This window comes from Dipteris shenzhenensis, chromosome 6, assembly GCF_047967505.1.
Source record: "Dipteris shenzhenensis isolate YYH24624 ecotype China chromosome 6, Dip_SZ_1.0, whole genome shotgun sequence".
In the NCBI taxonomy this organism is placed as follows: Eukaryota; Viridiplantae; Streptophyta; class Polypodiopsida; order Gleicheniales; family Dipteridaceae; genus Dipteris; species Dipteris shenzhenensis.
In genome coordinates this window covers 21,206,133-21,278,221 of record NC_141601.1, presented here as the reverse complement: position 1 = coordinate 21,278,221, position 72,089 = coordinate 21,206,133, and the positions used below count along the sequence as shown (strand labels likewise).

The window sequence follows — 72,089 nt, the reverse complement described above, 5'->3', positions numbered from 1 at the left end:
CTCTAAAGGACCAAGACGTTGCGGTAGCACCAATTGATTGGCTGAGGAGGATTCTCGCAACGGAAGATTCTTTTGAGGCTAGGTGGTAGCTCCACCACTAGGAGCCTTTTGTGGTGCCGCCCTTGATTCGAGCCTCTAGAGAAACCTTAGTGGACCTTGGCATCGATATGCCAGCAGACTAGCGCCTGACTCTTGAGTTCTCTCCTGGTGCATATTCGTCTTCTGGAGTGTCCTCCTTCTCCCCAGTAGCCTTGTGAGGGCATTGCCTCGCATAATGTCCGATTTCCCTAAAGGCAAAGCATGAATTTGGGAATAGGCTAAACTTGACGTGGATCTTGGTGGGATCGAGATCCCCCGAGTCCAGCTGCACGACGACCCCTTCCCACATACGAAATAGCAGTGATACCAAAACGCCGCATCGTGGGGCTTGCCCTTCATCTTTCTAGGTCAGCCTCCCCGTATGTCTTTCCCATGAAGTACACAAAGACCCCTTTCTCTCTGAGCTCTGTGTATTCATGGATAATGGCACTGCTCGAAACCGCCGCTTTGAAGACCATCGCGTCCTTTGGTACACCCAAGGCAAGCTTCCCTAGCCCACTGGATATCTCATCTGTGATGCCCTAAAGGTCGTAACCGCCTTCTTCACTAACTTCCATGTCCTCCTCGGAGTCGGAGTCTTGCATATTAGTCGGTCGAGCCACCTAGTCATCCTTTGCTCTCTTCGCAATAGGAGAGGCTAAGGGAGACTTGGGTTTCATGGAGTCTACCACCGGTGCCCTTGGGGGCAGTGAGCAAAGAGGGAGATATGGCTACACATTCGGGTCAAGCATAAATTCATACTACTCCATGAAAAGCATAGACTTTTGACCCTATATGGTCCCTCAATGATAGGGGGTAAGAGCCAATAATGTTTGCATGGGTTACCAAAGTGTCGACAAACACATCACAAGGCTCCCAAGGGTGTGGGTGTGTGTACATGTACGTACATACATACATACATAAATACATATATATATGTACATTTATATGCATATACATACATCTATATATGTGTGCGCACGTGTGCGTGCGTGTGTGTTACTATCTGTTAGTACAACCAAGGAAGTAGAGAGCATTGAGTCTGGCATGGATTATGACTTAGAGGCATTCAATCATAATCCTACACATGGTAACTTCGTGCCACTAGCCTTTCAACCAAGTGCAATAACCAATTATGTGAATCAATGGCTCCTCTCGTACTAAGTTGGATTACTATTGTGGCACCGCTTATCAATAGGTAAAACTAAGCTATCTAACAACGGTCTAAACCCAGCTCATATTCCCTACTGGTGGGTGAACAATCCAACACTTGGCAAATTCGTTAATTTTCTCCAAAAATACAATCACGATGACTAATAAAGGAAACATGGTTACACCCTCCAACACTTGGTAGATTTGCTTTCTCTCCCCTGAAATAGAGCTAAGGATATTATCTTTAAGGTGTTCACTTCTTGGAGTTCCATTATCCTCCCTAGCTCTATCTAGATTATTGACTCATACTGTGGATGGGATCATTACAAGCTTTTGCTCCCAAGTTGAGATGAAGAGATGTTGTGTCACCACATGAGCTAGAATGAACAAAAACTATCCATTTAGTGTCTATGATATATATAGATGTGTGCCTTTTATGTTCCCAGCATTTGTTGAGTAATATAGTTTATAATGTATTTGGCCTAGACTGATCTCTTGATAGTGTCCAACCAATGAATGGTTAGGAATATTATTCTCTAGTATAGTAACAAAGAATACTATTCTCTATTATAGTAGCAAAGATAGCTTCAAGTCACTAAAAGTTGATGTCACTTCCACAACTCCCTGCTCTATTCCTTGTGTAGGCATGTTTGCAAGCAAAGTGCTTTTGCAATGCCATTATCTACCATGTACTCTCCTTGTTATGTTTTGATGTTTGCAATGCCATTATCTACCATGTACTCCCCTTATTATCTTTTGATGTTTACAAGGAAAGTGTTGTTGTGCCACGTCTATCTACCCCATGGTTTGTGTTCTTCAGTGCTAATGTGTGTGCCCCAATTCTTAAGGCTACCACCCCCAAACTTTTCACTACACAATAGTGTGGCCTATCACCCTATGCATTGTATTTGAAGTCCCTTTAAAGGATAGGCATTGGATGCCCTTCAAAAACCATCCTTCAAATAAACTCAAGGGAAGTGAATAAATATTAACCAACAAGCACCACTATTTCAGCCACTTTAAAAATAATTTTAAAAACATAAAGAGAATGGGAACCCACAACAAGGAGCTAGAATGCTCCTGCTTAGAAACTAGGCATCCGATTGGCCCAAAGCCTTAGTGCTGTGACATGAAGTTGGGGGTAATAAACTTCATGCACCTCTTCACTTCCTACTGCTTTCGAATTGAGTGATATAGATATTCATCACTCGGAAAGGAATATTAAAAAGAAGCTTTTATACCAAGAGACCACACCATACTATCCTCCCTTATAAGAGAATGAAGATGGTAACATCCCAAGTGATGTCGTACTTCAAGCATAGGGAGAAGGAAAGGATCAGCGAAGGCCATAATCTCAACAAGCCGATCTGCGCCAAAGAGAAGAGTGATACGTTGTTGAAAGAAGATCTTGCAGCTCAACATGACATGAACTAATATATATCGAGGAGTTTGAAGGGGCTGATTGGGTCGGATGGGTAGAATCCGGGGAAACATTGCACCTCCTTCGTAGATACCTTTACAATTAGCTCAAAACACTCTCCAAACTATCATAACACATAGAGACCCATAACTTTCAGCAAAGACATGATATAAAATATTCAAACACATATCCAAATGCATCTTGAAATGGGCTTCGTGTTGATATACATTTCATAAGAAACAAAGAAGCGGCCAGAAAGTTATGGGCAGTTTACTTGACAGGGGTAAAAACTATCATGAAAACAGACTGAAGACATAGATACTCACAAATTTTTACAATAGTATCTAATTCAAGGTCTAAATACATAAAAACATGCGCCTTGAAGAGAGCTTTGCGCTGATATAAGTTTCATCAAAATCGGACTATTGAGTAGAAAGTTATGAGCAAAACACTAACAGGGGATCAACCTATCATAAAAACTGCCCTCCACCCATGCTAATTTCGCCTGAGCAAGATGCTCCCTCAAACTCCACCTTCATCAATGATCCACCACTCATAAATTTCACCTAGAAGAGAGTAAGTAACTCCCTTAGTGGCTCGAGAAATGGATGGACCATGTGTGTGCATGAGTGATTGAAATAGAAAGAACTTTTAAGGCTTTGAAAGAAAGAAAAGGGAAGAGAGACTCAAGAGAGGGAATACAAAGTGATTTTCATTGTCAATAGAGTGAGGCTCCACTCCAATGTAACTCAAAATACTACAAACACAAGGGAGAAGAAGAGGTTTCATACATAAAAGAGAGAGCAGAATCTCCAAGACTACTCATAGAGAGAGAATGAACTAGAGAGAGATGGACTTAAGAGTCTACATAAGAGAATATCTACAAGAGGGAGAGAAGGCTCATGGAAGAGGCTTGAGGAGACTAGAGCTACAGCAACATGAGGCCTAAAGGTGGAAGAGATGATGAACAAGGGAGAGGAAGGCTCCTTTTATAGAGATTTTGTCACCCTCCTTCACTGTGACAAAGAGGGTCTGTTGGCCCTCAAGGTGGTCGAGCATAGAAGAATTTAAGGCGATACTCATTGGTGCGTCCAGGTATCACCATGCCATCAATATCCTCAAGCTGATAGGTTCCATTCGTGAACTTCTTTTTGACTCGATATGGTCCCTCCCATTAGCCGATAAACTTTTTGTCTAGCCGCTTGTCCAGACGACTATCAAATCTCATGACCAAATCTCCTTCTGCAATATCTTTCTTCTTGCATAATTTGGTGTCAAAATGGGCCTTGCGCCTTTTTTGAGAAGCTTCCAAGTTTTGTAAGGCCTGTAATCTACATTCATCCAAGGCTTCTAGCTGTACCAAGCGTTGAGCATAGGCACCCTCATGTCCTTTTCTTGCAACAGCAGTGCAAAGACTATGTATCTCCACTTCAATGGGCAAAATGGCTTCTATTCCATACACTAGTTGGAATGGTGTAAACCCAATAGCTAGCTTGTGTGTGGTTCTGTAAGCCCATAAAACTTCTGCCAAGTGCCTATCCCAATCCCTTTTCTTAGTGTCTACAAGCTTTCCCATTGAATTGCACAACAATCCATTTGTTTTCTCAGCCAAGCCATTACATTGGGGGTAGTATGGCATGGATATGCTATGATTTATCTTTAGCTTATGCACCACATCTTCAATTAGTTCATTTCTAAAAGAGATTCCTCCATCAGTGAGAATTTCCAAAGGACAACCAAAGCATGAACAAATTCGATCAAAGAGAAATTTTGCAACTGTGTTTGCCTTGCTATTGACTGTGGCCTTGGCCTCTGCCCACCGAGTCGCATAATCTGTGGCCACCAATAAATAATGCTTGCCATGAGATGAGCAAGGGAGTGGTCCCACAAAGTCCAACCCCCACCTCTCAAATGGTCCATATGCTGGAATTGGCTTCAAGGGCCCACGAATCAACTGTCTCCTTCCAAACTTTTGGCATACTTTACAACTTCGACACCATTCATATACCTCCTTATGGAGGCGTGGCCAAAAGTAAACCTGTATTAAGAATTCTCCTAGCTGTGCTTGCTGAAGCAAAATGACCAGAGCATTCTTGACACATTTCTAGGATTCTCCTAGTCTCCATGGGATGGACCACCCGACGGAGCACCTTATCTTTTCCCAATTTATAAATAATGTCATCAACAATAGTATAGGGACAAGCTTCTATTGTAGAGTTAACCCATGAGGAAACGTGCCTTCTTCCACATATTGCTGAACATCTTGCAGTTCTAGCCATCTATTGTCTACCAAAGAGACCACCCCCCAATCTTGTACTACAATGGCTTGAGTAGCGAACTCATATGCCCTTTGATTTTTTTTTCTGTTTATATGAACAAACTTGCAAAAATCAAATTTACTACATAGTGCCATAATCTTTTGATTAAGCTCCTTCAAATGAGGACTTCTTGTCTTGTAATGCCCTCTTCCTTCCAATTCTTTAACTTGACTTTGAAGACAACCCTCCAAACCAAGAATCAAAGCATTATACTCAGCTGCATTGTGAGTTGTGATACCTGGAAGCTCTTGTCCTCTTGCCCATACCTCTTGACCTTCAGAATTCATCAAGACTATTCCCCCAGCTCCTTGTTGCCATAAAGGACTAAAAGTCTCATCAAAATACAAGACAAAAGCTGTTGGTGGTGTCTCCCTTTGATCATTAATGTCCTCCTTATATTTCTTTTCTTCTCTTTGATCCTGCCGTCCTGTGAGCAAATCTGCCATAGTGGACCTAGTGGTATTTTCAGTGACAAAAGAGAAAGAGAACTCTTGAAGCTCTGACAACCATTTTGCAAATCTCCCCCCAAGATTAGGCTTGCGAACTAGATATGCTAATACAAATTGAGAGGTAAGGAAGAAAAATGGCCAAGGTAATAATTAGGAGTGAAACTTTCTGACTGAAAACACCAAAGAGAGGGCTTGCTGCTCCATTTCTTCATACCTTGTTTCCACCTCTGTAAGCTGTCGACTGGCATAATAGATGGGTTGCATTCTACGTGCCTCTCCTTTTGTGGCAATACAGCACCAACTAAATGCAAAGATACACTTGGATTTACATAAAAGTCTTGAGACCAATCAGGGGGCTTCAATATTGGGCCCTTACTCATGGACTCCTTAAGTTGCTGAGAAAAGACTCTTATTGCTCCACACCCCATTGGAAAGAAACTCCTTTTCTTATCAACAAGTTCATGGGATGTACTATCTCTATGAAATCATCACAAAAGCGTTGATAATACTTGCTTTTTCCTAGAATTCTGCGAACACTAGTGACACTCTCAGGACTTGGCAATGCCGTGATTGCTTGAACCTTTCAGGAGCCATTTGCAGGCAAGAAATAGTATGCCCTAACAAGACTACTTTTGTTTGAGCCAAATGACACTTGCTAGGATTTAGATACCCTTTTGTTTCATCAATCCTAGCTAAGGCCATCTTTAACTTCTCCATGTGATCTATGCACTGAGAATAAATGCAAAAATCATCCAAAAACACCCTTATGAACTTTCCCAAGTAAGGCTCAAGGACTTGACTCATGAACCTTTGAAATGTAGCTAGTGCATTGGTCAACCCGAAACACTCTATAAGCAAAAACTCCCCAAGGTGTGACAAATGATGTCTTCTTTTGATCTTCCTCCCAAATGCGAATTTGAAAGTACCCAGAATACCCATCACATACAAAATACATCTCATGCCCTGCTACTTGATCTAGTATTTCATCTTGGAATGGCAAAGGAAAATGATCCCTCTTAGTGCATGCATTCAAAGGATGAAAGTCCACACAAACCCGCCACTCATTTCCTTTCTTTGGTGTGACAACTACAGGAGATATCCATTCTAAATCATCAATAAGAAAGATGAATCCTGACTCAAGTAGTTGTGTTACCTCTTTCTTTAGTGCCTCAGCTTGGATCACCCCCAATCGCCTTAAGCATTGTACAACTGGCTTGCTTTCTAGCTTCAACTCAATCTTGTGCTCTACAAGAGAGACTGGTCGAACCTGTGAATAGCTTGTTGCAAAGAGACATGGAAAATCATCGTCTAACATATCCAAGTACTCGAGCTTCTCACTACCTGATACAGAATCACTAAGAAGCTCTTCATTGCATTGGCATAGTTTAGTGTGCTCCATATCCTCCACATGAAGTGTCTCCACAAGATCTTCTTGTACCACCACCTTGTTCCCTCCTGACTCATCCCGATCAGCACCAAGACAAAGACCAAAGGCCACTCCTTCCACCTCACCCTCTGAGCTAGACTTCTCGGAGCTACACCCTGTCTCTTCTTCTTCATTGATTATTGAACTCTCTGATGTTGAAGACTCCTCCTTGACAACTTCCTTTTTGCAGCTTTTGATGTTGTAGTGCGCCTTTTTATCATTTCCCTAGAAAATCAATTCTCCAGTATCCCACTTTTGAACAGCCTTCACTTTTCGTAGCCAGGGCCTTCCCAAAATCAATGGATAGGCACGTGCATCTGGCTTGGTAGGGATCACCTGAAAAGTAGTTGGCACAGAAATTCCACATACATCCACTTCTAGATTCTTCACAACTCCCAAGGTATTTACCCTACTGTTGTCAACCAATTTGATGCGATAAGGAAAGGTAGTACTAGAGTAGTTTAAATCAGCATCTATCATGGTCTTCTAACTCATGACATTAGTCGATGCACCGCCATCAATGTACACATTCGAAATCACTTGACCATCAATGATCCCATCAACCACAGGTACATCATCACCAACATCTATATCTACCTTTTGAACAATAGGAATGGCACTTTTCTTCTTTTTCTTCTTTGACACTCTTGTGCTTGCTAGATTTCCCCATTCCTTCCGTAGTTTTGGAGACAAAGCAAGTAATTGACCAAAGGTGATATGAGCTTCCTTTTCTTTAAGGTCGGACAACAAGTCATAGCTTCCAATGCCTTGTCCTAAAGGAAAGTCTGATTGGCTAATTCTCCTTCTAGATGCCTTCTTTTTCTTACTACGACGTTCCTCTTCTTGATGTTCCTCATCTACTTCTTTCTTGCTTTCTTCTTCTTCTTTTGCTTTACCATACCCCTGTTTAGCCATCATTACCTCTCTTTCCTCATCCCCTGAAGAAGTTTCTAACAAGGATAATTGTTTTTCTTCTTTCTTTCTCAATCTAGGACACTCGGGTCAATAGTGACCTTTTTCATCACATTCATAGCAAGTGACCCCACTCTTATCTTGAAGCCTATCCTCACTCTTTTCTCAACAATACATGATAGGCCTCTTATAGAGAGTGCCCTTTGAATAGTCAACATCTGTGGGATCCTCTCATCCACATCTCTCCTTGTGGATATCCTCAATCCACATCTCCACATCATGTAGTCCACATCCTAGGGTGGCTACTTTGATTCTTTCCTATACCATACATTAGCCTCTAATTATGTGCTACCCTTGGTGCCATGGTCCTTTGGCTACTACTGTAAGGTGATCAGATGTGAGTTTACATTCCATCACCTCCCCTTAGTGCAAACATTGCTACTTAAGGTGGTCAGATGTGGGTATTACAAGATCAAATCCTCCTCTGGGTGCTTACATGGCTACTCTCAGGTTTGATTTACAAACATATGGGATGAACGTGGCAAGGATTTTGCTATCTCAACACATGTTGTCGATGGTGTTCTCTTCTTTGCTTGATGTAGCATGATGCATGATGCTTTGTTCTACCATGCGCCTTAATGCTTTATGTGTGGATGCCATGTTCTATGCTGCTATGGTCATCTCATGCACTTGTGCTTTTGGCATGCTTTTTGTGTTCATGTGTTGCAAAGGTCTTGCCAATTTATTTCTTTCAACATTGGTAGTGTCTAATTGTGTAAAGTGGTTTGGAATTGATAGATGGATAGAGCTCGAAAAGATGATCATTTTTCCTTTTTGGAGCATGTGTAAATTCCTCCTGGATTGGAAGTTATGCCTTGTCGAAGTTTCTGTGAAGAAGAGAAGGCCTTTGCTTATGTGGCATAGGGATTCACATGCAGAATTCCATACTATGATTAGCAAGGGCTTCTGTGTGCTTAGGTGGCATGATGATGTGGCATTAACCTAAACTTAAGCCTTAACCATGGTATAGTGGGTTGACCTGACCAAGGTTTGGATTGACCAACCCTATCTACTTGCTGCAGGGTTAATCCTACCTAGGTTAAGTTGACCAGCACTTACTGACCACACCAAACTAACCCAGGGTTACTTTAAGCTAACCCAGGTCAAAAGTTATCTGCCATGTGTCTTTTTTGGTGACTACCACGTGGCCTAAGGTTCAACCTTAGAGTTGTCTGGCTATGATGACTCTGCACGATGGTGTCTGAGGATGTGATTCATTTGGAAGGCAAAGGCTCGTTGGAGATCTCTTAAGGCTATCCATCTATCTGCTTGAGGCACTGGAGGCTTTCTTCCATGGGCGTTTGCAGTGGAGCCATGGCACTATGCCTTGGTGAAGCTTTGCGAGCAGGAGGCTCTGGAGCATCGCGGATGGCTTGATGGGCAGCAGGTCTCTATTGCAAGGTGTGCTATAGGGTCATTTGAGCATAGCAGCTCAGGGTTGGAGTTGGTGAGCCGTCGGTGGGCTAGCCTTACCTTTGTTGTCGATGGTCATTGGAGTAGGCTGTAGAGCCTTTAGAGGTGTGGCAAACATCGAGGGACACCAAATTTCTTCGACATCTGATTTATCTATAGATAATTCCCCTCTGCTGGGAAGCGTGAATGGACAGTGGGAGGCTTGTTACAAGAGGAGGGAACCTGTCGCACGTATTTCGATTGCTGCATGAAAGAAGCAGCGGAGCCTTCGGTGCTTGTCAGGGAGATGGCAGTCGAACAACTAGAGGAGCGCCAAAGCGATTGGGCTTATTTCAGGCATCCTTGACCTCATCTACTGGAGAGCGTTGAGGATGGATGGCTTACTTAGTCATCGCTAGAGTTCTTCTCATACTTTGTTGAAGTAGAGGCGTGGCATGCTATTGTGTTGGCTTGGAGGCTATTGCCATTGCTGAGCGTCATAAGAGGTAGGAGTAGCAGAACCACGATACAATCCAAAACCAGTGAGATGATGGAGGTCAGGGGGCTAGCACCTATGAGTAGAAGGGACATAATTCGTTGTGCAATCTCTTGTTGGCAAATCTCGAAGGACAAGTGGGAGCTTTTGCAAGTTAGCTTCACGTGTCCAACACAATCTCAAACAGATCGAATTCAGAAGACATGCCGGTGCTGCAGAATGTCGGAGCTAAGTGATCTAAGCTCATGTGGGATCCTCTCATCCACATCTCTCCTTGTGGATATCCTCAATCCACATCCCCACATCATGTAGTCCACATCCTGGGGTGGCTACTTTGATTCTTTCCTATACCATACCTTAGCCTCTAATTATGTGCTCATGGCACCATATCTCAACATATCCTTAAGTTGAAGGTAATCAATGAATTCTAGAAGATAAGGGGTTTTTTGAGAGCTCTAAAAGACATCTATAAGGTTGAGGTGAGAAAAATTTCTCCCAAAACCTTTAAAGAAGCAATTAAAATTACTTAAATTGATGATGACACTACTGGAAAATCCAAAGCTAGAACTTTGGAGCAAACTAGTTTTGTTCCTAAGTTCAATAGATATCCCAATTTGAAAAGTCCGGGGCACTTCAAGAAGGAGGTTTCATAGGCACCACCTAAGAAACCTCAAACAAAAGACATCCTCTTTTAAAGAAAGAGGATTATGAAAAGGCCAAGCAGGAAACTCTTAGCATCAAATGTTTGGGCAAAGATCATGTTGCTTGGAAAACTGCCCTAGAAACAAACAAAGGGGGCTAAATCCCCAAATATACCCCCACAAAACCATTTGCTATCTCCCTCTCATGTCTTATGTAGTGTGCTTTGAGCCTCCTTAGATCTTCTCTTGATCTTGTGTGCACTAGGCTTAGTGGCGATCACATGTTGTAGCTTTCACAAGACAATGTCCCTATAGTTTGCTATGTACTAGACCAAATCATTTTTACCCATGTTACAATTGTCCCAAGCCTCCCAAGACCTTTCTAGCTCATTTTTAGGTAAAAACTCCTTTAAAAAAATTGTTTAAATTCAACCCAATGCTTAGGGATCCTATCATTTTCCTTGAGGCTCATCCACCATTTATAGGCCTTATCTCCAAGGGAAAGGCTCGCTTCCACAACTTGATTTTCAAGAGGGGTGTACTTGAGTTAATGGGAGTCTTGCCATTTTTGTAAGAATATTTTTATTGCGTCCTTGTTGCATTCTTCCTCTTCCCCCTTGAAAATTGGTGGTTTCAAGTCCTTAAGAATTTTAGAGGTTTCTTTAAATTGAGAGGTAGACCTCTAAGCTTGACTAGGAGGAATCAGTGAGATTGTGTCATAGGAGCTACCAATTGAGAATTTGATAGCTTGAATATGGCTTCAATTAGGGTTTTTAATGTATCACGAACAGTCCTTAACTACATTTCTATGTTTTGTATTTGAGTTTCTAGTTTAATGATTCCAAATACGAAATTTCGTAATCATCGTAATCAACATCCTCCATTTCCATACTATTCTCTTGAATTTGGTTATATGCTTCTTCATGTGTTTCCTCTTCAACAATAGCTTTTCCTTTGCTAGCCCTTTCCTCACTCTCCCTAATCATTTCATCTCTTTTTGGAGTTGTCGTTTTAGAATGCAAGTTTTTTCCAGGAATTATAAAGCCAAAAGCTTTATAATAGAGAGAAAAATACGAAGTCCACTTTTTTTGTATTTGTTCGAGGTCTTGGATTTTGGATTGAAAGCCATTCCACTCTTTGGTTTGTGACTTTTGCTTTCAATCCCACCTTTCACTAAGCCACGAAGTCTTGAACTCATCAATATGAGCTTTGCTCCTTGACCTTTTGCTTGAAATTATTGAGGCTAAAAAACACAAGGCCCTTGGAAAGAGAAAGGTATTTGGATTACAAAGTAAGGATGATCCTAAAAACTTTGGAAAGGGGAGAGGGGCTTAAAAGGAGTCGATGAGGTGGCTTTTTCTAAGGGCTTGGGACCTTTGGTGATGATGTGGCTTCTGTCAAAAGCTCTGATTTGTAGGCTATGAACGTCGTGGCTTCTCTCTACTTTTATCCATGAAAATTGATGAACAACAAGTCACCCATTTTTATATACTCATATGGAAGATGGAAGACGACTAAGGAGACAAAAAATCACTATACATAGATCCTTGCTCACATTGCAAATCTTTGTATGAAATTTGTCGTGATGTCACAAGAGGTCATCTTGCTTAGCTTTCCATAAGACTCACAACCAGGCCATCGGGCGGAATCTCCAGCCCTAATCCTATTATCATCAGCATAGGTTGTGTACAAGAACTCCTACGTGCTTGCCCCAAGAGCATGCAGGGGCTTGCACTACTCATGCTCAATCACCTATATCCTAATCACACTGAGTGGTGGGCTGGTTGTGATCACCTACAGTAGCTTGTAAACGCTCTGGACTAGCTCAGCACACAACAAATAGCCTGGCTCTTAAGAATAATGATATGCAACATCACTCTTTCCTCCACAAATGCTAGAATCCTCTCCTCATGCCAGGTTGGCTTTCCAATAGCTTATGAAGACCCAGTTTGCACAGAATCCTCTCATAAATCCAATGAATGATCTGTTGACCTTTGCTTTAGATCTAATGCTATAGGTTTCTTTTAGAACTATAAGGCACTTCAGAGATCATCTCTTAAGAGCTTGTATACAAAACTGACAATTGAAACTCATCAAAATAGAACCATATGCCTCTCTTCAACAATTCTAGCTATTACAGCTCTTGGGCCATGCTACCATCCCCTTGAACCACGGTACTTGTATTCTCCACAGGCTTGCAAGATGGCTCTAATACTAGTGATGCAACTATTTCAATAGAGGGCTTGACTACCTTAATCTCCCAACCATGGGTTCCCTCTTGTAAGCTCTCATTCTCGAATAGACTCTCCCTTCAAGTTCCCTTCCTTTGGGTCCTCTTCCACATGGAACTCCATAGTTCTGGAACCCTCCCCATGCCCAATGCTTGCCATGTGGGACAACCCAATGGTGCCATGTGTCCCCCCAAGGGACCCTTCCAATAGTCTTCCCTTTGCACCTTCTTACTAATGCTTGAGCCTAGGGATGACCCTAGACCCAAACCCTTTAAGCCCCACTTATGCAAGCATTGTCATAGCCCTCTAGTTTCCCACCTTACCATAACCAAGCCACGAGCTTTCTTGATTATGGCTAACATAACATCCACCCACATGAATAAGGATCATTTTTTTGTGGTGTCTGAACAAACTAAATGACCTTAAGATATGGTGTTTATGCAAGAGGCAACAAATAATAATGAACATCCAAAATTCCTCTTACCCTCAAGTCACAAATTCTAACAGAATCCAATAGATTTATATTTTGAGGGCAATGATCCAGCACACTCAATAGACTTTTTAGGCATCTGCAAGATATAATAGTATTTTTAGTAATGCTAAAGTAATCATTTAGGAGCTCAACAGAGTTACAATAAAGAACACATACAAATCAAGCTCCTTATGTGTTCCATAGAGGTTGTTCATGCAAATGAAAACATTCTTTCTACTAAAAACCTATACAAATGAAGCTCCAATGGTTGTTGCAAAATAAGATACATAAATCAATAAAGATTTTACAAAAAAAAAGGTAGAAGATATGAAGTCAAATGCCTAGCTCAATACTCTAAATGATAAGGGAAGAGAATAATAGTGATCAAATTGAAGTGGCATTGTTTGAACCACTTCACAAGATCAAGAGTAGGCACCCTTAGATTTCTTAATAAGTAAGAGATACAAGGATCAACTATATGAACTTCAAACTAATATTCCTCTTTTAACTCTACCTTGTACATGCTGGAAACTTTTTTTGTCAATGGATTATGTAAGAAAGTCAACCTATACATAACCTAAGCAAGAAACTCAATCCATATCATCACCTAAGTAAAAAGGTCACTTACCTAAGAAAAGCAAAATCATAGTATCTGTAACCCATTCTATCACTTCTTAAGCACATTTTGTTTCAATGGTAAAATAGAGCACAGAGGCATAATCTAGACAACCAAAAGCACCCTAAATGTAATCCATCATCATTATTTGATATTATGTTATCTCACAAACAATCTAGATGAAAAAGAGAAGCCCAACTAAATTAAAAAACTAGATTTAAAAAAATGTGCTCATTGGGGTTTGGGACCTAACAAAAAGAACATTTTATTTCAATAGTGCAAAAGAGTAGAAATGCACAAATTAGACAACTTACTCTAAATAGGAATCTACAGATTCAAAGGGAAACATGTTAACAGATCACCAACATCCCAAATAAAGAAAAGTGCTTAAGAAAGTGATTGGGAGGGTTGGGGACATGGCCAACAAGCCAAATCAATTTCTTAAGCATATTTCTGTAGATTTGATGAGCCCACTCCATTTCTTAACATATATATTTTTGTATATTTTTGGAGGGGTGTCTAAACATATAATAGCAAGAGGGAGTTTATTAATTACATGCAAAAATGTAAAAATGTTCTTGATAGCTGCCTATCCATCGAATCATGCCTTTTTTAAGCCATTTCCAATGGCGCCTATTTTACTAACAATTAGATGAAGGATTGCTATAAGACCGCCATGAGATGTAAAAAAGTACATCACTTACACCCTTAGATCCATTTTCAAAATCTACGGAGCTTTTGATTGATGACAAGTGTCTCTGCCTCTCGTCTCGCTAGACCTAAAATCTTTATACCATCATGTATTATTCTAAAACCTATAATATTGAATTTAAATTGTAGATCCTATTAGCTAAATACTAAACCTAAATCCATTATTGGAAACCCATATTTATTAATAAGATCCTCATAAATTGGTATCACCATGAAACTTAAATAAAATAAAGTAATTTAATAAAAAGTAAAATAAAAGAGAGTAATTTAATCAAAATTTATAACTAATAGGTAGAATATTGAAAAGAGACTATTGTTCTTTATAATTGCTATTAGAACTTACTTGCAAAGAAGATGGCTACAAATTTTATTTCTGGGATAGAGGTGATATTATGTTGCAAAGGAGAAGTAATTGCATTTGCTACAATCCATGATAGCAATCCAAATTCTCTTTCACTTTAAAAGACTTGGCAAATATAAGGTGACATTTATTATATCAAATATTCTTAGTACACATGTCGAGCTAAACCATAAGTATGGAGATATGGAAATACTTGGAGATGTTATGTTTTATAAATTTTCAACAAATCATTTATTGCATGGGATAAAGATGAGACTTATCAAAAACATGTCATCTGGATTACAAAAACCATCTCTTTGGATTTCAATGTTGGAGATATTTTACAAATGATATCAATTGCAAATAAGAACGTAGTGGAAGATCGCATGCAATTTTTGAATATTAAGAAAAGACATGTGGTTTTCAATGATAAAGATAAAGTATAGTACAATTTCAAAGGATTTAAAGAATATGCCAATGAGCCACGCTTTGTCCCTTTAGATGTGGATGATGTCAATGTACTCAAGTATAGAAGTGACATCTTATCATGAGTGGATGATTTCATTGGTACTGTGACATGAAGTTGGGGGTAATAAACTTCATGCACCTCCACTTCCTACTGATATGAACAAACTTGCAAAAATCAAATTGACTACATAGTGCCATAGCCTTTTGATTAAGCTCCTTCAAATGAGGACCTCTTGTCTTGTAATGCCCTTGCATTTGCTTTATAATAAGCTAAGAATCTCCTCTTACTTCCAATTCTTTAAATTGACTTTGAAGACAACCCTCCAAACCAAAAATCAAAGCATTATACTTAGCTGCATTGTTAGTTGTGATACCTAGGACCTCTTGTCCTCTTGCCCACACCTCTTGACCTTCAAAATTCATCAAGACTATCCCCCGAGCTCCTTGTTGGCATGAAGGACTAAAAGCCCCATCAAAATACAAGACAAAAGCTGTTGGTGGTGTCTCCCTTTCATCATTAATGTCTTCCTTATATTTCTTTTCTTCTCTAAGATCCTGCCATCTTGTGAGCAAATCTGCCATAGTGGACCTAGTGGTATTTTCAGTGACAAAAGAGAGAGAGAACTCTTGAAACTCTAACAACCATTTTGTAAATCTCCCCCCAGGATTAGGCTTGCGAACTAGATATGCTAATACAAACTGAGAGGTAAGGAAGAAAAATGGCCGAGGTAATAAATAGGAGCGAAACTTTCTGACTGAAAACACCAAAGAGAGGGCTTGCTGCTCCATTTCTTCATACCTTGTTTCCACCTTTGTAAGCTGTCGGCTAGCATAATAGATGGGTTGCATTCTACCTACCTCTCCTTTTTGTAGCAATACAGCACCAATTGAATGCAAAGATACACTTGGATTTACATAAAAGTCTTGAGACCAATCAGGGGGCTTCAATATTGGGCCCTTACTCATGGCCTCCTTAAGTTGCTGAAAAGACTCTTGTTGCTCCACACCCCATTGGAGAGAAACTCATTTTCTTATCAACAAGTTCATGGGATGTACTATCTCTGTGAAATCATCACAAAAGCATTGATAATACTTGCTCTTTCCTAGAATTCTGTGAACACCAATGACACTCTCAGGACTTGGCAATGCCATGATTGCTTGAACCTTGTCAGGATCCATTTGTGGGCCTTCTTGAGACACAATATGCCCCAACATGACTACTTTTGTTTGAGCCAAATGACACTTGCTAGGATTTAGACACCCTCTTGCTTCATCAATCCTAGCTAAGGCCATCTTTAACTTCTCCATGTGATCTATGCACCGAGAATAAATGCAAAAATCATCCAAAAACACCCTTATGAACTTTCCCAAGTAAGGCTCAAGGACTTGACTCATGAACCTTTGAAATGTAGCTAGTGCATTGGTCAACCCGAAACACTCTATAAGCAAAAACTCCCCAAGGTGTGACAAATGATGTCTTCTTTTGATCTTCCTCCCAAATACAAATTTGAAAGTACCTAGAATACCCATCACATACAGAATACATCTCATGCCCTGCTACTTGATCTAGTATTTCATCTTGGAATGGCAAAGGAAAATGATCCCTCTTAGTGCATGCATTCAAAGGACGAAAGTCCACACAAATCCGCCACTTATTTCCTTTCTTTGGTGTGACAACTATAGGAGATATCCATTCTGAATCATCAATAGGAAAGATGATGAATCCCGCCTCAAGGAGTTGTGTTACCTCTTTCTTTAGTGCCTCGCGTTGGATCACCCCCAATCACCTTAAGCATTGCACAACTGGCTTGCTTTCTGGCTTCAACTCAATCTTGTGCTCCATAAGGAGACTGGTCAAACCTATGAATAGCTTGCTGCAAAGAGACTTGGAAAATCATCTAACATATCCAAGTACTGGAGCTTCTCACTACTTGATAGAGAATCACCAAGAAGCTCTTCATTGCGTTAACGTCTTTTAGTGTGCTCCACAACCTCCACATGAAGTGTCTCTATAGGATCTTCTTCTACCACCACCTTGTTTCCTCTTGAATCATCCTGATCAACACCAAGACAAAGACCAAAGGTCATCTCACCCTCTAAGCTAGGCTCCTCGGAGTTACACCCTGTCTCTTGTTCTTCGTTGGTTAAGTCAGAACTCGAACTCTCTGATGTTGAAGACTCCTCCTGGACAACTTCCTTTTTGTGACTTCTGATGTTGTAGCACACCTTCTTATCATTTTCTTGCAAAATCAATTCTCTAGTATCCCACTTTTGAACAGTCTTCACCTTGCATAGCCAAGGCCTTCCCAAAATCAATGGATAGGCACGTGCATCTGGCTTGGTAGGGATCACTTGAAAAGTAGTCGGCACAAAAATTCCACATACATCCACTTCTAGATTCTTCACAACTCCCAACGTCTTTACTAGTATTGTCAGCCAATTTGATGCGATAAGGAGAGGTAGTACTAGAGTATTTTAAATCAGCATCTATCATGGTCGTCTCACTCATGACATTAATCGATGCACCTCCATCAATGTTTATAAATACTCTAAATGGGAAGCAAGAGCCACCATCTAGAGGGGGTAGATTGGAGCCCATGCATTGTCATCTCTGTTGTTTCTTCCTTGTTTACTTGTTCTTGGTTTCTATGGTTTTTGTAAATCATGAATTTGTGAGCATGTCTAATTTTAATTTTTGTAACAAGAGGACAAAGTAGTAGAGAAAGCTTGGGTTCCAGAGGACCAAGAGCAATATGAAGAGGAGGTAATAAACTTAGACAAGGAGAGAGATGAAGCTACTACAATGGACCTTGCAGCACTACGACCAGAGACACTTAAGGGGCCAATAAATATTGAAGGCCTTGACATTGAAAGATGTAGTCATGATGTGCCTTTTCCCTTCGCTTTCAAAATAGGAGATATGAATTATGTTCATCGTTCAAGTAATATTCAACTTGAGGAAAGATTATGCCCTAGAAATGATTGCCCAAGCTTGCCACTTGGATTCTGAGCTAGGTGTGGATGATAACCCTTTATTATGCATAGAGGTATTTTGGACCCTTTCTTCCAAGGGAGTGTCTTTTGTTCTAGCTTTCCTCAACTTCTTCTTTGTCTTAGTGTGCTATTTAGTTTCCTTCTGTTGTTGTTCTTTTAGTCTAGAGATTTTTTTTATCTGTTGCAATTTCATCTCCATCTCTTGTTGATACAAGACTTTATACATTTTTGCAACAACAAATTGAGCTTTGATGTATCCATACATTCCCTTATTGCCATCACCCACAAACTTCAGTAGTGTTGTTGGATTGGAAAATGGAGGAGTAGAGTCTCTGATTGGACATTTTGGATACATGCCTCCATCGCACCATAATCAATATGCTATAAGCCTTCTATCCTCATGTTATCTCTTTGCATGGCATCTACTTATGGACCCTTCTATCATTTCTGCAGAGATGCATACTCAGGATTAACATGGACTTATCGTTGTAAATCATTGCTAACACTTTGCTTTATAAAACGTTGATGAGAGTGTAAAGCAACATTGCTAAAAAAGATAGCAACATCCGAACCACGCCACAAAAAACCAATCCAACAAGAAGAGACTTTACCATCTCCAATTTTAGAAGAAGTCGTGCGGGTGCTTTAAATGTTTTAAAAACAAAGATACTTAAAGCTTAATTATGGGGTCCTTAAACGGAATCTATTGTTGGCACAAGTTAAGACTGGGATAAAATCTGCTTTAAAGAGAGAATGTGATATGAGTCTTATGTGAATCCATTTTTGCATATTTTAGAGGAAAGAAAAAAGAGAAAATGGTGAATTTCTTATAGGGTCCCAAAATGAGTTTCCTTTTTTCCTAATGCCTGAGGCACTTTCCGAGCCTGTGACTTGCCTCTCTTTGTCTTCTTGTGGTTCAAAAAATTGCCTCAAGGTAAGTTTTGACTTTTCTGCTTGCTTTCAAAGCCAGCTTGCCAAACGTGGCCCCTAGAGCTATTTTTAGCAATGGGATTTTTTTACCCCTCTCTTACCCTTTTTACAATTCTAATCAATTAGAGGCCAGAGTTATTCACAGGTCTATAAAATTCACATCCCCATGCCATACCCCCCTCTTAAACTTGGCAAATGACCTCGTTTTGCACTCAAGAACTACAGTACATTAAGAAAAGAAATAATAACACTAGCATAAAGTGCCATTACTAAAAAAGTATGTAATGTACAAAATTGCAAAATGAGTAAAGGTATTCACAGGTCTAGAAAATTCATGTCCCCCCTGTGACATCCTTCTTTGACATGCTCCAATCACTTGAGTAGAAGATTTAGATAGTGTTGTTGGTTCTTCAAGCATCATCTTTTCTCTCATTTGCAAAAAGTTTGCCAAGAAAACTTCTTTCATAATTGACAATTAGTATGTATCTTCTATCCATTGATAGCTTCAAGTGGAATGGAAAACCATGTGAGACCATGGAGCATTCTATAATTCAGAGTTTGAATTAGCAAAGGTGTACCGTAGAGCTGGTTCATAATGTAGAATTTCCCTCATACGTACCATCAAGGGATTTCTTCAAGGGTGAAGCCACTTTTTATTTATGCCTTTGAGGTGGGGAGCCAGAGGCCCTCTTTAGTTCACAACGAGATATGGATCAACTTTCTTGATAAGGCTAGAAAGTTACCTTATTATCTTTCTCCCTCTTGTCCCTATGGTCTTTGTGGGTCTTCTGGCCACATCTTGCAATGTTTTCGATTTAGGTGAAAGCATAATGCTATATTCAATTAAGGGTTTGAACTACCCTGTGCACTCTATAATTCAGAGTTCAAGACCGCAAAGGCGGTACCTAGAGCTTGTTCAGACTATGGGAGCACCCTCATTTGTATCATCAGTGGAATTTCTTCAAGGGTGAAGCCATTGTTTCTGTTTTTCCTTTGAGACATTGAGCCAAAGGCCCTCTTTAGTTGCAGGGAGATATCTTGCATCAACTTTCCCAATAAGGCTAGCAAGCTACCTTAGTCTCTTTCTCCGTTGTGTCCCTAGTGTCTTTATTGGATTCACATCTTGCTACTTTTTTTGTCAAGTAAATTTCATGCAATATTGGGTTAAAGGTTTTCAATGTGTTTAACAATTACACCAATATTTAGAGTTATAAACTACTTTACCCCTTAAAGGCAGGGCATTATTATTGTTTACGAAAATTGAAGGGAACAAACATGAAGCTGGATCAAAAAAAATTTACTCTGAACTAGAGCAAAATTTTAATTGGCAACCCCCATAGGAAAAATAGAATCTACATTAAGACATCACATTGGGTTGTGTTAACCAATTGGTTTTTTCACCATAAATACAAAAATGTTTAAGTCCACATATTTGGATAATTTTTTAAGGACTTTGGAAAAATAGAATGACGATGACATAACTTTGGGAGGTTTTGTGACATCCAAATTTCTACTGCTCAAGATCAAAATAGACATTTTGCAATTTACCTAGGACTCCTTACATAACAGGCTTCAAAAGCCTAGGGATTTCAATGAGTACGAAAGTGGCCTATTGAGAGAGCTAAGAGATGGGAGCATTATTGAATGAGGGTAAATTCTCAAAACTTTTTTTTGCTCATGGTTTATAGTTTCCCAAAACATTTTATAGCTCTCATAAATAAGATAATGACCGACAAGGAGGTAGCTTGGAAGTCACACACACTCAGCTTTGAGTTGGAAATAGGTATTGCAATGTGGAGTTTCCATAAATTCCTGAGTTGTATCTATGTGGGATCCATCAAAATGAGTATGAATGTGCTATAAGATGCCTCACTCTCTAGCCAATGAATAGTGTCTTTAACAATAAATGGCTTAAATGCTCATGTGGGAACAATTTGAGCTCATGTGATCTTGTCGTAAGATGCCTCGTGCCCCACCTAATGGAATAGACTTGATAGTTCATTGGACAAGGCATTATGCATTTTATAGTTGTAGTAGGCTCATACTTCGTCAAATCGATCCTCTTGAGCTTTTTCCTATAAAAAGTGTCTCCTCGGTGTTGCAAGAAAATCCATCATTAATATACATATATATATATATATATATTAATAGAACATTTTTCTTATTCAAAATGAAATGCTCAAGTCTTACTCAAAGCCACCACAATTGAGAGTTGAGAGGTGGAACAAACTTGGATGTTGGGAAAATCAAGATATCAAAGACCAAGTTAATGGTCAATGACTTCCAAGATGCCATGTAGGCATAAATACAGTCACCAAAGCTCAAGGCTACTATAGCCTCGTATGCTCGTTTCCTTACTAGATGTAATGCTCCATCTCTTATCATGCCACTTGCAAAGTCACAAATTATGATTTCATTATTTTTTATAAAAATTGGGTCAAAGATTAGGTTATCAAGGGAGATTTGTTCAACGACACCTCCATCGGTGTGCCTTGCAAAGGGCACTAGAACCCATGAATGGAATTATGTCTAGCAAACAATGAGCAAACAATGAAGTGAATAAGCGAGACAATGACACAAAAGCATTGATGATCATGGTAGCTACTTATTTTTCCATACAATTTTGGGATTGTATTGGTTAGATCCTCAAGGCATTTACTTTTGTGACTATCCAATTCCAGTGGCTCTAGGTGCACTTGGAATTTAAAAATGGGAATAAAGGACATCTGTAAGGAACTCAACAATCCTCCAGAAATAGAGAAGAAAGTATGAATGTGTTAGCTAAACCAAAATGAGGGTGTAAACAAGGGTGCATGTATGCATGAAAGCAATTGGCTCCAATTTGTGGGTTTTACGGGTCTTTAGACATTGTCAATTGTTTAGTAAGAAATAATAAAAAAGAAATGCTTTGAGGACTCGCAAGATCCATTAGGCTTTGCCAAGGTTCTATATTTATTTGCATGCTCTCACAATGACTGCAAAGCCACTGCCTTTTATTTTAAAAAACTATAATTTAAAACTGAAAGGTAAATTGGAGTTATTTTCCTTGAAGGTTTTAGAATGATACTTGCAAAGTTTTGATGTCAACTTTCTTTGCTTTATTTTTATAAACAGATCCAGTAGATGACAATCTCTTCACCGGGCAGGCTTAAAGCACGTTAGGTAGACATAAAGCCTATTAGGCAAGCATAAAGCCTGTTTGGCAAGCATAAAGCCCATTTCAATAGGAAGATGGATTTTTTTTTATAGGCGAACCTAATTTTCTGGCAAACGGATTTCTAGAGAGCAATTATTTTTTCAGGCAATAGCTTTAGTGTTAACAGGCAAATCGGCTTTAGCGCCTTACTCACAAACAAGCACGCGAGACCTGGATGAGCGACTGAAAAGCTTGAAGTGACTTGAAAACTTGTAGTTGGAGGAAGCAAAGACAATCGTTCTAGGGAGAGCTCAGGCATGGAGGGAGACTGGAGCCCCTGAATTAATTTATAGCCATGTTGGAGGGGGGTAAAAAGCACACACAACCTAAAAGTTAAAAAGCCACACAAGCTAAAAGCTAAAAAGCCAACAAATATCTAAAAGTAGGTTTAGAAATTCCTAATAAAAATTCCTAAAAAACTAAGAATAATCACAAAACTCCCACTCAACTCAATCCTAAGGCACTGGCTCTAGGAGAGCCAGTGCTAATAAAGGGAATGTAATTCGTGAGACTTTGAGCTATATTCATGTTCTTGCATAGGGATATATGATTCTCTCTCTCTCTCTCTCTCTCTCTCTCTCTCTCTCTCTCTCTCTCTCTCTCTCTTATAGCTCTCACAATATCATTGCTTGATTTGAAAAACACATTATTAACTAACATTATTTAAAAAATTTTGTAAGATAAAAATAATTTGATATGGGGATTTGTAATCGATGTGTATAATATCCCAATCATTCAACAATTAGACTTATCACCTATTTAGGATTTTAAGACATTTCTAGTATTTTAAGACTTGTGTTGTTCTTAAGTTGATTTTTAAAAAATGTCACAGTTCTTTGTTATTTGCATGGTGCATGAAGGAATTGTCCAAATATGTTATTGAAGGACCAACATATTAATTATTGAAGCTACATTGCATTTTATCGCATGATATTTGGAGCTTGTGCATTAAGAAATGTAGCTATAACATTGCATCTTATTGCATGATTTTTGAAGGCCATGCATTAAGAAATGTAGCTATTTTGCAATAACCTTTGGAGCTTGTGCATTAAGAAATGTAGCTATAACATTGCATCTTATTTCATGATTTTTGAAGGCCGTGCATTAAGAAATGTAGCTATGTTGCAATAACCTTTTTCTTTCTTCTTTGATGCATTAAGATATTTAGAAGTTCTAGTCTTCTTAATATTTGAGTGCTACAATAGTGATATAAATATCCATCATGTTCTTTTACTTGTTTCAAAATTTTTAAAGAGTCTCTTCAACTTACTGATCACAAATTGACTATGGTTTATTGATTGTTTATTGATACATACCAGCACTCATTTTCATAACCTTACAAACCCGTTATGTGCAAGAAACATATAATGCTAACAAATCATCTTAACAATCTTAGTTGATGTTCACATAACTTGAAGTACATAATTAACTACAATCAAATTAAATAGTTCATTTGTATTCTATTTAATATTGTGGGACATAGATTGTGCTATGTTTGTTCGTGTAATAAAGAAAAACAATTCAATGCTTTGAACAAAATTCATAGACAAGAAAAGAAGATAGGCTAGGGATTTTATTAAGGTTTTCATGTTTGTGTTGATGCATCATTCATGATCATCATTTTTGGTTCAAAATATAATGAAAATAACATCTCAAAGTTGGTAACTAGGAAAAATAACTAATAAATTGAATAACTTACCACTAGAAATTATGTGAGGTAATGAAATTTCCAAGAAGTTAATTTTTCCAAGTTTTTTGGATTTGAATCCTTGTGCAACTTGCCTTTATTATTTTGTGAGGTGGGAGTTGTATCCAGAGAGAATGGATTGATATGGGACTATGCTTCTGGGCTTTTTGCCTTAAAAGCTATAAGTATCAAGAAATAGACGTGTAGGTACTGGAAAGGGAATGAGAGAATGAGCTTCAAGTAGGAGGAAAGCTATTACAAATGTAGTTGAAAACATAAGGGCCTCACTCATTCAATTGTATCACCAAGAGGAGAGTCATTGCTAATGTCCATTGATTCAAAAAATGAAATAAAGTCTAAGGCTTGCATAACAAGCATTTTGGAAAAGCCTATAAGAGAGATAGGCCCTTATAAATTTGTGTAGATCATCATGGACAATCAAAGATTTCTAAGAAGTCTAGCAAAATACTACAAAGAGAGTTTTCCCAATTGTATGCATAATGTGCTACACTCACACCTTGATCTTGATGTTGAAATATTGTTACAAGCATGTGTCATGGTTTAAGAAAATTGTACATGATGCTTGTTACAATTTTGTACAAGAACAAGATTTTGCATGCACTTTTACACATTGCAATCATTTATTACAAATAAGTTTTTTTGATTGAGACCTTCCATTGTGATACTTTTCAAAGATGGTTGTCTAAGTCATGGAATAGAGTAGTTAGAGATGAATGTAATGATATGAAAGAAAAGATAGTGTCACAATACTTTGACAAAGTTCATAGTAATAGTGTTAGTATTGGCAATTTAATATCCTGCCAACTTTACGCTCTCAGTATTGTTGCCTTTTTCAACAGTTCTACTATCTGTACTGATAGTAATGTCCATTTACTAGCGGTAAATTCCTTAGTACTGATGGTTGATTTTTTGTTTCTCATTTTTGTAAACCAATAAGATTTTTCCATCATTTGTGAAAAAGATGTTCACATATGTAAATCATGCAAAAAGTGCACGGGATTATATGAATATGTAATCCTTGAAAATGATCATCAATGGGATACATTGCAAATAAGAACAAAAATACTATGCATTATCATTATCATCACAAAAAACATTCAAGTCACATGCTTGAGCTAGGATAATTTTCCTTTCTCTGTAGCTTGTGAAGGAATCTTGATGCCCTAGATTCTTCCTGGCTTTCTAACTCTTGACCACAAAAGAGGCTGGCTCCCTCCATTTTAGAGTGTTAGGGTTGCATCTCCAATATCTTGATTAGAGATATTTCCTCTATGAATAAGCACTCACTATTGAGCTAGGACTTTCTTGAAGATACTTTGATTTCCTATCATGATCAACATTAGAATATGCAACACCTAGCTAGATTGGGTATGTTTCTTAATCACGGGGTTGTACCAACACAAAGAAATCTTGCTTTACATCAATATGAGGTCTAAAGTAACCCTTTAGCTTGCCCTTGACTAGCCCACAATAATGATCTTCCTCTTCTTCATCTTTGACTTGCTCATCTTGTATATTGTTTTCCATTACCACATCCACCCACCTTGTCGTTGGACAAAATACATCTTTTAGTGTAATTTGATTTTGGAAAATCTTGTAGTGCATGAACACTCTCCAATATGTAATAATGGGTCATATTTTTCTTCGACTTCAACATGGCATTTTTTTCCATGGATTATCTTTCCACCATCCCACATACTTTTCCAACCCCTTGGAAAATGTAGACTTGATTCTTCAAAGTGTTAAAAAGGGGCAAGGCATTAGGACTCCCCTGTGGCAAGTTTGGAACCCATTTGCATCTCACTTCTATAGCTCAATACTAGTTTGTGGTAGCCATTCTTTTAACCTTGGATCCATCATGTATCTCATGATAGGGACTCCATCCCTGACAAGAAGCAAAATTGGAGTAGTTTTTTATGCTTGACTAGTGTCTTTGGGCCATCACACAAGTAACCATCAATGAACCAACTAGTGTCTTTGGGCCATCACACATCTAGGGTCTCTAGTCCATCACCCAAGTAATCAGTGAACTGACTAGTGTCTTTGGGCCATCACACAACAAGTGTCTCTGGGCTATCACAGTGTAGCCATTCGTTCATGGTGTATAGCATCGTGGTCCATGCTTTGGCTATTGGTCATTGCTCTAATGGGCTTGCATCAGTGGTGTAGTTTGGCCCTTCGAGCTTCGGTGGTCCCTTTCCTATCCTCGTCTACTGAGGGTTGTTCCTCGGCTAGTGGTGCCTCTTCATTTTTTGCTTTTAGATCACTATAACATGTCAAATTAGCATATCAGGGTCTCTAGTGGAATTGCCACCTTGTTGTATGTATAGTTATCTGTGAATCTAGACTCGCTTCAGGGTCGGTCCTCATGGATTGGAAATTGACCCTTCATTGGATCAATCACTAATAGCTAATGCCACTATTGGGTAACTCCTATCGAGCACTTTGAAATAATTATGTCCCCACGGTAGGGAAGAATTTCCTCACCCACCCCACCCACCAATGTAGCAATGGTAAAATATGATGTAGACATTCACAACTGATGTCTAATTTCTTCCTTGGAAGTTGGCCTCATGCACATAGTAGGTAAAATAGTGGATGAGTACCTTCACCAAAAAGTCATACACCAAGAAATCACACGATAAGTACAATAGTAGATGAGTACCTATGCCAAGAAATCGTATCAAATCAAACACTTTTGGTGACCAATGGTATGTGAAGCCCGAGTTGCTTCATCTATGGAGCAATTTCTTTCATTATGTCCAAGTCAATGATGTGAGGTTCAAAGCAGCATTAAAACTTCCAAGAGAACTCTACAACTATGTACTATTGAGGAAAGACCCCTCCTAGAACATGCCACTACTTGCAAAGCACACCTATGAGAATCCTCATAGAGGAAAAGAATGGCCATAGCTTGGCATTGGCTGGGATCAAGGATGAAGTTCATGGACATTGTCAAGCATTACGGAGTGTAGAAGTCCACTATATAGGCAGAGTAGTAAGGAATTTGTGAATGTCCTGAACAAGCAGATGAGAGAGTTCATATGCTAGCTGAACATAGAAAACCATACGAAAATGAAGCAAGACTTTGTGGCCTGCTGAGAGTTTCCCGACTGCTATGGCATTGTTGACAACAACACACACATAGAGATTGAAGTGCCGAGATTGTAACTACAAGTACTCCATGTCGTTGTTGCAAGCTATCATGGATGCAAACATGCAATTCCTATACATTCTCAAGGGGTAGGCAGGGTTTGATGAATGTTCTGTTGCTTTGAAGAAATTCAAGCCTCTACCATCTACTAAAAGAGGGCAGATTTTGAATGGCCCTACCATCATTGATGATGGAGACATAGAGATCTGTGAGTATATAGTAGGCAATGGGGAGTACTCTCCCTATCTTGACTTGTGGTTCCCTTCCCAATGCTTGACAGTCAAAGCTTGAAAGACTACTTCTTTTATTCCTCCACTAGGATTGTCTTGGAAAGGGCTTTTGGAAGGCAGAATTTGACATGGTCGTTTCTTCACAATCCTATGCAGATGCCAAACGTGTATTTCCTTACCAAAACTAGTAGCAACATGTTGCATTCTACACCATATTTGCCTTGACTATGTAGTTGACATACCCGAGAATCACCTTCCCATCTCAAAATGTAATGAGTGCGTTTGTTTTAGATTTACATTTGTAGCATATTAGAAAGCATACATTTAAATGAAGGCATCAAACATACAAAGTATGTGACTACAAATTAGAAGCATATGGCATACATAGAGTAGACGACATCATATGGCTTCAAAATGAAGTGCCAACACCACCCATGAAAAAGTCTAAATGCAAAGCTGACAACATATAAGATCTCCTATTTACTGAGTCTTGCCAATAATTGTGCAATGCAATTCAATATAGTGTTTTCTCTCACTATGCTCTCCATGGAAGCCGATTAATCTGTTGCATTCAAGCTTCTGCGCATGGAGACGGTGGGTAGCCTTTCTCTGCATACATTATGCCTTCTGCTTCTCTTTTGCAGCCTTACTAGCCACAAAGCGATGGGCCTTCTCGGTCACCTCCTTGTCGAAAACCCTAGCCAAGGATTTTAACATTTCCTACACTTCGTCTACTCCTTTCCTTAGGGATTGCCATCCCAAGAGGTTGACTCCTTGGCTAGATAATCTTTTGTTGCTATAATTGGTGACTTCTCACCTTCGCCAGTAATGTCCTCCTCAATTTCGAGCTGCATATAAAATCAGTCGATACAAAATATGAGTGGGCATCAGTGTAATAGCTCTTGCAGACAAATCTAAGCAAGTGAGAAGGGTTACGCCTTCAAAGTATTCAAGATAATGTTGCCTGATTCACTTGACAATCCAAGCCGAGCAAATCCACCATTTTGCAATACACTTGATATGGGAGCATTTGCAAACGATTAGTAGTCTTCTCCTCTTCATCCATTTCAAAGTACATGGAAGCCACAAATAGGTGCTTGCGCTCAAAGGTGTAACTTTTTTTCCAGAGCCCAGACAATTTCTCTCACTTGTCCTTGCATTGCTAGGAGGTGCGCATGACCTTCCTAGCTTGACACAACTCATATGTCTTCGCCCAATGGTCTTGCACTCTTACATGAACTCCCATTTCCTGGAGCCAAATATCCAATTGTTATTTACTCTCAACAAGTACTATCATCTCCTATTTCTTCCACTTCTTCCTCCCTGGAGGGACTGAACAAGAATTAGCACAATAGACTTCTTGGCAATGGTCTTCTTTCCCTTCTTATTGTTGGTACTTTAGCATGTTGCGGTGTAGGTGTGGGAAGGGAACCATCTCCAATTTCTTACACCCCTGCGTGTCCAAGGCTACAACCTGTGTGGAAGGGAGAAAGTAGGCTTCTCAAACATGGCGAGGAAGGATTGGCAAACCATGGAAAGAGTCAAGGGGAGCACTCCAAGCTCATTAAGGTCAACCTAGCCATGGTTGCATGTGGTAGGGATTCTGCATGTCAAAGAGGAAGGCAGTGAGGTTTAGAGGCAAACCATGGAAAGAGTCGAGGGGAAGACTCCAAAGCTCATTGCGCCATGGTTGCATGCGGTAGGGATTTTGCATGTCGAAGAGGAAGGCAATGAGGTTCAAAGGCACTCCCATGTGGCAAGAAGAACAAGCAGCCTAGCTCACCACCAGCTACTCACCGATTGCATGCACAAATTGGCACGTTAGTTTCGGTGGGAGTTTCGAGGGCCACTACTTGCTCCTTAGAATGGGCTTGAATATCCGGCATCCTGAGGTTCAATGTTGGCTCGGCAATTTCAGTGGGAGCTGGGCGCCGCTACTCGCTCCTTGACGTGGAGCAGGCCAAGTACGGTGGATGTGCCCCAGGTCACACCTCCCTAAAGCATTTTGTTTGGGCACGTGGGTGCCCGAGCACCGGCCAGGGTGCCCCAGGTCAAACCTCTTTGAAGCATTTCGCTCGGGCACGTGGGTGCCGGAACCCCAACCTGAACGTGGAGTGCACGTGCTTGGGCAGGAAGAGGCCCCAAGCCTCCAACATGGTGTGTGTGTGTATGCACATGTGGTCGAAGGTGGAAATGCACCGGTTCTAACGTGAAAAACTATCTCGAGTGTTTTCGAAGGTTGTGAAAGAGGCACATGGATACACTTCCTGTCGATTCCCTCAACAAAGCTTCCGATTCGAATGATGCGCAGCACCAGCAAGAGCCGTTGCTGCGAACAACCCAATTGCCCAATCACGATTCTCAGGATGTCAAATTCAGCAAACTCTCTCTACTGTCCTCTCCTGAGCCCCAGGAAGGAAGCCCCTTGCCTCAGGAGCAGCAGGAGCACGTGGAAAATATGGATGCTCTCGTCTTTGACAATAGGCCGTTTCCCAAGCACCAGGACAGCATGCATTCTCTGGGTTTCGAGACCCAGGAGGAAGAGGAGATGCAGCTTGTTGAAAGAAAGCCTGTCTTCTTTTTGGAGGCAGATGAGCAGAATGTCCGCCTTGGCAAAGTGAGAGACTCTCTCATGGTCGATACAGAGGAAAAGAAAATCAGCTTAGGCGATTTTCGAAATCTAGCTCTCACAGACATTGATGAGTCCTTGCGTTTGCCCGAGGCGGAGCTCGAACAGCTCGTCAAAAGGAGCAGCCATGCCGGAAAGGGGAATCTGGCGCGAGCGGAAGAGCCAAACAACGTGGGGGGCGAAAGGGGCCGTCTTCGGATCCATAATGTGGGTGGTTCACTCACTTTCCTTCTCCAAATTGCCCTCCTTGCTTGGGGAGTACGGCAGCTGCGCAGCGTGCTTGCCAAGCGTCGTCAGAAGCAAGCACCCCGAATCAATACCGTGCCTTTTCGACCCAGCGATCCGCCTTTGTTTTGCAATTTGAGTGCACTGGCGGTGAAGAAGCTCGTTGACACAAATCCTACCGCTTATCTTTTGATAGACGTACGATTCCCTGAAGCCGTGCAAGCTAATCCCTTTCCTTTGAAGAATACTGTTAACATCCCAGGTAGCCATGTGTGTAGATAAATAATCCAATCCCTCTCCATTGGTTGATCTGGCAAGGCTACCAAAATTTTGGGGCTGAAGCAAAGCATGTTCAAAGTAGAAGACTTGATTCTTATTCATTTCTTACTATGGCAGAGGCAGAAGTGAAGGTTACCTTTCAACTTACTGAAGTTGAATGGGCGAGTCGCTTTCCTTGTATCAAGAGGCCCGACAGGAGCCAGCTGCTTGTCTTTATATCAACGAAGGGGCGTAGAGCTCAGCGTGCAGCAATAACCGCAGCGGAATTGGGCTACAACGGGTAAGCGCTGGCCTGGAGTAGCATTAAAACGATCATCATTTGTGCATTAAGGGCTTATTTCCTTAGGGAGCACTCGTTAAGGCTATCACCGGAATGCTTACATGACTATGCATTCCAATTGGCCCGTTGTAAGCTTTGGCCTGGAGTTGCATCAAAACGATCATCATTTGTGCTTTAAGGGCTTATTTCCTTAGGGAGCACTGGTTAGGCTATCACCGGAATGCTTACATGACTGTGCATTCCAATTGGCATTTAGAGAGTGTAGTTAACTTAATTCTCTTAACGGCTTATTCTCTTAACGGCTTGGGAAAAATGCTTGTAGATTTATCCACCCAAAAGAGGTACTTTAAGGACTTCTCTGAAGTTGGAATGTAAAAATTTAATGGTTAAGGGTGAGCAATGGGAATGCTTGCTAAGAAATTTTCATACTCTAAGATGAACTCAGATGGGTACTCGTTCGAAGGTTTTGAAAAGAAGAAAAGAGATTGATGAAATAAACCACTTTGTACAAAGCCCTAAAAGTTTTGGTGCATAACATAGTGGGTACTAATTTTCCTTGTTAAGGTTATCTTTAACTTAACGGAATTGGTTATGTTAAGCTCACTGATATAACCTACTTGTAGGTGGGCAAGAATCCTAATTGGGCACGCCAATCAAGTCCTTGTTCTTCTTCCTCCATTTGAAGGACTCTATTCAATCTACGTATAAGCACCATCAGAAGTTAGAATACAAAGTTAACATAGGGACCACTTGGTGTAGGCTAACCATAGATCCTTGTAAGGATCACCCTCAAGCTAGAGTTCAAGCAATTCCGGACTTGTGAACTCCAAGGTAAGACTACACGTCCCATGCCACGCAGTCCCATTTGCGCACAAATGTCGTTAGGGTATCATATGCATGAATGAACTCATCCCCCCGTTGACCACATGTCCCACACACAAATGTCGTTAGAGAAGCATAGGCATGGATGGGCTCCATTCTAGCTTTGTGTCCTTAGGAGGCCTCAATCCCAAGAATATCCATGCCCAGGCTCACACTAATATAAACATATGATGTCTTAGATATCACAACTCTAAGACTATCCTGACAATCATGTCCTAATTGTCCTTGGGTTATGTTACATGACTCTAGGGAACTTGACTTCCATAATACTAGCCGTGTTATGTCCAAATGTGGAAATAACATTCTCCCCTTCCTATTTAGGGGAGGATTGAGACATAAGCTCTAGGAATTGGTGAAGAGAATCAATATTTTTATCTTCTTTCTTGCAATCTTTCCACTTAACCTTCAGCTCTTGAATAACCTTGTTCTTAAGCCATTGGTCCCCATGGTCCAGAAGACATCCCGCACATAGGTGGTTAGTTTCTCGAGCCATGTAAGTTCATCCATCCTCAGAGACTAAATTATCTCTAGCATCCAACTTCTCTTTCAGTTTGCTGACATGAAAAACTGAGGGTACATGAATACCATGAGGTAAACGCAACTTGTAAGCCACTTCATTGATCTTTTTAAGGGTCAAGACGGACCACAAAAGCGTGAAAATATTTTATAAACCTGACAGTTCACATTACTTGAGAATCTTTAGGGATCTTCAAGTAAACCCACTAAGCCTTGGAAGAAACTTGAGGTTGTTGGGGTGCGGGAAGTAATGGAAACAGAGTGGAATGCAAGGAAGCAAAACCACAAGCTGAAGAAACACGAAGTACTTGCAAATAGATAATGAGAAAGTACAAAGGGATGGCCTATATGGCCCGGAAGTCAACCATATGGTTGACAAGTGAAGTCAACTTAAGGGTTGACTGAGTCCTAACTGCCATACCAAGACTAGCCCCTGGAAGAAACTCGAGGTTGTTGGGTGCGGGAAGTAATGGAAACAGAGTGGAATGCAAGGAAGCAAAACAACAAGCGGAAGAAACACGAAGTACTTGCAAATTGATGATGAGAAAGTACAAAGGGATGTCCTATATGGCTGTAAGTCAACCATATAGTTGACTAGTGAAGTCAACCTAAGGGTTGACTGAGTCCTAAGACTAGCCTACAAGGCCATACGGGCTAAGTGCTAACAACCCCCCCTCCATGGTATGGTTGAAGTATTTTGGATACATGTCAGATATACTTGGAAACTAGATCATGGTTGCACATATGCATTCAAGATGGTTTAGTTTGCTGACATGAAAGACTGAGGTTACATGAATACCATGAGGTGAACGCAACTTGTAAGCCACTTCATTGATCTTTTTAAGGGTCAAGAGCGGACCACAAAAGCTTGAAAATATTTAATAAACCTGACCAATTCACAATATTTGAGAATCTTTAGGGATCTTCAAGTAGACCCACTAGCGCCTGGAAGAACTCGAGGTTGTTGGGTGTGGGAAGTAATGGAAACAGAGTAGAATGCAAGGAAGCAAACAACAAGCTAAAGTAACACGAGAGAAAATACAAAGGGATGGCGGATGAATTCAAGGTGAATGAAGAATGCTACATTGAGATTCACAATGAAAAGGTGATACCCTTTTATTAATGTCCCTTGAGATCACTCAAGTTCCATCTTCCCATTTACACCTACCCTTATCCTATGACCCATGCATCTACCATTGAATGCACCTTAATGCACCCTTCCCTTCCTATTGTCCCTAGGACCTAGACACGTGTGTGCATATGTCCAAATTCGATGCCGTATGAAGGAGTGGCTCCAGCTCGACTAGTCCTATCTATTGAGATGATCCACCACCATAACAAATCGATCGGTGTCCATCATAGATACAAATACATGTTACACCATTGGCGTATAATATATAATAATGTTTTAATGTTTACTAATCACGGATTAGTGATTTCTCTTGTCATGACACTCCCTCCTGCTTGAATGGGCAGAAGTCCTCTTCTGGATCCTCTCTTGTCTCTTTCTCTTGCGCGTACGCTTCTCTTTTACTTCTGCATTTGCATCTCCTCGTTATAATCTACAAATAGCCTTCTCTTGGTAGTACACGATCTCTTTTGAATCAAAACTCAAATCCCATCTTCAAGTTTTGATTCATCTTGATGCGGAATATTCAAAATGCAGAAGTACCACTGCAGTGCCTCTTCAATATCTTTTCATACTCAGAATTCTCTTTTGAATACCAAGCTGCTGAAATCTCTTTATAGTAACCTGCTCAATAAGTTGAAACATATTTTGAACAAACTGGTCAGTATTCAAAAGATGTTCTCTCACCCCAAATGTGTTATTGAACTAGGTAGACCTTGGCCATAGTTGATTTTGCAATGGAGAACTACTTAGTCTATAGAAACTATAGACCTTCAATCTCTTTTTCAAACTCTTCTATTTCAGCCCTATTCATCCTATCAGACGCTCTACACGAAGGATAAAAATATTTTTTCTCTGTCCATACTCTACAAGGAATATGCCTACTCTCTATTCAATTTACACATCCATACACCAGTGTGGACTCTCTTGAGCTCTTCAATTTTTCTTTAGCCTGGCCCTTTTAATTTCCCAAAAATAGTTCATAATGGCCTGCCTAGAATCCTTAATGGCAGCTTTCTAGAAGCTGGCAGTACTCATTAAATCATGAATTGAATCATTCTAGATTTCCTTCAGTCTCTTGGCTGAATGGATAGCATTTACTCTTGGTTCTATGTTCACCGTAGAGTCTTGGGATGAGGAGATAGAAGCCTCACCCTCCTGATTGGATGCTTTGCCTTTCCCTTTTACAGAATCTGTTTTGGCAATTTTGGCTAATAGAGTAGGACATTTATGCCATGGATGCCCTGGCTTATGTTTCTTACATCTGAAACATATACCCTCCTTAATTAGCTTTTTCTTCTCATCGTCAGTCATGGAAGGGAACGGTATCCATCCAGGACGTGATTGACTATTAACATTTTGTATAATAGCTTTCTCCTTCCTTTGTTGAAGGGTTTACGAGGATTCAATTTCCTCGCAGCAATCTCATCCAATTTAGTGAGGTCTTTCAAGGTGGTTGGGTTGAACATTTCAACCTCATACCTCACTTTCGGGGTTAAGGCTGCTAAATACTTCTTCCTTCTATCATTCTCGCTCTTCTCAGGTAACTCTAAAGAGAGTTTCCAGAACCTAGCTGTAAATTCAGCATTACTCTCGTGATCGAATTGCCTGAACCTTTCCTAGCGGAAGTCAATTCTTCTTTATGCCTCGGAGGCATGAAAGTGGCCTTAAGCTGCTCTACAAATTTGGACCATTGAAGAATAGGCTCTTTTCCCATTTATGATAAGGACCACCGCATCAAAGCATCCTTCTGTAGATGTAGTGTGGCAAGAGCAAGCTTCTTGTCGTCGGTCTTATCTTAATGGGCAAAATATAGCTCAAAATGGCGAATCCAATTGAGGATTTTATCCACCTCTTTTGCTCCATCATACTTTGGGAATTCTATTCTCTCTCGGGGTTGGAATTTAGCTCTCTTTGAGGGGGTACTTAAATCTTCATCCTCAAAATTCAGCACTCTCTTAGTCCCAAATTTTGTCATAATGGACTGTTCAATCATATGGCTAAGGTGAGACATCAGCTTATCAACGGGAGTCTCCTCTCTCCCTCTTGCACTTATATTATAATCCATGTGTACGGGATTTTGAGTTAAAGGTGTAAACTCAGTGCCTCTTGGATGAACTTGTTTCTCCCTTCATTTCTGAAGGAAAACTCCCTATCAAGAGATTCTTGAAGGAGATATGAGGTAATTCTATACGTGGGTTATCATACTCAATATGTGTGTAACTCCCTAATATGGTGTTCTCTCCCTATCTCCTTCTAGTAGTGGAGGAAAAAGGACAAGTTCATTATTAAATATCCCTTCTCCTTCCATTCTTTCCTTTTAGTAATACAAGATAGAAAATGACTTGCTGTAATTTCTGAAAAGGGGTTTATTTTACAGCAAAAGTCAAGTGTTGTAGAGTTGGTGGTACTTATCCGACTCCCGCTTCGCTTGTGTCGATACACCACTTCAAATGACCTCTTCTTTCTTCTCTTTTAGCCTTTCTTCCTTGTTTTTATGCTGTAAACTGATACACTCCATTTGGGCTACTTGTTTTGAGTGGATTGGAGCTCTAGATACCGTTATAGGGGGTACTTGGTGGGTGGATCACCCCCTTAAAATCTTGTTCCAATCTGACTTTCCGTTGGCGAGAACGGGGGGGTCTCTTTTCCTCACGGTTTAAGGGTTAAGGGTCTATTCGTACGGGGGGAGTCACTTTGTTAGGACACCCCGTTCTCTGTCCAAAGACCCAAAGAGATCAGACAAAGCCCTTACCTCGGAGACTCTAGAATTCAAAGATTGCAGGGTTCCAAAAATCCTTGCCCCCGCAGGCTCCTTGCAAGGGTACGATTTGCAGGTACGTCGCACTTTGCTGCTAGCCTTCTCCAAGGTTCTTTTGCGTTGCCGGTCTTCACGCGACACCTGCACGCAGGCCTGATTCACATACGTTCGGCGTGTGTCGTGTCTTCCCTTTCCCTCTCGGTCTTACCCCACATGTCCTTCTTGGGTGCCTCTTCTCTGCTGCGTTTTCTGTATAGCCTACGGGCTCTCCCACACATCACCGCCTCGTATGGTTTCCTTTTCGCACGGTCTTCTTCTATGCTAAGGTTTCCTGCTCGTACCTCTGTCTCGCAGGCTTTTGCCTTCCGCCCCGCACGTTCTCCTGCCGTCCTAGTCGTGGATTGTTGCTGCTCTGATACCAAATGTGAAGAACCAACCTTCTCAAGAATGCAAATGTGTGCAATGCATGCAGAATTTGAATGCCGATTGGCCCTCCAATGGGAAAGAGCGCCCTCGTGAGAGTACTTGTTTCTATTTTCGACCTACATGCAAGGTGTGTGAGAGATGGCGGATGAATGGAAGGTGAATGAAGAATGCTACGTGAGATTCACAATGAAAGGGTGATACCCTTTCATTAATGTCCCTTGAAATCACTCAAGTTCCATCTTCCCATTTACACCTACCCTTATCCTATGACCCATGCATCTACCATTAAATGCACCTTAATGCACCCTTCCCTTCCTATTGCCCCTAGGACCTAGACATGTGTGTGCATATTTTATTAATAAAATGAGTGACACATGTCCAAATTCGATGCCGTCTGAAGGAGTGGCTCCAGCTCGACTAGTCCTATCTACTGAGATGATCCAATGTAACATAACAATGGTAATCTGATTGTGTAATTCACAGCAACACCTTCTTTAAACCACTTTTGAAGAGCTCACTGTGCACACGTATAGCAGACCCAAAGACTTGAGAGGCAACGCCGACCAATACCGAGACCTTGATGCTGTCCACACTGACGATGTAGGACGCTTCTGCAAGGCAAGGAAGAGGCTTGTGCTGTCTACCGGAATGTAGGGTTACTGCGTGAGTGAGAGAGTGAAAGCTGAGAGTAATAGATACTGAGAGAGAGCCGAGATATGACTGAGATAATAGAGCTGAGAAGCAGGCTGTGTAACCTGTAAAAGAAAGCTGAGAAAGCTGAGGAAACAGTGTCCAAACCTGTCTCCGTTTGCTGGTCCAAACCTCTGACTGTTGTGCTGCGTGGTCACCTTCAGATCAGGCTGAACTGAGGCTAGAGTAGGGCCAGATCTGAGGAGTTCAGGGGCTGCACAAGGAGGCTGAAGTGGAGCTGTTGGAGAGCTGAAGGCAGGAGCAAACTGAATGCTTCAAAAAGGGCAGCCAAGGGGCCCTTTTATAGGGCTGGAACTGAGTCAACCCAGTCTGTAAACAGCCGACTGGGTCGGTCTGTTTTACAGACTGGTTGGCCTACAACCAGCCTATAAAAGCCCTCCTTGGCTCATTTGCCAGGGGAGTTTTTGGGCAGCCTTTGCAAATTGCCTTCCCTGCTTACCTGTCCAGTCTTTGGGGGCCCTAAAGGGGGGCTCCTAACCTAGGTTAAGACCTAACCTATAAGATGGAAACACTGAACGTACTGTTCTCGAGTGGGTACTAGTGAACAAGAACTGAATTGTTGACTTGACCTAAGGTTGAGAGACTGACCTTCGTAGCTTGTGCCCGACTGTCCCTAGACAAGGGCTCACAAAGGGGTCACAACATACGACAAAATCTCCTATTTGGGAACTATAATGCACTTGTTGTTGTAGCCAATGTGTCACCTTGCACCCAAGTGCAGGGGTGCATGTGACATCCACCGCCATAACAAATCGGTCGGTGTCCATCATAAATACAAATACATTTTACACCATTGGCGCACAATATATAATAATGTTTTAATGTCTACTAATCACAAATTAATGATTTCTCTTGTCATGACACTAGCTCGCAATCTGCAAACTGGAAGCGGTCTAAGAGATGTCCAATGTACTTGGACTGAAGATTTTTGCAAAGCTGCCTTGAAATCCGCAATTTTCTTCAAGTCTGCCCAATGATAAGCATGTCATCCACATATAGAATCAAAATCAGAAATTGTGATTCACTTTGCCGGACATAAAGAGTAGCCTCTGTAGGGCTGTTCTGAAACCCAAGGCACAACCAAAAAGAATGTATCTTGGCATACCATGCCCGTGGTGCCTACTTCAAACCATAAAGGGCCTTTTAAGCCGGCATACCTTAGTTTCAGACCTTGGAAGTTCAAATCCTGGAGATTGAGTGACATAGACCTCTTCCACTAAATCCCCATGAAGGAAGGTGGTCTTGATGTCCAACTGATGGACCTCCCAATGCCTGTGAGATACTAGAGCAATGACACAACGAAGATGTGTGAAGTGGGAGCAAATGTCTCTTCAAAGTCAATACCATGTTGCTGGGCATAACCTTTCGCAACAAAGTGAGCTTTGTAGTGAACAAAACTGCCATCAGCTTTGCGCTTCAATTTGTAAACCCACTTTGTGCCGATGGCATGCTTGCTTGTAGGCAAATCACACAAGTCCCATGTGCCATTTGCTTGAATGGAGTCAAGTTCAGCTCTCATGGCCTGCATCCATTCATGACTTTCAAATGCATCTTTGTGACATGGAGGCTCCTCATTACAGCCATGGCAATCAATGCAACATTCAGCTCAAGCAAATCGCCATGCATCTGTTTTTTTCCCCTCTGGGGCAGGCAACCATGGGCGCATCTTGCTTGCTGTCCTTGAGGGTAGGACTGATTTTTGCTGTCTCATGACAGCCCTCTCCTCTTGAATTGCTTGCTCGATAGCATGGCCATTCGGCGGTGGAAAATCAGGCTGAGCAGGAGCAGCGGGAGGAGGATTGGAGCTGCAAGAAGCATGTGGCATGGAGCTCTCATCTGTATATGTGAAAGGCGGAATAGAATCAAACACATCAGAGGCTTCCATTGAAGACTGTGTTTCACAGTCCAGCCAAGGTAAAGGGTTATGCTCATCAAAAACCACGTCCCTATTGAGAATCACCTTGCCCGTGCTAGGCTGAAACAACTTGTAACCTTTGCTTTGTGGGTTGTAGCCAATGAAGATGCATTTGACAGCCTTATCATCAAGCTTATGCCTCAATTGAGAGGGTACACCCCTGAGGGTATCCAAAAGCCAACGAGGCGATTTTCGCTCTCTCATGACAACCCTCTCCTCTTGAACTGCTTGCTCGATAGCGTGGCCATTTGGTGGTGGAAAATCAGGTTGAGCAAGAGCAGTGGGAGGAGCATTGGAGCTGCTAGAAGCATGTGGCATGGAGCTCTGCACTGTGTCATCTATATCTGTGAAAGGCAGAATAGAATCAAACACATCAGACGCTTCCATTGAAGATTGTGTTTCACAGTTCAGCCAAGGTAAAGGGTTATGCTCATCAAAAACCACATCCCTATTGACAATCACCTTGCCTGTGCTAGGCTGAAACAACTTGTAACCTTTGCTTTGTGAGCTGTAGCCAATGAAGATACATTTGACAGCCTTAGCTTATGCACATACGCAAGAGACCCAAACACCCACATGTGAGAAATGACAGGCTTACGAGCTGTCAACGCTTCATAGGGAGTCATGGTCTTCAATGCACGAGTGGGTGCTCGGTTGAGCACATAGTTGGCACACATAATCACATCCAATTAGAATTTATTGGGCAAAGACTTTCCCTTAAGCATGCACTTGCCCGCTCATTTCTATTTCACTTTTAATTGCATCTTAAGAAGCAAACTGAAGCCGGAACTTCAATGGGATTAGCAGCGATGTGGAGCTCAAGGGGAAAGAACATGGTACACCAATTTCTAGAGCAGGTATCCTTGTCACAGACTCAAGGCAAGATCCTATAACAATTGGCAAATAGGCTCACAGAAATCCCCACGATGCAGAATTCCCTAAGACCATGATGATTTCAGATCAGCTCTAGACACTCCTGGGATGATCACAATTCCACAAGGTAGCAACATGTCGACACCGAGCTAGTAGACATGTTTCAACCACATAATCATCTGGGTTAGCAAGTCTTCTGGGTTTGTTTGCAATCCAAGTATCCCTTTTCTTTGTGCTGCTTGGAAGTTCCACAAAACTCCAAAAAAGCCAAGATTTATTGCAGCTGCTCGTGAGACTACTTTGACGGATATTTCTAAATGGCTAAGCTATTACTTCAAAGCCATGTTGCCTAGTGTCCATGAACTTTGGAGGGACTTACTAAAGAAGGAAGATGTCCCCTCGCACTCAAGCTGGATTTTAAATGACTCTGTAGGAGTGATTCCTGTTGTAAAAATTTTTAATTCCTCCCGAAGCATTCTAGGAAAAAGAGTCTCCTATTCTCCTTCAAACCTATGATTTTACCACACTTTACACAAAGATCGAGCTGGAAGACCTGAAGTTTAGAATAAAAAAGCTAGTGGCTAAAGTTTTCAAGCTGAGATTTGACAAAGTGCGAAAAGTTGAGAAAACAGCCTTATGCTTTGACTTTTTGTGGCTAAAAAATAAAGATCATGACATCGGTTCTAAAAAGAAAAGATACACAAAGGTAGTAAGTGTTCAAGATGTTTGCTGCTCTTCGATAGCTTTTCTTTAATATAATCTTTACATCACAATAGGTGATTCTTAGTTTCAACAAATTATAGGAATCCCCATGGGCACTAATTGTGCTGTCTTTTTAGCAAACTTTTATCTTTTCACTTATGAATTTGAGTTTATGCAATGCCTTATTTCTATCAATACCTGCCCTATCATTTTACATAAGCTTAGCCAAGTTAGGCGTTTTATAGATGATTTATTTGTACCAGATGTTCCTAACTTTCAAGACTTTATGTACAAAGACACTTGTGCTTTTGGAGAAGGAATCTATCCTCGTGACTCTTGTGAATTGAACTGCACTTTAAGGAGGGATTCTTGTGTTTTCTTAGATCTTAGACTTTCTCAATCTACCATAGGATTAGAGGTTGATATTTACGATAAACGTGAACAACCTGAATATAGTGGTTTACACAATGCCTCACATTGACTCAAACATTTCTGATTTGGCAAAATATGGAGTCATTTCTTCCCAATTCCATAGATTTTCCTGCCTTTGTACAACTAAGGAGTCTTTTATCACTCAATGTAGTAATTTGATCACTTTACTATTACACAAGAGGTATAATCCAAGGAAAATAATGAGAAAAGTACGCACAGTCTTAGATATGAAGTCTTTTATCTTTGGTGTATCGCCCTTAGGTATGTTTAGAATGATTGAACATAAGCTGAAAACAAAAAGCAGGGAGCTGAATAGCCCGTTTTTCTTTTAGTTTCAAAAGAGAGTTTGATTGAGTATGCTTGTGCTTTCTAAGTTAGGACTGTAATTTTGCCTCTTTGTAGGAAGCGATACATAAGTGTAAAGGGTACTTTTAGCTTTTTATGTTCTAAATAAGAGAGAGAGAGAGAGAGAGAGAGAGAGAGAGAGAGAGAGCGTTAATTCCAGTTTTTTGGAAGATTTTTGTTTTTTGTTGCTTGACTTGCTTGTTTATTTTTGCTTAGTCACCTTCTTCCTTTCTTCTTTATTTCTTGTTTTCTTTCTCTTTTGTTTATTTGACGTACTTTAGTAAGCACTGGGTTTGCCCAAGAGACTCTGCGGGTTTTTAGAAATCTAGTATAGCTGCTTATGCTTGGGCACTGATGACGACATAAGTGTTGCTTTGCTTGCTAAGTATGTCTTCCTTTTGTTTTTCATAAAAGTTTTTGTTTACCTCTTTTTTCTTCTCTTTCATTTTCCCTTTTATTTTCTATGTAGATTTTTGGTCTTTAGAACAACAAAAAATCTAAATTTGTATGATTGGACTTATTCTAGTCTTATAAAGATATATATACATAATCATTCACGAACATTGCTCAGCTCATCTCATTCTCAATCCAACATCTACCCCAACCTAATGAAGGAGCACATCTAGCTCCTTTAGGATCTCCCTCTCTACGTGACAAACTCTACGCGCGTGTCTACAACATGCAGCCCGCTCTGCCAATACACAGCAACAACACTCTACGATAATCAACTCGTGTACTACTCGTAGGCAAGTTGTATGTGATCCGAACACAACCCGTGCATAATCTTGTTCATAGACGTGGAGCAGCCATACATATTTCGTATGTCGTCCAGTCAGCAGCTCACATCTCTTGGATCAGTCCCAATAGCTTTTCGCTTAGCAATTTGTCAGCTCATCTCTTTCCTTCTAGCTATCAGCTCCACACAACCTATACACCTTCGCGCGATGATACCAAACAGGTACAGAACTCTCCAGATTCCAGAAGCTGCCATCCCACGTACCATGCCAGCTCGTCGACTAGAAGCTTGGAGATTAGATTCACGTAGCCACCTTGCATGCACACGCTTTTGCTTCCAGAATTTCCAGCCACTTCATTACGTGCAATTTACCACTCTCCCAACCTCTTCCCCAAACTTTAGGCCAAGGCAATAATGCCCAAATTCCAGCCTTAGACTTCACTCATGCACATAACTCCCAAGCAAGGCATTTAATGCATGCTTGCCCACACATGACCACAATAAAAAACATACATTGATGTCCATATGACAATACGACGAGACAGAAGCCATTCATGACAATAAGAACACATGGCAAAGGACAATGATGATGAACATTTGTCATTTACAACCAACACCATAACATACGGGAACCATGCTCTGGAGTGCCTGGCACATCCACATTGCATCTCATCATCTCCCTCTGAAGATATATTCACAAACTCAAAAAGAAAAAATAATTTACATTAGTATATAGTCACTTGATAAAAGTGCCCACAAAACCCAGAACCACCACTAACTGGCTATGCGCATACCTATGTGCCTACCCACAATCACACATAAAGTGAACTTTTTTTAAATACAGTTCTTATCATATCATTTAGCTCAACCCATAGGCTGCAAGCATTCATGCTTGACAGCTGAAGCAAATAGGAACTGAACTGCATCAAACATATCCTCTTTTGATACTTCGCTGAATGCATTCTCCTTCAACACCACAGGTCCACATGTCGAGACTTGCATAATCCTCTCAATATATTTCTTCAGTCATAAACGGTTCACTTTGTTTAGATGCAATCTCCCATCTAGATCACATAATTGATAAGATATGAAATTGTGTTTATCCGAATATTGCAACAAAGCATTAGTAGCACAATAAGTACCAGCCCATTCTGTGGACGAAGGAGCTTGATGTGTGTTTCACGAAATTGAAACATGATGTAAAAATCTAATACCAAACAAACACCCCTAGTTATACGGGCTGGAGCAAAGGGTTGGCGGGTTGTGTGTGTGTGTGTGTGAGAGAGAGAGAGAGAGAGAGAGAGAGAGAGAGAGAGAGAGAGGTTATTAAAGCTGAGTGGAGAGGTTACGAAAGCTGAGCGGAGTGGAGATGTTACAGAAGCTGAGCAAAGAGGGTATGGAAGCAAACTTGAGCGGAGAGGTTACGGGGTGAGCTAGAGGTTATGGGGGGGAGAAAGAAAGAAAGAAAGAAAGTCTATTAATGTCCATGGGAGACCAACAGGCCTATGGGACAACAAAAAACCATCTAGTACATCTGCTTTAGGGAGGGCACATGGCAGCTCCCAGGGAGTGCAAAGGCAACCCCAATTATGTAGAGTACCTATATAATAGTTTGGAAGAGTAATCGGCCATACATCAGTTTAAGATTGAGAGTCTTTGGTCTCTTCAACCTCCTTTGTTGCTGCACCAGTCCTGCCTCTTGCCAAGCCCTATCCAGCTCCGTATAGACTTGTACCCTGCTTTGACGTCAGCGCCACCTGTCCCATGCCTGCATCTCTGCACAGTTTTTGCTCCAGCCATTCCCCGATGGCCACATGGCATACTTGCAGTCCTGCCCTTCATGGAGCCTCGTAACTGGCTGGTAACCCTCTCTCTTTGTTTTTCGCTTTGGGTGTGTTTCCCTCATGGCATTAATCAAACGCCCATGTGGTAACCCTAACCCCAGGTCCACCTCCCCACGCTCTTTTGGGGGCTTACAAATGGGGAGGTGACCATTGTATTTCCAACAATTTTGATGTGTAGGGCAACAAACCAAGCTAATCTCTCCTACATTTAATCACTCTTTGATATTGATAATGTATCTCTATGTGTTTCGTACGCGCATGAAACACATGATTCTGTGACTACATTGAGAATTGGACTAGGATCCTCCAATGATGCATGTAGATCTGCCAACAAACACCTCAACCAAACACACTCTACTGTAGTTGTGAAAACTTGCCCTGTACTCAGCCTCACAAGATGAGGTAGCAACCGATTGTTTCTTGCTCAACCAAGAAGTGCACGAGTGTCCAAGAAAGACAATTACCATTGGTCGACTACCTAGTGTCAAAGTCACCAGCCCATCTGAACCGCCGTCTGCATGTAAATGCAAGTTACCTCCCTTGGGAAATATCAAACCAAGAGACCCATGCAGCATTTGTGCCCATCAGCAGCATGTCATCGGTATATAATACAATAATGAACAAATCACCTCCTTGTTTCTTGACATTGAGGGTGCTCTCATTTGAACTATTCTACATTCCGTGGCTGGGCAAAAAGCATGTGTACCAAGCTTGATATGGTGTCATCACCTTAAGTGCTTTGGCAGGACACCTATTCAAAATATGATTGGAGCACATAATTGCTTCCCATCCAAAATTTATGTGGCAGTTCTTTGGCCTTAAGCATGCATCTCCCCATCTCCATGAGTGACTTGTTCTTTCGCTCAGCTACTCGATTATGCAGAGGAGTATACCGAACCGTGCACTGATGTACAATGCCTTTCTATCCAAGAAGTTTGCTAATGCCTTGGACATATACTCCCGCCTTAATTTGAATGTAGAGTTTGTATCGTGCATTCAGATTGATTCTCCACCATGCATGGAGAGATCCAACCCATCAATGGCTGTGAGCAAAATCTCTCTGATCCCTCTAATAGGATAAGAAGAATTGTTGACACATGACACTTTGTTGCCAACTGGTGCATATGACAGCATGTCAAACAAGTCTTTTCTGAATGTAACGTGTTTTGATGCACCACTATCAAAATATCATGAGTCAGCGGTTTCATTCACAGTGAATGTGCGTGTCTCCCAAGGGGCACCATGATTGCAAGTGAAAAAAACTCAGTCATGCGCTATAAAATTAGCTGAAGCATCAACTTTTTCTGCATTAGTGGTTGAACCTGAAACAAGCATACCAAACGCTGAACCTGGAACAGCCTTTTGCTTTAGGCTTTCCGGGATCCTTATCCTTACCACAAGCATGTCCAGAACTATGACCTGCATCATATATGGGCTGATATCTACCTTTTCCCTTATCTTTCACAGCAAAAGCTTGCTCTCCACTACGTGTATTTGCTGACATATTCCTTCTCGTCTGTTCTCTTGCAACAAAGTCCCACTAACTCTTGAGTGACATATGGAAGGAAAGATAAGACTCTGGTAGAGAGTTCAAAGTAGTAGAAGCAGGCTGCTAATCTGGAAGGACTTCATTTACATTCAGAAGTTGCTCTTGCAAGTCCTAAATTTTCATGACATGGTCTGCTATAGAATCTCCTTCATCCATGTGCGCCGAATCAAGTTCTCTCCTAAAAAATGAGACTCGTCTCGTTATGAGCTGATATATAAATTCCAAAACATCCTAGGCATGCTTCGAAGTCCAGTAGGACCAATATGAGGTATAATAGACCTCTTTACTGAAAGTGTGATCAAGGCTAATCCATGCGCATCACGAGTATCCATCTCCTTGTTAGAGGTCAACATCTCCTGACGTCACCTAGAGAGAGAGGGCCTTGCTTGTGGGTGTGCCTGCCCAGTGAGAGGCTAGGCTAGACAAGTGAGGGTTTGTGTTGTGGGTGCCCCCCCCCCGGTGAGGATAGATACTAGCCTAGTGTTGGTTCATATGCATGCGATAGTGGCTGGCTGTGGAGATGCCCTTTGCCATCCAGTGGAGGTGGGTAGGCAGCCTCCTATGTGCCACAGTAGGGCTGACTGCCAGCCCCGTTTATAGGGCAGGAGGGGTGGGCCATAGGCCCCACTCTAGTCAGCTGGAGGGCAGTGGGGAAAGCCCTCCCTATAGGCCTGCTCAGCCCCTTTTGTAGGGCTGTAGGGGTCGACCCCTAGAGCTGTGGGTCGGCCCACAACAGCAGGCTGGTGGTCGGCACTGCTTCATGCTTGCCGACTAGGGGGCTGGGAGGCTATATATTGCCCCCCCCCCCCCCCCCCCCCAACTTGTGTTCTCGTCCAGCATCTGGTGGAGCAGCACAACACCACAGTTTGGTGCCTTGTGGAGCAGCATAGCCTGCCTTGCTGAGCAGTTCTAGGGCAGGAGTGTGGAGCCATTCATCCACTCTTTGTGCCTCTAGTTGTTGTGGTTGTTGACCTGTCCAGTGGAGCTCTCGAGCAGCCTGTTTGTGCAGAGCTTTTCCCCCAGTTGTAGCGGGGTTTTCTCTAGAGATCACTTGCAGTTCTCTTGAGCCTCTCTCTCCTTCTCAGTGTGGTGTGTATGAGGTGTGATCTCTCTCTCTCTCTCGTGTTCTCGTCCAGCATCTGGTGGAGCAGCACAACACCACAGTTTGGTGCCTTGTGGAGCAGCATAGCCTGCCTTGTTGAGCAGTTCTAGGGCAGGAGTGTGGAGCCATTCATCCACTCTTTGTGCCTCTAGTTGTTGTGGTTATTGACCTGTCCAATGGAGCTCTCGAGCAGCCTGTTTGTGCAGAGCTTTTCCCCCAGTTGTAGCGGGGTTTTCTCCAGAGATCACTTGCAGTTCTCTTGAGCCTCTCTCTCCTTCTCAGTGTGGTGTGTATGAGGCGTGCTCTCTCTCTCTCTCTCTCTCTCCTGTTCATTTCCGCTACGCTTCTTACATGGTATCAAAGCCACGGTTGGCTTGAGACCTGAGGAGCGGAGGGAGTATTGAGCCAGCACACAGAGAGGAGCTTTAGGGTGCTGTTCAAAGGTGTTAGACTGTTCGGGTGTCCAGCAAAGGGTGACTTTGAAGGGTGTTTTCAGATCATAGAGGAGGTGTTTCTGAGGGGTGGATAGCGAGGTGTGAAGGTACATTGGGGCTGTCAGCCCCTTCATCCTCTTCCCCCATCCCTCCTTTCTTCAATCCTCTGTTCAATCCCTCCTTTCTTCAATCCTCTGTTCAATCCCTCCTTTCTTCAAGAAGTCACCCAGTTGTGGAAGCCATATAGGAGGTGGAATTTGAGAAAATATAAGAGGTCTCCTAACTTGAAAAATGCATGTGGCTATCCAAAAATGGGATTTTTGCAGACTTTCCTCACAATGAAATGCAACTGGTCCATGGGTGCGGGGGAGCAAGGGCAGCCTGCTCTAATGCCAAATATTAGAAGAGAGAAACGAAGCTGAAATGAGATTCAATACCAAGAATGAATAGAGTACACTAGGGTAGTCATAGAGACAGTACCTAGGATGGACCCTAACCATGGGTCAAAACATGTGTGGTGACTAACTCACCCAGAAACTCAACCTCTAACCGAGGTTAGGGGAAAACAACCTTAATGAAGTGAAAGAGTGTCCCTAGCCCCTTATTACATTGGCCACTGCCTTAGAGATTGATATTTCTAGCAACGATACAAATTGGGAGTCAAAACAACTCATCGTATGTCAACCAGAGAGAGACAGATAGAAAGAAAGAAAGAAAGCAAGAAAAAGTCTATGTAAAGTCTTCAGAAGACCAAAAAAAGGGTCTATGAGACTACACGAAATTGATACAATGAACTGATGAGTGGAGCCACTAAACGGGCATCAACACCCAAGACAATACAAAATTCCATAACAAAAACCATGATCCGTAATCTTGCTCATAATAGCATTGGTACATAGAAGAGGCGAACTCTCTGAGTGGAAGTCTCTGAGTGGAAGCTAACGAGAGTATCAGCCCTCATTCTCAGAGTCCAATGACTTGAACTCAGAGGTCGGTTGGGGAGAGAGAGAGAGAGAGAGAGAGAGAGAGAGAGAGAGAGATGCCCAAAGCTCATTTCAATGTATCCTATCATTGATGTCAACATCTTTGAGTTGCTGGTATTGCGATAATTCTTTCTATCTTAAATCGTGCGTTGCCCTATCAGCTAGATTTAGATTTAGATGCTCGTTTGGGAGAGACTAAAATGAAATCGTTTAGACTTCACAAGCAGTTGTAGCTTGAATGAAGAGATTTGGACTACTTTTTGATTAGCCTTCTCCTTTAGTGCTAGCCTTCATCATGGCTGAGTTTGCCCTTTACCTCCGGAGTGCCGACAAAAACTCAGTACGAAGACTTTATATAAATGCATGCTCAAGTATGTGTGGGTGTGTGGATTTGTATGTGTGAGAGCATACTTTTATACTATGGTCTACACCCACCGTTGGGCCCTGATGATGTTAGTGGGGATGTCATAGTAGCTAGTCCCTGCCATGCGTGATGGAGTTTATGGTTTTCAATCTTATGAGTGACTCTCGTGAGATTGAAACTGCACTATGTTATGTTTTTAGAGGATGAGTTTGGGAATGTTTATGGATTCATCTAGGTATATGTCATCACTCGGAAGTTAGTACATGTCCATGAACATCCATCCCAATTAAGGTTACAAGAAACACGCTTTGAAGATTAGGGGTGACAAAAATAGGAATTGTTCGAGAAGGTAGATCTTGTTTAAGCTCCCAACAAACTTCTTTCCTCCCTTTGGCTCATGGGAACTTTTTTCTTTGCAAAATCTTGGAGTGGAGCTGTTGTGTGAGGAAATGTACGGTGAAGCATTTATGGTAAGAGCATAATGTAGGAATGACCATAAGTTATGTGGATTGCGGATATTCTTCCATAGGTACCAAACAAGTTCCATGCATAAAGTATTTGGTGGGATATTCAATGGATTCGGTCTAGCAATTGGGATGCGTCAATTTTACGAGCAAAAACCTATGAGCAGGTTTATTCGAGCGTGTTTTTCAAGAGATTTTTAAAAATGTTTTTCTTTAGGAAACATGGTTTTTACACTTTTATTTTCACTAGAACTAGATCCCTTTATCATAAAAATATACAGACTAGTGACTCATTCATTTTTACACAACATAATTTTCTTATTTAGAGACATCCCTTTGTACCCCTGTTATTACCTTAAAAAAGTGTTGATTCCTTTAAGAAACATTCCTCATAATCACTCTCAATGTAATAATACTATGCATATATAATTACTTATTAACACATTTATATCATATGGCAATATCTTTTTAGTGTTTTTATAGCATATTTATGGACATGTTTCTAAAGAAGTTTAAATTACTATAAATAAGTATTAACTTGGGCTTATATATCACTCTCATAAAATACATGTAATATTTAATACTATATATGAAAGATTTTCCAAAATATAACTCCATAGATGTGCTCAAATTGGGTGTTCCGATCAATTTGAGTGGTTGAATGACTATATTTGGACATTGGATATGAAAGTTATGTCACTTTTAAAAGTGTTGTCCAAGGTAGTTTCGCCAGCGAAACTACCTTGGGAGACTTGCTTCAAAGGGGTTTCGCTGGCGAAACTACCTGGATGGCTTGCTTCAATGAGTTTTCTTTGAAGAAACTCTTTCATGAAGATAGGTTGAGAGAGGGTTTTCAATGTCACCCCCTATTAAGTAAAAGTTGTAAGAAGGATCATAAGGGAATTTTCATAGAGAAGTCTACTCTACATGTGGGTTTCTTCAAAAGCCATCCCATTATGCTCTCGCCATTCCTACAGATTCACCTAAAGATTTTTGTATAAAATAGGCATAGCTATATTTCTAAGTGAAACTATGTTTTCTTATGATCGATTTTTGCCATATTTATGCATGGTTGGAAGCTATTTTTTTCCTTCGCTCGAACGCTCGGAAGATTTCGCTCAGAAAATGCTCGTCCCCTAGCAATTGTGAGTTATCGAATTAAACCTTGAATGCCAATTTAGATTTTTCTTTTGTGCTTCTTGTGATCTATGAAAATAATTTTCATGACAAAATATAATGTCGCCAAATCATTAGTATGACCAAAAAGTTCAATTAAATAATTTAAAATCAATTGTAAGAATTGTCTTACTGACATAGCTTGGTGATAACCACTTTGAAAGTCAAGCTTGCTTACGATAATATTCTTATAAGATGGCCTATCCTAAGAATAGAGAAACAAACTTAATCATCAATCTATTGAGAGCTCTAATTCTAAAGGATTCACCCTTCTTTCCAGAAGACAGAACAACGTGGATAACTACTAGGTTCAATTGGAAAATATATCATCTATTCTAGAATAGGAACATGAATAATCATAGTTAAGCTATTGAGAGTTGTGATTCTAAGGGTCCATCCTCCTTTTCTACAAGCAAGACCAAAGAACAAAAGTGGGTATCAACTTGGTTGAACCACATTATCATTGTTGGACTTGCTTAAAAATTTTATGCTTCTAGAATTGAGGATGCCAAAAGAGACGAGCTATCTTTGGCAAAGAAGAGGCATAAATCATTCTCAAGTAGATGAGGTTGGCAGGCAAAGCAAACGTGACTCCATGGCAAGTGTGAATCAGGTTTCTTCCTATGGGGAAGGATTTTTCTCGCCTTCCAATATCCCATTTCTCTTGGAGATGACTTTTATGGCTCTGGTTGCTCTTCTTATAATGCATGTCCAGGTATGTTCACCTCATAAGAACCATAGAGTAAAAATATGGTAAATTGTGGTGCAATCATGAGGAAGCGATACATAAGTGTAAAGGTTGCTTTTTTAAATAAGAGAGAGGGAGAGAGAGAGAGAGAGAGAGAGAATTCCAGTTTTTGGAAGATTTTGTTTCTTGACTTGCTTGTTTATTTTTGCTTAGTCACCTTCTTCCTTTCTTCTTTATTTCTTGTTTTCTTATTTGACGTATTTTAGTAAGCACTAGGTTTTCCCAAGAGACTCCGCAGGTCTTTAGAAACCTAGTATAGCTGCTTATGCTTGGACATTGATGACGACGTAAGTGTTTCTTTGCTTGCCAAGTATGTCTTCCTTTTGTTTTTCATAAGAGTTTTTGTTTACCTCTTTTTTCTTCTCTTTCATTTTCTCTTTAATTTTTTGTGTAGATTTTTGGTCTTTAGAACAACAAAAAATCTACATTTATATGATTGGACTTATTCTAGTCTTACAGAGGTATATATTAGATTATCCTTTAGGGAGGAGTTTTTGGAAGTGAAGTTTTTGCAATGTGCTAGGTAATAGTTGAAGAAAATTGGTGGTCAAGAGGTGTCTCGGAGAAGTTATATCATCTTAGATAGAAATAACACATGAACAAAAGTCTTTTCCTTACTGCTTTCTTGCAAATTACTTACCATGGGAATATGCTTCTCGGTACTCGCTCTTTGTGATGGAAGTTGATCATGTATTTATTCCATACGTTTGAGCTCGTCTTCTCCTTCTATGCGGTTTTAAGGTTAAATGGTTTTTGTGGAAATTATTTGGTGTTGTCAATGTTAGGTGGTTTTTGTGAAATTTCTATCCATATTTAGTGGTGTGAAGGCCTTTGTTAGAGTTTCCTAATTTTCTTTGTTTCTTTTCTCTTTTTTTTAAAAACTTGTGGATGAATGGTTGGAAAGTAGGCCATCTCCTTATCTTATCAATTATTAAATACAGATGCTGCGTTTTATCTGGGGGAATCCTAGCATTCCAAGCACTATGCAGGGATGGTGAACAATACCAGCGTGCCGTTCTAAGCAGGTAAGTGAGAAATTGTCCATACTTGCGTTTGTTATACTATTTGGTGTTTTAAAATGGTTTTTCAACACTTTGCATTTGGCATGAAAATCTTTTCAACTCACTCGTTTATAACAATTCTTTTCCATTGCTGAGGTCTTTTTGTTTTGCTCATCAAAAGAAAGGACAAAAAGTTTTGCATGTTGGAACTGTTTTTTATCCACAATAAGAGAATTAGTAAAGAAAGGAGCAAATCAGCCAAATTTGAAATGGGTGTCTGCCTTTCCTTGTGTTACCTGACATGTGCAAGAGGGTGGTCTTAGTTTGAAATACAGAGAAGAGATGGCTTGGACCCATAGGCGAAGCCACACGTTGCTATTGCCCAATCACGATGCTTTTTTGAAACAACCCTTCAAGATTAGACATCTCTAACCTAGAGTATCTAGGGCTGACTCCATCTCCAAGGGTGACACAACCCCAACACTTCTAAAACCTCTGATCTGCAAGCAAACACAAGAACACACCAAACGTGAGGAATTTGGATTGTGAACAGGCTGTTCACCACCCAACCATGACATCTACGGGATGCGACCTCGAATCAAGAGATGTCTCCTCCGAGCCATGAGCTAAGCTACTGGCATTAACTCCCAACCAGATCTTGACCAGCCTAGTGTCCCATACCACCAGGTGGCGCCTAGAGGCCTTGGATTTGCTGCTGGGTCTTAGGCTACACTAAGATGCAGGTGCGCATCCGCGACTCAATCTAGGATCAGACCTAGCACATGGGAGCTCATTGAGAACTGAATCTCTGGGCCCCTTATATAGACTCGGGCCCAATGTGCCAAAAATAGCGAAGACCTCTAACTGGTTTGTACCCTTGCCACTCAACCCGAGAATCAAGCCTGCCTAGCCCTAAGCCTTCCTAGGCAACCTGAGCTAGTCTTTTGTACCCCAGTACATGTCAGATTCCAATCCTTGCACATGACATACTTCCCCTCCTCTAAGAACTCACTTCTGAGTTTGCTAAAAAACCCGGAAATGTCCTCTGGAGGTTAGATAATGTCTCCCATGTTGCATCCTCCTCATGATCCTTCCACTTGATCTTGTATTCCATGATAGTTCTATTATGAATCTATCTTTTACGAAATTCAAGAATAGTCTCAGGTTCATGTGGAATAAAAGTCAAATATGTAACTTCTATTATTTCTTGAGGAGAAACGAGTTGATCATCTACACCTAATAACTCTTTCAGTCTACTGACATGAAACACTGGATGTACTTTAACATCAGGAGGCAATTCTAGTTTATATGCAACTGGTCCAATTCTTTAAATAATCTTGAACGGACCACAGTATCTGGGGGATAATTTCGGAACCAAATCAGTACTTAGGTTCTTGGATTCCTTGGGAATATGTAAATATACCATCGTCACTTCAGAGAACTCTTGGGGTGAACGATGTCTATTAGCATAAAATCTGTCCCAATCTCAAATTGCAACATTCTTGCATGTCTTGCAAGAATGTCCTTGCAGCATCATTTTGAATTCCCTTGAACCCAACCATAACTGGTGACTTAGGTTGAAACCTGTACATAAGCATAAAAGGATTGTAACCAGCACTTGAATGCTTTGCATTGTTATAAGCAAATTCAATCATGGGAAGATAATCTTCCCATGAAGACTGTCTCTTAGAAACATATGCCCGAAGCATATCTTCAACCAATTGGTTGACCTTCTCTGTATTGCCATCAGATTGTGCATGATCTGAGGAACTCATACTTAGAGTAGTTTCCAACTTCTCAAAAACAAGTGTTCAAAAGTTACTTGTAAACTTAAAGTCCCTGTCACTGGCTATGCCGGAAGGCAAACCATATAGCTTAAACAATTGGTCTACAAAACTCGTGAGCCAAATGAACAGCTGATATGGTCGATCTAGTAGGTAAGAATCTACTCATTTTTGTTAGACGGTCAACTATGACCCAAATGGAGTCATGACCCTTGCGCGTTCTAGGCAAACCGGTAATGAAATCCATGGAAATACTTTCCCATTTATTACCTGGGATTTGCAATGGCTGTAATAAACCCGTGCTTCTAAGGCATCCTGCCTTAGTAACCTGACAAACCCGGCAACCTACCACATAGTTTTCAATAAATGCACGCATCTTAGGCCAATAAAAGGTATGTTTCACAAGAGACAAAGTCCTATGTATACCTGGATATCCAGCATTAGGAGCATCATGGAACTCCCAGAGAATCTTGGATCGAAGATCCGAAACATCTGGCACACAGATCTTTACATTCCGGAACAGCAAGCCGTTCCTAATCATCCACTGACCTCCCGCCACTTGTACCATAGGTGGCACAATTCCTGAGTCCTGGTCAACAATGGAGCTCCCATCCTGGACTTTCTACTAATAAGAACTGAAATGACTATCAGTTGCGCAAAGCCCCCTCAAGGATTGAAATAGGTCTGAGGATATTTCCGTAAATGATATTGCATTTACAAACTTGACTCGACTTAAGGCATCCGCCACACTATTCATTGAACCCTTTCGATAACGTATTAAAATCTTGCATTAACTCTGCTCGTCTAGTCTTTCGTCCCCTCAATTCAGACCCGTCACACACATACTTGATTGACTGATGATCTGTCAATACAAGAAACTTTGAACCATACAGTGTCTGCAAACCTTTAGAGCATACTCAATTGCATATAGTTCTTTTTCTAGTGTGGGCCAACGATATTGGGTGTCGTCTAGCTCTTTACTCTCAAAAGCTACAGGTTTGCCCTCTTGGAATAAAGCTGCCCCAATCACAAAATCACTCGCATCGGTCTCTAAAACATAAGGCCGGGTAGGATTGGGTAATGCAAGAATAGGAGCCTCCTTGATAGTTAGCTTCAAGGTTTCAAAAGCCTTGTTCAATGCATTATTCCAAGAAATTGGCTGGGTAGATCTGCATCCACGACCTTTCAATATGTTGGTCAAGGGTGCCGTGATGTTCAAATAATCACGCATGGATTTCCGGAGGAAAATTATAAATCATAGGAAAGGACGAAGTTGTTTCACTGTCTGAGGGATGGGCCATTCCAAAACCTTCTAGATACGATCTAGATCAATGCTAATACCTTCAGAAGAAATCTTGTGTCCTAAGTAAATGATCTCCTTCATAAAAAAGTCACATTTACTCATCTTGGCATAGAGCTGATGCTGTCTTAGAATAACTAAGACAATCCGGAGGTGTCCAATGTGATCCTCTAGCATTCGGCTATATACCAAGATGCCATCTAAGAACACGACAACGAATTTGCCCAAAAAATCTCGGAACAAATCGTTTATCATTTGTTGAAAGGTAGCAGGAGCATTGGTCAAACCAAAAGGTAATACGAGAAACTCTTAGTGGCCATACCTAGTTCGGAAAGCGGTTCTATCTATGTGTTTAGCATAGATACGGATTTGGTGATAACCCGTACGCAAATCAATCTTAGTGAAGTACTTCGCTTCGGCCAAACGGTCTATCACATCATCGGAATGAGGAAGAGGGTTAATTGTCACTTTATTCAATCGTTTATAATCTGCACACACTCTCCACGAACCATCTTTCTTCTTTCTTAAGAGGACAGGCGCACCCTAGGGTGATTTACTTGGGCGAATATAGCCCATATTCAAATAATGTTGTAGTTATGAAGCCAACTCATCCTCCTCGAGTTGGCTCATCCTATAAGGTGGAATACTAATAGTTTGAGCCCCAGGTACTAAATCTATGCGATGATCTACTGCTCGTTCTGGAGGTAAACCTTCCTACAATTGAATAGGGAATACACTCATGAAATTATCTAACAGTGTTCTCAATTCACGGTGTTCAAACACGCTTAAAGCATTTTTTTAAATTTTTATTTCCAAGAAAGAGACTTCTATTAAGTAAGAGAAAAAACCTGCGAGAGCAAGCTCAAAGTGGAATACATCATGAAATCAATCATGAGGTCAAATAAACTCCCTCAAAGTGAGGTGGAAAACAACCAAGGCCGAGGCTGAAAGTGCCACCTCAACCCTATAGGAGTCTCAGAGAAGAAAGGAGAATCCTTCCATTCCTTGAAGAAAGAAGCCCTCCTAGTAGCTGAGGCTGAACGGGAGTTTTCCTGCATACTCGTCATACGGCCATCAAGGTATGTATGGTGTCTGTCCAGATGTCTGTCCAGATACTAGCCAATGTGTGCGAGGGATGAACCTGAGTTCCCTCTAATGCCTTTGTGCCTCTGGCTCTCCAGATATGCCAGGCTGCTATGCTCGCTAGAATCTCCCAAGAGGTATCCACGGAGGCATTACAGCTGCAAAAAGAAGGTGTGGTATTACATCCAAAGAACATGACTCAACGTGATGACGTCGAATTGAAATGGCCCGAGAGGAGTCAAGTCTCTCATAGAATACCTGAGGCCCTGTAAGAGAAAGCCAAGCCACTGAGCCCCATGTCATAAAGAATGGGAGTGGGCAAAGTGACTGAAAATCTTGGCTACCCCCATCCAAATCATCCTTGCCTGTCTGCAATCCCATCCAAATCATCCTCGCTTGTCTGTAAGCAATGCTGAATAGTCTCCAAAGCAGAGAGGCAACGAGAGCAAGTAGGGTCGGCTCCGAACCTAGATCTCCAAAGGTTCACTGCAATCCCACCATGGAGATAGAAAGCCAAAAGAAAAGAGTGATCTTTCTATTCCTGTGGGATTTCCAGAGTCTCTTCCAGATCTCTTCCAGAAGCACCTCTGCAAATCCGTAGTGAAATCAAATGTCTCCTAATAAGGAACTCTGGTAGGTCTCCAATCTCTACTACTGAGCTGGAATCTCCTGGCATTACTGACCGTGTAACGAAAGAAGGGGATGCTCTTCTCTCGATGCCTTGCGTCAATCCACTCCCACTCTCCAAGGTCCCACTGCAAATACCTAATGGGAACTCCTCCGTAGAGCCAAAGCCTCTAAGATCCGGTGGAGAGAAGCCCGGGGTCTGGGTCGAGGAACCACTTTGAATCTAATCCTTGCACCAAAAGACCTACAACCCTGATAGGCTGAAAAGCAGACTTAAGCAAGATGTCCTCTGTGGACCTGAGCAATTTGCCACCATCATGCACACTAAAAACCAAAGCATTCTCGTGTGCATCTCGAAAGGCCAAAACCTGAAGAGGAACACCGCCTCTCATAAAAGTACCTGCCCAAGTGGAGCAAGTGAGTGGCATATCATCTGTCTACCCAATCTGCTAGAAGGGCTGCCTCAATCTGCAAGATCCTCCGTGCACTCCCTTTGAGATGTCCTGTCAACTGAGATTTGGTCTCCTCTGGAAGCTTGCAGAAAGCTTTCCATGACCCCAATGATGAGGCGGGTCCCCTCTCCCACGTGGACCACTGAGGCACCAAGTGGTCCGCCATGAACATCCAATATACTGTCATTCCACATGATCGGTTGCCTATCAATCTCTTCACGAGAGAAAGAAGGAATCCTCCGAAGAGTGCTCCTGAAACTAGCCCATGCTTTTAGTATGGCAACCATGAGAGGGGACGAAGGTGATCTGAGGTGTGCTGTGGTGAAAATCCACCTAATACTGCTCATCCAGTCTCCTCCTCAAGAAGGTGTGCACTTCTGTATGCTGCTAATAAAAAAGGCCTTCCACGGCTCTTGCGTTGGCATAAGTCCCCGCACCACCATCTTGCAGAGTAAAGCTCTGCATTGTAAATCTGGATCAATAATATTGAGACTCCCTTCCTGTGTAGGGAGCATGAGGGTCTTTCAAGCCACCTTGGCTAACACATCTGCTGTGCCATCAAGCCCACTCCAAAGAAAATTTCTGATCGGTCTCTTGAGCTGAGTGATGCAGTCCCTAGAACGGCACTAGCATGAACAAACAAACCAGGCTGTGGCCAAGAGGACCTGGTTGACCACCACAACTCTAGAGGCAAGATCCAGCTTGGCTGAGCTCCAAAAAAGAAGCTTCCTCCTGATGCTCTCCAACACGGGAGCAAACTGTTGCGTGGAAGAAATATCCAAGCCGACCTGGCAGCCCAAATACCTGACTGGCACACCCCTCTGAACCCAAGTGAATCCTATGTCAAGCCCCCAAACTCGAGTGTCCTCATCATTGATCCAAAAGCCATTGGATTTATGCCAATTTATCTGCGTCCTCGCTGCCAAGCAAAATAAATCCAATGCTGTCTTGAAAGAAGTGAGCGTCTGTGGTGTGGCATCCAAGTAAACTGCTGTGTCATCTACCAACTCACTGTCAAGTAGCTCCTCTTCCCTTCTGATGGGAAGTCTCAGCCCAAAGATGTCAGCTTGAGATCTAACATAGATACTCATAGCTTTAGCCACGAACAAAAAAAGAAAAGGAGCAAGGGGGCATCCCTGACGGACTGATTTGGAAATCTGAAATCTCTCACCCCTTACCCCACCAATAAGTATTTGGCTGTGGGCTGATCTGTACAAAGAGGAAACATCTCTGATCCAAGCATTAGTACAGCCAAAATGTAGAAGGGTGCCCTCCAAAAAATCCCAATCTACTATGTCATAAGCTTTCTCAAAATCCAAGAGTGAATGGCTAGATTCTAGCCGCTTTGCATGGTCCACTCTGAAGCTTCCCAAAAAGAGAAAATGTTACAAAAAATGCTTCTGCCATGCACAAATCCCGTCTAGTGTCATGAATAAGATCTGGGAGAAGGGGCTGCAATCGGAGGCTGATTGTTTTGGCCAGAATCTTGTAACATGTCCCCACAAGTTTGATAGGCCTCCATTGGGACACTAAATTTCTGCAACCTCCTTTCGGGATAAGGTGGATGAGACCCTCTGTGAGTGACCCGGGCATCTCGCCAGAGTCCCAAATGCCCTGCAGGGCTGAAGTAATGTAGTCTCTAATCATATCCCAAAATGCAATGAAAAATGAAGGGGTGAGGCCATCCGAACCTGGGCACTTGCCCTTGTAAAGGCCTGAAAGTGTAGTCCTGAAGTGTTGGTGAAAGGTGCATCAAGCAAAACATGCATATCGGGTTTCACCAACAAAGGGATGCTCTGCCAAATAATCTGTCTAGCATCCTCTCTATCTCGTGTGTCAGGATCTGCATTAAGAAGGGCAGCATAAAAATTTGAAGCTATGCGCATGACATCATCCGGATCTGTCTGTAAAACCCCATGTGAGTCAATGAGTTGGGATACACTCTCTCTACTATGTCTAGGGCCAAGAGTAGAGAAAAAGTGTTTATTGACTTTGCCACCCATCTGAACCCAGAAGAACTCATGCATGAAAGGCATACTCTGCTCTCTGATCAAGCAATATCTGCTGATGAGCCCTTGCTGCAGCAAGGCGCTCCTGAATCCAAGCATCTGAAGGCCATTTCTGCTCTTCCCTTTGCAAAGCTGCCAACTGCTGGCGAACACACCAATCTCACGTCTGAGAATATCTTGTCTCCTGGTACAAGCAATTGAGTGGTAGAAGTCGCCAATACCAGAAAGGGGAGCAGCTACATGTGATGGATATGGCTGCCCACCCTGGACATGAGAAACCCATATCTACGGGCTACCTCTGTGTACAAGGCATCTGGAATCCTGATGCTGGTAGACCGGCCTCTCAAGTGAGGCTCTGAGATAGCCAACACAATAGGAAAGTGGTTTGAAGTGGAAACCCCAGCAGCAATGCATACCGATCCACCTCAATCATCTACATAGAATCTGTCAATGCGTGCATGAATAGGCATCTGTTGCCTCCTGTTCGACCAAGAGAACAGGAGGGACTGTGGCTGAATAAGAAAGGCATTGTCCAACCAAGTATCTCTGCCACAGTAGTGAAAAAGAAAGGCGTCCCAAGCTGCTCTCTCCAAAGAGTGAAGTCCTCCTTCTCTACCCCCTTTTTTGTCTGACGGTAACTCAACCATGTTAAAGTCACCTCCAATCACCCATGAATCCGCAATGGGGGCCCAGGAGAGCAAATCCTTCCACATAATGACACGTTCCCCTCTAATGTTGGAGGCATACAAGTTAAGGAAACCAACCTTACGCCCTCCAATCAAGAGAATAATCCACTGAGCCCTAGAGGGAATAATGACTCTGTGTCCAACAACTAAGGGGAGAACCGACTGCGAAACTAAAATAGAAGTGCCCCCCTAGTGTCCAAGGTAGGCGACCAAAATGTATGGCCAGAAAGCAACTTGCCTGACTTGACACAATCTCTAGAATCCAGTTTGTGCTCTTGAATAAATAAGATATCAATGGAACCCCTAGTAACACCTGGATGAAGCTCATCCCGGATCAGCAGTCTGCGGCGGCGATATGGGACGCCACCTAGGCCCTGTATATTCCAGCTAATAATCCTCATCAATGGGAGGATGTAGAGTGGAACACCTTGCCCGACCTAGTGGCAGAAACAAACCCCTCAACAGGGGAAGACCTCCTACTGGAGGAGATAGGAATGGAACCAAGTTGCGGAAAATCAATAGGGGAAAGAACCCTGCCAGCTGACGAAGAAGCCCTGTCAACAGGAAACCCAATCACTGGCTCACCAAAAGTAGAGGGCACAAACTCCTTTGGGAAATCTGAAGCATCTGTCAGAGCTGAAAATGAGTTCCTGTGAATCAGGCCAGACACAGGAATGCGAAGGATCCCTTCTGAGGGAAGAGGATCAAACCGAAATGCTCCCCAATAACAGAAAGAAGTCGATGGTAAACTTGGGGAAGCCTGGGAAATTTGATGAAGAGCGAAAAGATTTCCTTATCTGCCTCCACTGGGTCAAAACCAATATCAAAGGCGTCAAAGAAGATCTTCCTGTGTCCCAGGTGTAAAAACTCAACTTTGAGCACTGTGCTCGCAGCCTTTGGAGTGTCAAAAACAACCTGGAAAAAACCTCGTCCCAGAAGACGAACATCTAACAATCGTGGAGTGAGGTCTGGGGGGAGAGCCGCAAGCATCCAGTCGATCTGGAAGGGTGAGACTCGAAGATGCGTGCAAGCAACGTGGTAGAGCATTCAATCTCTACGTCCTTCTTGAGCTGCTGCAACTCGTCTTTAGAAAAAGTAATAGTTTTCGCAGCCGGTGGAGGTGGGGTAGGATTGGCTGACGGAATATCCATCGCCAATCGAGGTGAGGAGGCCGACTCAGACACTTTTGAGGCTCCGTCCGCTCCAAAAAATGTTGCGGGAGAAGGAAGAGGGAGGAGACAGGAAGAAGGAAAAAGAATGCGGGGGGTAGGGAGCGGGGTAGAGGGAGGGCTGAGACAGGAGCGGGGGGAGGGAGCGGGGGAGCAAGGAAGGGGGAGCGGGCTGAGAGGGGAGGGGGCAGCTGAGCGGGAGAGGATAGAAGGGGGTAGATGAGAGGGAGGTAAAGGCGGGGGGGTAGAGGCGGGGGTAGGGAGCGGGTAGAGGAGAGGGGTGTAGAGGCGGGGGGAAGGGTAGAGGCAGGGGAAGGGTAGGGGGAGGGTAGAGGCGGGTGGAAGGGTAGAGGCGGGGTGAGGGGAGCGGGGGAGTAGGGAAGGGGGAGAGGATAGAAGGGGGTAGATGAGAGGGAGGTAGAGGCGGGGGGGTAGAGGCGGGGGTAGGGAGCGGGTAGAGGAGAAGGGTGTAGAGGCGGGGGAAGGGTAGAGGCGGGGGAAGGGTAGGGGGAGGGTAGAGGCGGGGGGAAGGGTAGAGGCGGGGGTGAGGGGAGTGGGGGAGCAGGGAAGGGGGAGCGGGCTAAGAGGGGAGGGGGCAAGGCTGAGAGGGAGAGGAGGGGAAGGGGTAGTGGGCTGAGAGGGGAGGGGGCGGTGGGCTGAGAGGGAGAGGAGGGGGAGGAAGGGAGAGGCTGAGGGAGGGGGACGGGGACGGGCTGAGGGCGAAGGAGGGAGTTGAGGGAGGGGCTGAAGGAGAGGGGGCAGCAAGGGAGCGGGGAGGAGCAGCAGCAAGGGAGCTTTTGGTTTTTGCTTAAAGCATTTTTGTTATTAACAGAGTTAACAAATGAAGAAGGCGGAATCAGAACACACTGATACACATCATAATGAGAAGAGTCTATTATATTCTGAAGCTGCATTGCAGATACAATAGGTCCCTGAGAAGAGGGAATATTATCACATTCAATACAAAGTTGGGTGTCCTTGTCCAAAAAAGAGAGTGTATGATCTTTCCATCAAATCCGAATATCGTGGGTTGTAAACCACTCTATTCCGATTAACAAGTCCACATGGTCCAAGTGCATGACATAGCAGGTAAGAGCAGCTGTGTAGTCTTGAATCCGGATAGAAAGTTCATTAGCCTTACGATCCCAAAATTGCTTCCCAGCTGGAAGCTGCACCTCGTATGTGTGATCGCTAGGTGTCGTGGACAGCCCCATCCTCTGCACAAGTTTGTAGTTCCCAAAATTGTAAGAGATGCCCGGGTCAAAGAGAATGTGGACTCTTTGGTCCCTTACTTCTCCATAAACTCAAAAAAGGTCATGGGGGCCAAATAACGAATTATTAAAAGTGCAATTACAAGCAAGTGGGCAAGTAATGACATTTACAGAAATACATGTCATCGAGGCTTGGTCAGTAGCTCCCTTAGCTTTGGTACCTTGTCCCACATGGAGCTTTGGTCTCGGCGCTTGCATCTGGTTCTTGTGCTTAGGACAATTATTCAAAGTGTGGCCCCGCTCGTCGCATATAAAGCAACATCCTTGTTTCTTTAACTTCAAGGTGCGGAGGAAACGGGCTCGACCATTCTTCGTTTGAGTCGAGTTCTTCTTGGAGGCGTTGTCAATTGACTTTGACTCCTGGGTACCAGTTGTTGACTAGAAGAAGTTCCTCTTGTTCTTCCCACTTGTGTCGGCAGTATTGGTTCCCTTTGCCTTGGCCATGGTATCATCATAGATGCGCGCATAGTTCACGACCACTTGTAAAGTGGTACACTTGTTGTTCTTAATCTGAAGCTTGTACGAGTTAGGCAAACCATCCACAAAGAAATCTAATAAGGTAACAGGATCCATCTTTGTAAGCTCTGGTCTGCAAATCACGAAACTTCTGAAGATAGACTTCAAAAGTCAAATTCAGCTTGGACATATCGAGGGCCTTGAGCTTGCCTACGATATCATAATCTTCCTCCTTCTTCAGAAACTCTTTCCTAAAGACCTCTTCAAAATCGATCCATGTTGCAGGCTTTGGTCGGAGTTCCTTCCACCACAATAAAGCCTTCCCTAACAAATATCATGCTGCAAGCTGCATCTTCTTTTCATCGGGGTAAGGGTGAAACTGAAAGTGTACTTGCCACTTGTGCAACCAAGTGTCAACCACCTCCTTGGTTCTGGATTTCTGATCTCCGGGATAGGGATCTGGGGTGATATTTGGACCCAACATTGAAGCCAAAGCATCCATGAGGGGCATCGAGAGAAGAGCTTCCTCTTGGCTTTCTGTTCATGGAGGGATTGCAGTGAACCTGTGGAGATCTAGGTTTGGTGTGGAGATCTAGGTTTGGGGCAGACCCTACTTGTCCTCGTTGTCACATTGCAGTTGAGTCAGTACAACATTGCCTTTGGGAGTGCAGATAGGCGAGGACGATTTGGAAAGGTGTTGCTAGGATTTCTTGTATCTTCCATACAACACCTTTCTACACGACCTAGGGCTCAGTGGCTTGGTTATCTCTTACTAGCCCTCATGTGTTTTTCGAGGGACATGATTCAGATCTAGCTCCCATTGTACGGCGACACTCAGTGGAGTCTTGATCCCTCCAGGATGTTCCCTTCACTCCTTTTAGAGATGCTTACGCCTCAGTAGACACGTCTTGGGAGATTCTGGCTAGCATTGCAGCTTGGCATATTTGGAGAGCCAGGTGTACAGAGGCGATGGAGGGTATTCAGGTTCACCCTTCCTAGGTCATGGCCAGTATTTGGACCGACACAATACACACTTTGATGGCCGTATGGGCGAGCATGCAGGGATCCTCCAAAGCAGCTACTGCTAGGAGAGTTACTTTTTTCAGTGTTTGGAGAGGATCTCCTTTCTTCTACGAGTCTCCCTCAGGGTTGAGGTGGCACTTTCAGCCTTCGCCTTGGTTTTTTATTAGCTCATTTTGAGCTGTTTTTTTCCTCATGCATTGCATGATGTACTCTCGCATTTGAGCTTGCTCTCACGGTTTTCATTCATACTTAATGAAGTAATTTTCTGGGGGGAAAAAAGAAGCATCCACATGCGTGAGTGCTTGAACAGTGCTAGTCAAAAGTGAGATTGAAGTCTAAATCTCTTGGAGTTGCTGTGTCAACCCCGTTTGATTCGCATTAACCCACTCGAACTTTTCATCGAGAGCAGTGGTGAATTCACTGAAGGCAGTCTTCGTAATCAAATCATTGTAGAGACACTGGTCATCCCCTCTATGGTAATCCATATCTTGATCACCCTCGGTGAACCTGGGTTCTACCAAACTCCCCAAAAGAGTTTTCGAATGTGAGCAGTTCATCTTTGATGGAGTTCTACTGCCTTGCATCTGGGTATGCTCTCTCTAAAAAACTTTGTCATCATCACTTTGGCCCTCCCTCCTCCATATAGGGTGCAAAATATAGGCCTTTGCATCTAGACTCCCATATGTCCATAACCTCTTGTGGCCTACCGTAACAAATGTCAAATACTAAGTAAAGTCTCAGTTATTTCAAATTTGAATTGGAAAGGAGAAAAGGCATTTCGAGTACTCAAAAGATCAAACGTGGAATTACCTGTCTCCAAGCAGCCAATTGTAGCTCTTTCATTACCTCTCCAACCTTTTCCTTGACACCAATCCTATAGTGCAACCGCTAAGGCGAAGGGTAATAAAGAGGGGTTTATAACAATGCCAAAAGTCTCCATTAAAGATGATATGCTCAAACGCAATTGCCTTTGGTTTCCTTGAATATCCCATCCTGTTTACTCCTCACTCACCACCATGCGCTGCAAATCGGCCTTCACTTCTCCCAAGGGTGCCAAGATAATAAAAGCTAGGTGAAGCAAGTTCAAAGGACTTCAAAATCGCTGGTGTGCTCTGCTACTTGAAAATAGCAAGGGCATTATGTTTTTAGGTTAGGAAAGTCACTAAAGTTCATGCCTATCCATGAAAGCTTGCCTATGTCCTCAATAAGGAGATCCAAACTATGTGCAGCACAAAGTGTCCAAAATATGACGATACTTACTCTGTATTAGTGCACCCATGTTTATCCAGAACCTTTTAAAAACCTGTAGGGGAAAGACTAACTCCTCTACAAGACTAAAATTTGTAAATATTTATGTTCTTACCTATCATCATCTACACCTAGTTGCGTGTATGCATTGTGGAAGCTTGATTTTTGTTAAATTTATGCTTGATTTATCATCCCTAGTTGTCTGTACATTTGTAAGCTTGATTTAGGTTGAATCTATGCACGTACCAGCTGAACAGAGTGACATTTTTCATTCATGAAACTTTTTACTTTTTTGTCTTTCTTTATTCTCTTTTGAGTTTGAAAGATCAAGAGCTTAAAATTTAACATTTTGTTTACAGAGATGCAGTTGCAGTTTTACTGCAAAATATGAAGCAAAAACGAGCAGGAAACAGTACTTCTCCACAACCTTATCTCATTGATGTGCGCAGGCATGATGAAAGAGCTTTATATGGTCATATTTATGGATCTGCACATGTAGCAGGTAGTTGGTTTCCTTTCTCTTTCACATTCTTTCCTTTGCATATCTTTACCTAAATTGAATGCTGTCTTTTTTATTTGTTCTTCTATCTGACTGTCTTCTGGTTTATCTTGATAAGAATGCGTATGTTTGTTGGTAAAATGATTAATGCTTCTAGGCGTTAAAGGTTTGATAATAGTTATTGTGAGAGAGCTCATATGCAATGTGAAATAATATTAAGATGTGATCTTTGAAGCTGCTCTTTAAATATGTGTTGGAAGAGATGAAACTATTATTTATGGATACTTGCAAGACAATGTAGATGCATTGAAAGCAAACGAAATCAAGTTTGTAAGGCAAAAGTTGCATTGGCACATATGGTCCTTGTGTTCACAGTGAAAATGATTGATGTTGACTAATGACAGTTGTAACTTATTGTCAAATGTAACAAATGAGACTGACATTTCTTACTTAATGTTTTGGTCTGAGCTTCGTAAATATCTTCTCCTCCTCCAAAAATAATAACAATGAGGGTGGTTGCCTCTAGTTCTCAATTTAAGTGCTTCTAGTCCCTCATATAGCTGTGTTACAAATGCAAACTTATGTTTGCTTACCTTGTGGTTGATCATCATATAGCATATGTTTATGTTATGGTCTACACCGATCATTGGGTGCTGATGATTTAAGTGGTCTCTACTATGCGTGATAGAGACTATAATTTTCAACCTTGTTGGGACTGCCATGATGTGGGAACTTCTATTTTTAAATACTTTTGGAGGATGAGTATGGGCATGTTCCTAGATTCATCTAGATATATATTTTATATGCTTCCTTTTGTCTGTTGGTTGAGATTGAATCATCTGATACTAGCTTTAAAGTTCTCACCCAAGGATGAAACCCTAATATGAAATGATGCTTCTTCTAGGGTTGTCCTAGATGGTACCCGACATTGCAGAGAAATTGCCACAATTAATGCAGAATTTTGAAGGAAAACAAAACAATTCTACTCGCAGCTCGAACTACAGGTCAATCAACAAACCAGCACGCAACAGCAATTTGGATTGTCCAATAGGATTGAAAAATGTACTAGCTCAGATATTTGAGGAAATTTACCATGGGAAGCATGTCAGAGCCAAAAAAAAATACAGCAATTGTACAAATGACTGTAGAACAGTTGTGGGCTGTGTGTAAACTCAAGATCTGATTTTGTGCATTTTTTCCCCATGGCTGTATGGGTGTCCATACAACTTGAATGACATCCTGCAAACTTCATAAGACAAAGAAAACTTTTGCACATGTGCGTGAGCACACAGACTGCCCCCTTTACTTCTTATTGCATCTGAATGACATTTGCTTTGTTAGGAACTGTATACTTGTGAATAGTCAAGATCTGATTTCATGCATTTTTTTTCCATGGCTGTACGGAATCCGGACTCCTGTATGCACCTTGAATGACACCCTGCAAACTTCATTAGACAAAGAAAACCTTTGCACATGCGCGTGAGCACACAGACTGCCCCCTTTACTTCTTGTTACATCTGAATGACATTGCTTTGTTAAGAACTATATACTTGTGAATAGTTGCTGCATTGTGGGATCGTTATGCATGTTGTAATCTACTAGATGAACCTTGATTCACAAACAAACCTATTTAGTCTAAATGTCCAACTTTGTACAGACATAAGCCTAGGAGGGCATTGCAAAAAAACATCAATCTAGCCCAGTGCTTGAAAATGTGGTGTCTCAATACTGCTCCCTGCTGCTCTTATAATGGGATTGTAGCTGTAAGAAGGAATCCTGTTGCTTTATATACGAATTAGGTCAGGTTTTATCAAGCATTGAGAAATGACAAGAGCTTTGGTGTTTTCTTTGCATGGTTCCAGTAAATGAGTGGCCAAAAGCATTGGTTATGGAGCCACTGGACTGGGAGAGGAATCATGGCTGTCCCAAATTCGGAAAAGAGGACTTGATTATCTTGTATTGTATGAAGTCCCAAGCTTATTTAGTAAAACCATCGTTTGTTGTCCATAACATATGAATGCTTTATTAAAAAGAGATTTCATTAAGGGCATGACTTGTTAAGCTGCACTGATATCTGTAGCAACCATTTGAATGGTCATTAACATGTTTGTGCAGGTAGAACAAATAACCGCTCCTCTTGGGCAGCACAAGTTGCTCATGATGCAGGGGTGAACAGGTAGCTTCGAGCATTTGGTTTCTGGGGATATGCGTGTAATCCAGCCCAAAAAATGGCACATGCCACCCTGTCCTTCTGCCCTCTTCTCTGCTCTTCTCTGCTCTTCTCTTCCCTTGTGAACTTTTGGACACCTTATAAATGAAATAAAAGGTTTGTTTTATGAAACTGTTGTGGGAAGGCAAGAGTACGTTGTGTTCGAATGTGAGTAGAACCTTGACAGTTTTCAACTATTTGAAAGAGAAAACTCAATTTTGGAGAGAATAATATCATTTTGTGGAACACGTGAGGATAGCAGAAACATTTTGAAAGCTTGGGAAATAACATAATTTTCTTGTCAAGCTATGAAAGCTAGCAATGGACTTTAAGTACATTATTACCTTGTGGATATCTTCATGTTTGCTTTTGGTGACCTGGTCAGGGAAAGGACCAGATCTGAAGCAGTTAAAACAGCCAATATGGTTAGGCTGGATAGGTCCTTCCCAGAGTGCAAAAAGAAAAATTAACTTATATGAGATATGCTGCCTGGGGTCGCCTTGCCTTCATGGCAGACAGCCCACTTACCATCCTTTCTAGCTGCCTTCACCTTTGCCAACTCAGTGGCCTTCTGCTTAAGTTGGGATCTAGTCTATGCATATCTATGAGAGAGAAAGAAAGAAAGAAAGAAAATGTTTATTAATGTCTTAAAAAGACTAAAGGGTTTATAAGGAAGAAATAATAGATACGATAAAATGAGAGAGAGAGAGAGAGAGAGAGAGAGAGAGAAACTGGGTTGCTGCTATATCCTTTCATATTAGCTCATGGAACATTGATGTATAGCATTTTTTATTTTTCTTGTTTACTCTGAATTTTGTTTGATGTCTCTTACAAACTCCCTTCTATTTTTCTTGTATCCTTTGTATCTTTTTTTCTCTGTCCTTCGTTCTTTTTCTAGTTTTATAAAAAGATAATAATTTGTAAGATTGGATATATTCTAGTGTTATGAAGGTATATAGTGATGTATAACTATTCTGCTGTTTTGCTAAGGTGCTTTGTATGCAAAGGTGGAGTCCTTGGATGGCGGTTGGATGCCAATGTTTTACCTTATGATGGCTATGCTTTGGTGAGCGTACCTTGACTCATTAGTTTCGTATCCTTGCTAATTTTTGCAGTGCCAATGCTCTCATGTTCTTGTTCTACTTCTTCACAGGGTGACCCACCTCCCGAACCGCATAAAGTTGAGATAGATACTGTGAACTTTGAAGCTGCAGAACAAGAGCTCCAACAGCTGGAGTTGCATTAAATTTGGTGATTTAGTTGCACCTAAAGACAATGCTTCATATTGTGCCATATCTTCCATTCAACAATAATTCAGATTTTCTGGTCTTTACAGATGGAAATTGTGGAAAATGCTGGCATTCCTTATTTCCAATGGCTCCTCTGTAGTGCTGTCATACACATGGAAATAGAATCACAGATGACTTAATTTTCAATGGCTCCTCTATAGTGCTGTCATACATCGAACTAGAATAGAGCTTGAAATAGAATCATAGATGACTTAATTTCTTAACTTTGTTGTCTATGGGGGTTGCCAATTAAATTTTAGCTCTAGTTCAGAGTAAATTTTTTTGGATCCAGCTTCATGTTTGTTCCCTTCAATTTCTGTAAACAATAATAATGCCCTGCCTTTAAGGGGTAAAGTAGTTTATAACCCTAAATACTGGTGTAATTGTTAAACACATTGAAAACCCTTAACCCAATATCGCATGTAACTTTACATGACAGAAAAGGTAGCAAGATGTGAATCCAATAAAGACACTAGGGACACGAGGGGGAAGAGACTAAGGTAGATTGCTAGCCTTAATGGGAAAGTTGATGCAGGATATCTCCCTGCAAACTAAAGAGGGCCTTTGGCTCAATGTCTCAAAGGAAAAAAAGAAACAATTGCTTCACCCTTGAAGAAATTCCACTGATGATACAAATGAAGGTGCACCCACAGTCTGAACAAGCTCTAGGTACCACCTTTGCGGTCTTGAACTCTGAATTGTAGAGTGCACATGGCAGTTCAAACCCTTAACTGAATATCGCATGAAGCTTTTACCTAAACAGAAAACATAGCAAGATGTGGCCAGAAGAACCCACAAAGACAATAGGGACACGAGGGAGAAAGATACCAAGGTAACTATCTAGCCTTATCAGGAAAGTTGATCCATATCTCGTTGCGAACTAAAGAGGGCCTCTGTCTCCTCCCCTCAAAGGCAGAAACGAAACAATGGCTTCACCCTTGAAGAAATCCCCTGATGGTACGTATGAGGGAACTTCTACATTCTGAACCAGCTCCAGGGTACACCTTTGCTGTTTCAAACTCTGAATTATAGAATGCTCCACGGTCTCACGTGGTTTACGGTTCCACTTAAAGCTATCAATGGATAGAAGATACATACTTATTGTCAATTATGAAAGAAAATTTGTTGGCAAACTTTTTGCAGATGAGAGAAAAAGATGATGCTTGAAGAACCAGAAACACTATCTAAATCTTCTACTCAGGTGATCGGAGCATGTCAAAGAACGATGTCAGGGGGACGTGAATTTTCTAAACTTGTGAATACCTTTGGCCTCACATTGATTAAAATTGTAAAAAAGGCTAATCTAGTGTATTGATTCCATGGGCCTAGGCAAAGAGCTGAAGGGCAAGAGAAGGGTAAAAATCCCATTGCTAAAAATAGCTCCAGGGGCCACGTCTAGCAAGCTAGCTTGGGAAGCAAGCAGAAAAGTCAAAATTTGCTTTGAGTTCAGTTTTTTGGACCACAAGAAGACAGAGAGAGGCAAATCATAGGCTAGGAGAAATTGCCCCATGCCTGTTCTAACAAATTGCCTTGCTGATTTTCGGCCACCAGAGCAGTCCGTGGGCTGTTTGAGAGCTGCTAGGGCTTCTCGAAGCTCCAAAACTTGATTCACCTACAGCTAGAGAGCCTCTAGAAGGACTCACCTACAGCCAGGGAGCCTCTAGAAGGATTCGCCTACAGCTAGGGAGCCTCAAGAAGAAATCGCCTACTACAAGAAGCTCCAAAACTGATTTGCCTATAGCCAGGGAGCCTCTAGAAGGAATCACCCATAGCCAGGGAGTCTTTAGAAGGAATTTCCTACTGCTAGGAGTCTCCAGAACTAAATCACCCTCAATTGGGAAGCTGCCAGGTGAATTGGCCTTCAACCAGGAGCAGCCAGATTGACTCGCATGCCTGCCAGGAACCTCGAGATATATTCGCTTTCATCCAGGGCCAGTTGCTGGGTTTGGTGTTGCGTGCCACCTCCAGACAGCGGAAAGTTGCTTCTAGAATTCTCTATCAAACAGTTTACATGGAGGTCACCTTCATTTTCTCTGTCAGCTAGAAGAGTATCCCCAAGAGGGCAGCAAAGGTTGGCACGAGTGATAGCTTGTGTGGCTGAGTCGGGGTGCTAGTAATAGCTCCGGGCTGTGTGCAAACCTTGTGTGTGAGGGATTGATGCTTGGACAGCTAGGAAGAGGGTGATTCTACCTTGTAGGTGTTGATGGGATTTTTTTGGAAATGTTGGCCATGGATTATACACTGGATTTGGAAGCCTTTTGAGCCAGGAATTGGCTGAGTAGCAGGTTGCTTGTGCGTGCCAGTGTTTGGACAGGTGCAAGGGCTTTAGCCTCCTTGTAATTTTGTCTACTGAATAAAGAAATAAAGAAATACCGAAAGGGGCACCAAGGTTTGGGGCCAATCAAGTGTTTGGTTTCTGAGCAGGAGCATTCTAGCTCCCTCTCGTAGGCTCTGTGTTCTCTTTTTGTTATTGAAATATTTTTCTAAGTGTCTGAAATAATGGTACTTCCTGGTTAATATTTATTCACCGCCCTTTAGTTTATCTAAAGGTTGGTTCTAGTTGTTCCATTGGCGGGATATCACCATCTTTCTCAAGAGGGATTCAATTTCCAGGCTATGGTTAGTCAGCCTATGCACGATGTTGGAATGCCTGGGAACTATCCTTTTGTTGGTGTTGTGCAAGGTTTTCAGGAAAAAATGTTTGGGGGAATGCAAACGAAAATGCCTAATATGATGTATGGAAATATTGGTATGTAACCAAGAATGCAGAGTGGGATGCATGGTAATATGGGAGACTCTACTGGTATGCCTGGGATGCAGGAAAGGGGATATGGAATGGTAAACCCTGCGGTGAGTAGTGCTAAAGGTGCTCAAATTGAGGGACATTTTGTGCAGCCTCCATTTTTACAGCCCCCAGTGTACGATAGTTTGACACCGAAGGGGAAGCCTAAAGACTTCAAAGGAGGTGGGGTAGCAATGAAATTTGAGACCTTTAATGGTGCTCAGGATAGGTTGAAGCGTCCACGATGAAGTTTTGAGCTTGCAATAGCTCTAGCAAGTATAGATTCTCTATTTCCTTAACTC

The 72,089-nt window shown here is 41.8% G+C and overlaps 1 protein-coding gene across 1 annotated transcript; it reads left to right on the top strand.

Annotated features, from left to right (window-relative positions):
• Positions 1-29,580: 29,580 nt before the first annotated feature.
• LOC147900917 (uncharacterized) lies at positions 29,581-69,152 on the top strand. The gene is made up of 8 exons (XM_087376061.1): positions 29,581-30,510; positions 30,645-30,807; positions 51,841-51,924; positions 65,368-65,510; positions 67,370-67,468; positions 67,623-67,683; positions 68,707-68,782; positions 68,870-69,152. Exons 1-8 carry the CDS (start codon positions 29,649-29,651, stop codon positions 68,960-68,962), a joined length of 1,581 nt encoding a protein of 526 aa, XP_087232187.1. The 5' UTR covers positions 29,581-29,648; the 3' UTR covers positions 68,963-69,152.
• The last annotated feature ends 2,937 nt before the right edge of the window (positions 69,153-72,089 follow it).

Coding starts and splice junctions, on each gene's coding strand:
- LOC147900917 (XM_087376061.1), top strand. CDS start 29,649: ATGGATACACTTCCTGTCGATTCCCTCAACAAAGCTTCCGATTCGAAT. Junction 30,808..51,840: donor GCGGAATTGGGCTACAACGG/GTAAGCGCTGGC, acceptor TATTAAATACAG/ATGCTGCGTTTTATCTGGGG. Junction 65,511..67,369: donor TGGATCTGCACATGTAGCAG/GTAGTTGGTTTC, acceptor GCATGGTTCCAG/TAAATGAGTGGCCAAAAGCA.